This window comes from Topomyia yanbarensis, chromosome 2, assembly GCF_030247195.1.
Source record: "Topomyia yanbarensis strain Yona2022 chromosome 2, ASM3024719v1, whole genome shotgun sequence".
Classification (NCBI taxonomy): Eukaryota; Metazoa; Arthropoda; class Insecta; order Diptera; family Culicidae; genus Topomyia; species Topomyia yanbarensis.
Window position 1 is genome coordinate 161,404,214 of NC_080671.1, and position 70,646 is coordinate 161,474,859.

Below are 70,646 nucleotides of genomic sequence, written 5' to 3' on the forward strand. Positions count from 1 at the left end.
ATGGCTTAAATAACTTCTTCCATTCGTCCTTGTTTGCTTTAGGAAATGTGAGCGAGTGTATCTCAAAAGTAAAGATATTGTCATTTATTTCTTGCCAGTCGGTTAACTTTTCTATAAAATTTTGCTTCAATTGATTCTCTGCCACTACAACAAATTTTAAAGGGGATTGGTTCCGATTAAACATGATCGCCGATTTAATCATGTTCAATGCCTCATTGTGACGTTCCCCGCAAGCCACCACTACAATTGCTATCTCCGTACCGTTGACCATTGGACGTGGATTGCTATCGGACAAGATAGTATTAGGTCAAAAAATTTAGTTTCTGCGATTAGCAAGTACCTTTTTCGTGCAAAAGCAACGCCACTGAAACTGGAGTTTGATCCCAGATTGAACCCATTAAGAAACCCATTGTTTACTCGCAAAATATAGTACCAAATTAGAATGAAGGAAGTGAGCACTAGCACCGCCAAGTATCTGTGAACTTTCATGATTTTACTTCCGACTATTGGCGTTCCAAAAGGTTGCTATATTAGCTCCAAAGCAAATAATCACTATCCTGAAATAAAAGCTCGATTGTTGAACCGGACAAGCAAAAACGAAATTGCGGAAAAAAACTGGACCTGCCCCATTCTTACCATAATTGCACACTGGTTTCGTTGTATGGCACAGCATCCGAAAACTTCAATTAAAGTTTCACTATTCAGCACTTGCTGGAAGATTACGGCTGTTTAGACAAATAAGTAACTAATACCGCTAATTTAGTGAAATAATTACAGCGAACATGTAAAGAAACTTATATTTTCTATGACATGCCACACAGTTTAACTTTTCCAAGCTATGTCGACTTTTTGGCAGATCATTCGAACGAAAATATAGGGACGCGCATAAAAAACTCAACACTATCAGAATCCACCTCTAGTCCAGTTTCGTTGAGTTGTTGAAGTTAGAGCCGATTTCTCAGCCCGGGACAACTTGACAGATAGTGTTTGTTTCATATATGTACCACCGATTTCTTTGTGGCGCTAGTATGCCTTCTCTGTACGGGTACCACAAACAACCAAACGAAAATGTTTCAAGAGAAAAGCGTGTTTCGTTACGTGTGTTATAGGGCGCTTGCAGAGCGCATATGTATTGGTGAGCCGTTGGACAGGCAAAAATGACAGTTGCATATAATGTATATGGAGCGGATAGATTAATTTATTTTAAATAATTAATTCACAATATTAAGAGCAAATATGAAAAATGTAATGTATTATAGGATTGTACGTCGATTCCCGGTTTACCATTTCCCGGAAAACCATTTTCCGGAATGTCATTTCCCAGAAAACCATTTCCCGGAATGTACCATTTCCCGGAAAACCATTTCCCGGAATGTACCATCTCCCAGAATATCATTTCCCGGAATGTACCATTTCCCGGAATACTATTTCCCGGAATGTACCATTTCCCGGAATACCATTACCCGGAATTTACTTTTTCTCGGTAATTATTTATACTATTGAAATCTAAAGTTAACATGTAATTTGAACTTTAAGAACAAATCCAGAGCTATGTTGACTTACATATGGGTCATTCCACGCGAAGTGATCAAAAAAATATGCAAACTTGAAATCGACCTTCACGGATTTGAACCAAATTTGAAGGAATTGTTCATCTAGGGCCAATATATAAAAACCCAAATTTTTGTGTCAATTGAACCACCCCTCGGGTCATGGGAGCACCCCCCGTTTTGGCAAATTGCCAAAACGCTTGATTTTCTTTTGATCATATCTCCGGTTCTATTTACTCTAGAATCAAACCGTATTGTGCCTTGCAGGATAATCGCTCGATATGCGATTATATTGTCGCGCTTATAATAAAATCTCACATTGCGGGCGTCTGAAAGGCGCATCAAATATAGCCGCAGTTGCTCCGCAAGCAGATTTCAGTGGAGCTTTATTTTTCTGCCAGCTGTGTGCTTTTCGAAAGCTTCAAGGAAAATATAGGCGGCTGTCACACGCCTATCTCAATTGAGCTTTCATTTAATCGCATATCGAGCGATTATCCTGCAAGGCATAATATGAAAGCTCAATTGAGATAGGCTCGTGACAGCCGCCTATATAAATTTATAGGCAGCTTTTTCCTTGAACCTTTCGAAAAGCACACAGCTGGCAGAAAAATAAAGCTCCACTGAAATCTGCTTGCGGAGCAACTGCGGCTATATTTGATGCGCCTTTCAGACGCCCGCAATGTGAGATTTTATTATAAGCGCGACAATAAATTGGCTTTTGAAGAAAATTGCCGGCAGTGCTGCCAACTATGCGATTTTTCAGTTAAATATTAAAAGTTAGTTTTTCTCTCAATACATATATTTTAATTTTGAAAATTTTAATGCCATCGCGTTCCTCAGACATTTTTACATAAAAAACACTTATCATCCCAATATAATATGAGCGCATCCTGAGATATACCGTTTTTCCTCTATTCTTTATTTCACATTATTCCGCGACAAATAAAATTTACAATCAAGATATGATAAGCTTTATAGATAATGATTGACTGTGCTGGAATAAAACATGAAGACATTATTCTGCATTCCAAGTTTTTGTTTGGTTCGCTTGACACCTTATCTTTGCTCTCTAATCATATTAATAAAAAACAAGTGCTCATAAACCAATAAAGTACCAGAAAACAGATTATGCTTAAAAAAGGCAATGTCTCAAAGAAGATTGTTATGAATTATTAATTTCCAAAAAAGTACTCAAATTTTAAAGAAGACATTCAAAAATATTTTTCATGATTTGCTCATCTCCAAAAGAAGGCGAATAAGCTCATAGAATAACAATTATAATTCAAAAATTTATAACCCCATAGAAAATCCTCCCGATTTTCCCACCGACTAAATAGGCTTGCGTCGGCACAATCGGCCAACTATGCCACCAATTAATCGGTCGATTGTTGCACCAACTCTTATGGCGGTTTAACATCGACGTCAGCCGACGCGACAACCGATTAAATATGACAGACGAAATCTGTAGAAATCGGTCTATTTCAACCAATTAAATCGATCGATTAGTTGATAGTTTAAAACTGGAACCAGATTCACACAGATTAAATCTGGCGATTATTATGGTGACGAAAATTGTCCACCGACGAAACCCGTCTTGGTCGTTTAATTAATCTGTCGACCTCGAAGCACCCGTTTTCGTCGGTCGACTGTGAAATTTATGAACTGTCAAATTTTCTATGGGAAAGGTATGTTAGGACCACTAGTACTTAAATCCAATAAAACACCAAGAATATTTTGAAAGAGTTCTTAAAAGAATGTGAAACTACATAGAAATAGAAAGTACATATAAATCAAAAACATGCCAAAAATAACGACAAGGAAGCATGCATGTATAAGAAAGAAAAACCGCAGATTTTTTAGATGATAGAATATATCTGAAGCATTGTTGAGATGTTATTCTAACTTACATTTAAAATCAATAAAATTCCAAGCATATTTCCAAACTAAATTTTATGTTCTAAAGTAGAGAGAATTTCGTAGTTTGTATGACATTTGCTGCGTAGCAAGTGTAATCAAAATGAGTGGTGGCAAGGTACGTGGTTTAATTTATTTTCCGGGAAATGGTATTCCGGGAAATGGTTTTCCGGGAAATGGAACATTCTGGGAAATGGTTTTTCCGGGAAATGGTACATTCCGAGAAATGGTTTTCTGGGAAATGGTACATTCCGGGAAATGGTTTTCCGGGAAATAGTACATTCTGGGATATGGTTTTCCGGAATATGGTATACCGGGAAATGGTATTCCGCGAAATGACGTACAACCGTATTATAGGAATCACAATTAAACATTCATTGCATAACATAATGTTTTCTATCGTTTGAACCGGATACGCGAACAAAATAAGTAAAGCATTGCCAAAGCTATGCTTCATACCGTTGGAAACAACGAGCATTCCAAAAAAAATTTGCAGAAAAAATGGTTTTTATTTCAAATTTGAGAAATATCTTGTGCATCGAGAGTTCATGTCGTTGGCTTATGCATACAAAAAAGCTTCTAGACTTGAAAGGTTTCAAGGCCTATACGAATTAAGGAGTGGGTAAGGGTTTCAGTATAAAGAAGGCACTTTTTGCGATTTTTTTGGAAATTTGAGTGAGGCGAATTAATCAAAACTTGTACATTTCAATATTTCATTAACATGCTGTAATTTTTTCATGCAAAAATATTAACAATCGAATCGGAGGCGAAGCTTTTCGTAGAACGTCTCTTCAAAGACTACTGAACGGATTTATTTCAATCTTTGCATATACATTCCATGTAAAAAATACCTAACCCCTACGTTGAGTTTTCGAGATAATTTTTGAAAAGTTTTGCTCGATACGCTTCAGTTAAATTTCTGGAAAATCGCAAAAAGGTGTTTTTTCACACTGAAACCTTTTACCTGTACTCTCACCCCCTGATACAAGTTTTAAACATGTTGAATTTGGCTTTCTTATCATAAATAGTAAGGTGAAATTTTATGCTATTTCAATGCATATTTGTAAAATGTGATTTGTAAAAAATATAAGTTTTATTTTTATAGGTGAACAAATATGATATCTGAAGTGTCAGTAGATTCCACAGGAGCAAACCAAATGTTTCTTACGTTTACATGCTTGGGTTTGGAAAATTTGGTTTGATACCAAGTCGGTCTACTTCAGTGCATTTAGTATTGTACATTTCCCTACGATTGAACCAACGACACGACCTGAAACTTCGTGAAATCTTCTGAAGAAAAAGTGTCCGAGTAGTTTACCGCCAGTTACCAGTTCATTGAGTCACCCCTCGAAGCGACAAATAAAATAATTTCTTCAGCAACACTTCTTTGGTTATTTGATCTTCTGTTGCTGTATAGCAACCATTTTATGTTTACAGCCATCGACCAGTTTAGTCTCTGGTCCTCGTAAGTTTATTTTTGCTCGGAATTTATCTCTGATTCGCGTTGGTGCACAAAAACTAGCTTTATTTCTCGAAAAAAGGTGCATAGCTTCCTTTGGAAAAAACATTGCAATGCTATAACTGGATAATTTCCAGCAGCAAAATTAGTCTCAACCGGAGTTTTTGGGTCTCCGAACTTAACATTGAAAGATTAAGGTCGTTGATTGAACCGAGCAGTTCTGGACAATTATCCGCCAGCGAAAAGCGAAACCATACTTCCTCATCACGATTGTCCTTTTTGCAATCATCAACTACACACGTTTTAAACGCGAATTTATATTAAAAATCTTCAAATAATCCTTTGTGTTTATTTGCATATAATCACAGATTATTATTATGGAACTTAGTGGATTTATTGTTGAGAAGAATATCATTTTTCTCGAACTTTTAACTTGCTGCATGGAACGTAAACATGCAATGTGTGCCCAACAGATACTTTGACTGTGTGTGTAGCAAGAGCCCTATGAACGCCGTCAATGCGGCTAGAACGACATTTGGAAAAAGCGTATTCCAAAATGTGGATAAAGAAAACTATTAATAAAGAATTAATTTATCCATAAGTGGAAACCGTCAGTAAAGTTACATAAATCTTATAAATTTAGCTAGAAGTTGTTGTTTTTAGCAACCGGCTCTTTTCCTTCCTAAAGTATTTTGGTTTTCTTATTGTGTAAAGTTTATAAATAAATCATTGGTCCTTTTTCCTCGAGAAATATAATTGAAACATTTTGGCCAATGAAAGTTAATCACCAAGCTTAACACGGTGTATTTATTAAAACAACTTTATGCAAAAAAATCAGCATCTCTGAAACTTCGGAATATAAAAGAATGGACTTTCCCCTTTCATTTGAAACTAAAATTAAAATAATCCGTCGGGGGGTCCAGAGCAACTGTTTTTTGGAAGTTTTTTTTCGTAACAACATAGGTTTTACTACTCGAGCTAGTTAATATTTCTGTCTCTAGATGGTGCTTTAGACATTCGAACAACACTAAAAGTGAGAATTTGGTACAAAATTTAATTGTCTACAAGTTTGTTGACAACTAAAAATTGATCTGAAATCGCCCGGAAAAGTTGTTTAAGATTTTAACCAATTTATATCTAAGATAATTTCACACGAGGCCTAGTGGTTTGGAAATATATTTTCTCGCCCTTATTTCATTACCAAAAAAACAATTGGATTTAGTGGCATGAAAATATTTGACGGGATTCATTACAACTTCTTCGTTGACATTTCTAATTGATCTTATCAAAATTAGGATCTTTGACAGAGACAGAAAACTATTTGTACTTTTGGTTCAATCGGAAGGTAGTGCTTGGTTACAAGGGTATACTTACATTTATGTTTTAGAAAGGACCATACGTCGAAAAATTTAGGTTATGATCGTTTAAGTCAGCTATTATAATTCCGTTCAAGACGAAATGTTGGGACACACCGTTTCCAATTGAACGCAAACCACAGCAGTAACTATCCAAATTAGTGGTTAGCGTGAAACGATTTATTCAAATATTCTCCGCAAAGTATATTGCGTTAATCGTTACTAAATTGATCCTAGATTATGTGAAATGCATTACTTTTGAAAACAAAATATGATTTGAGTACAAAAAAAAACCTTATATACATACAAGTCCTCGAATATATCCCAAAAAAATTATCTTGATCCAAAAAAGTTTTTTGTTCACTGTTTGTCCCATTGAGTTATTTTTGAAAAAGATAATCAGCGGTTTTAACCAAGCGTTACGATGAAATCCGCGAAATATTGCAATGGTGTTAAAAGTTTCATTGAGTTTGTTCAAATATAAAGGTTGAAGTTCAGGACAAGTGATTTTTTTTACGAAGATGCTAACAGAGTAGGAGATTCATGCAAGAATAGTTATCAGTCATCCCCGAGAACAATCGAAAAAATGAAAAAAGGCATACATCATTGAAAAAGCTGTTTCTGTGGGAGGAATCACTCACCATCTTGGAAAAGAATATTAATATCATACTAGTTTGGTCAACACTTATCTAAGACTTATCATCCCAAAAATATTAATGGTGCCCTATATCAGGTGGAATCTGGAATTATAATTTTCAGCTAAAAGATGAGACTTTCCAAGCTCTCAAATTCCGCTGAATGCACTGTTCAACTAAACACAACTATTTGGCAAATAAAAAAAGTTCGTGTGAATTGACTTACAAACCACTAGGGCTTCTGTGAAACTAACTTAGACTTCCTTAAAATATTAAACAACTTTTCCGGATAATTTCAAATCGGTTTTTAATTGTTAACAAAATTGTAGATAATTAAATTATCTATCAGATTCTCACTTTTAGTGTTGTTCGAATGTCCAACATCTAGGGGCAGAAATATGAACTAGTTCCATTGTAAAATCTATGTTTTCACGAAAAAACATCAAAAAAAAAGTTGCTCTAGACCCCCCCGATGGATTATTTTGATGTTTGTTTCAAATGAAAGGGGAAAGCCCATTCTTTCATATACTGAAGTTTTAGGGATGCTGAATTTTTTTGCATAAAGTTGTTTAAAAAAGACACCGTGAGAAATGTTTTAGATGAAGTTTTAAATTATATTGATGGATGAGTGAATACGTCAGCATGTGTTCTGAAATTTTCTAGTGTTTATAAGACCAATGTAGCATCACTTTTAAACAATACGAAAATACAAGCATTGGCATATACAAAACTCAATTAGGCAATCCATTAGACGTTTGTTTGACATTTCAGCGGTGGATTCTGTCAACAAGTCTACTCCTGCGAACAGAAAAACTAGTCCGACAAACATCTTTCGTTAGTCCGATTCGTTTGATGTTGGATCGAATCATCGATACTGTCGGACGTCGTACCCCTCGGAGTAACGCCAGAGGAAGTAAACAAGAAATCTCGGTTGGATATTCAACAGGTCGTAAGCGACAAAAGTAAACAAACTGAGTTATCTTCATCATGCCACTCTTTTCCAACATCACTATCGTAGCACATGAACCGTATTCTCTAAAAACGGGTTTTAGATTGATTATAAAATAAATTAAAAAACGTCGTACACATTTTCTTTATCACATTTTTCCAAATAATGGTTACGTCCTTTTTGTTTCACAAGGTCGTATGTACATCTAAATTGGATTCGCAGAATTGCGGAGATACGCGCATAGCAAAAGGACGCAAGTAACATTTATTTAGCAATGCTTGCATCTGCACTTACGTTTGCAGTAAAAGGACCTAAGTAAAACATTTTTTTAATAATTCTGTAAATTCACATACGACTTTGAAAATGAGAATCCGATAATTTTTAACCCAAATGAAGTTTCGGTACGGTTTTGGCCAGAACATTAATATGTACAATGTTATTAAGCCTTGATGCGATTGTATCGAGGAAGACGTACAAACTCCTATACCTCCCATCATCCGAAATCATCTGACGCTCAAACCCATATTCGACAAGATTACCTAACAGCATATACCGATACCGGCCAACACTATCTACGAAGCGCTCAAGTGTTTTGCGTTTGATGTGCTCCCGTAGGGAGCGGTTCACTTTATAATGAGCCCCAGTGGATGTATTCTCAAGTTGATGGAAGGTCAATAAGGAAAGATAGAGCGCCACAGGTATTCCTGTGCTTCACTTATATCTTCGCGTTATCAGCGGACGCCAACGGTGTTGACCTCCAAAAACAAAACGTTTTTGCAACTACTAATCAATTATATAACTGCTAATACGAAATAATAAAAAATACTTGCCTGTTTTATTTCACTTGGACATCTACTATGCTAATCGAAATCCCTTGTCACCAGATTGAGCAGTTTCAGTTGTTCTTCGGTGCATTGGCACAAAGTTCATCCATCAATTTGTAACTGTCGACGATAATGAGTACTTTATTATTACACCATTGTACACTGTAATAGTGTTAAAACTTACCATACTATCCAATGAGAAAAGCCTTCTGCAATGTAAAATCGCTGCAGTCAAAAACTCGCATAATCGAAAAAAACTTCTATGTCGTATCGGCAAAATTAAATAAATACAAGAAAACGTACTTCCGACGTTTTGCTAATGTTTACATCGCGCGTATGAGTAAAAAGAGAGGGGAAAAAGAATATTGACATTTCGTCGTCCTAGTTTTATATCGATTTCCCCTCTTTCTTAATAAAGTCGATGAAGCATCTCAAGCGCTCTTTCGGGGAGTAGTTGAACTGTGAACTAGTGTTGGCAGAATTAATTCGACTTCAAACGTTATTTCATTTTAATTACACATTAAATTAAATTTTTCAATAGACCTATGGGATCTATTGAACAGAAATCAGTCCTAAGCGCTACGACGTATGTGAAATATTCACAAGAAAAAGGACGTATCGTAAGTTAAAAAGATGTCGTATTGACAGCAAAAGGTCGTATTGTCGAATTTTGCTTAAAACTCGTAGTAAACGCTATAATTTCCTTTCAACCGCATTATACAACTAAAGTATATGAATAAATAAAACATTAAAAAGGTTTATCATCATATAAAACAGTTTTGTTTCTAAATAGGATCTAGAAGTTTGGTCGCAAAATTAAAAACTCATATTTCTCCGATTGAGAAAAATGTCAATACGGCTTTTTGAAAACCCAACCTAGAAATATTCAGCTGACTAGAACCCAGTTAAACTCATTCCGGAACCGGTTCGGATTTCGGAATGGAGTCATTATGGATTCCAAATCAAATGCAACAACCGATTCCGACTCAGAATTGGTTTTTGCATTTGATTTGGAATCCATGATGACTCCATTCAGGATTCCGAATCATATTCCGAATGGTTTGACCGGGAAGCATCTCATGGATTTAATTACTTCTGTCACTTGCGTTATATTGAAAATTTTCTCCACATTTTAATGACAGAATGAACCAACACCCTTAAAAAATTTAACGAAAGTCAGAATTGCATATGCACTTTGTTTTGACGTGCTTCAAGGTGCACGGGAGATGCATTTTTAATGATTAATGGCGTCTACAAATGAAAACAATCGATTCTATGTAATGTTCGTTTTCATGTAAATTTGCAGTGAAATTCTAGCGAATATTTTGTGAAAATAGTTTAAAAGTGTAGTGTAACAAAAATGGCATCAGCACAACGTGCTTTTGCTTCGAAACTCACCAAGTAAGTACGATTCCCAGAGCAAACATCTCAGCTTCAAACGAGATGATAGTTGTATTCACTTTTCTTTTTCTGGGTCCCCGCCCCGATTTCAATAATGCTTGTTTTTATGCTGCATGCATGTCTCGAGTGTTTTCCACGGTTGAGCAATTTCATCGATTAGTAACATACTGACTATTTTGTTTTCGATTTACTCGCTTTCCAGACACAACTCATCAGACATTCGGAAGAATGTGGCAAACTATCAGCTTTTATCGAAAAGCGACAGCAGCTCGGTCTGTTCATCGTCAATTTCCCTGTGTGAATTGGTGGAACCAATTGATTATGAAGAGTTCTTAATTCAGCATTCGAGTTTACTGCTACGGGATTCGTTGAGGTCCATTCTGGACTTTCCCGTCAATGACGTGCAGATGAGGGTGGTTCCGCGGAAAATTCGAACGATTGAACATGTTGTGCCAAAGGAGGATATTGTTGAACTACCGTTACATGTTCAACACTGCGTCGATTGTTATACCAGACCTTGGAAGATAGTGGATTTCTCCCAGAGGCACCATTCGAGTTCGTGCAGCACCAGAGAACGAGCGGATAAGGGAGCAATGAGTCCTAGCTCATATCAGCAGGAGTTTGAAATTGATCGTGATTACTTCGGGTGCGCTTCGTTAGAGGAATCGGTAACTTCTACGACGCTGTATGCGAGTGAAAGTTGCACTCCAAGCAGTCGGCAATCTATTGCCAGCTTGTCGTCTGTATCGACATGTACCGACACTTTGACCCCTCGTGGATCTTGGGCTTCGTTCGATTTGCGAAGTTCCGTAAATGACCCGTTGATTCCGGGGTTGCTGGAACGAGTTGCACCAGAAACAATTGATCAGAGTAATGAGTGCAAACGATTGGAGGAGCGGCAGCAGGCTTTGTTCAGTTTGTATCCTGAATCAGACCCGGAAGATGTGATCGAAAAACGACTTCCGGCAGAGATGCCTGTAGAACATTTGGGTAATCGAATCCATGTTAAGTGTTTGCAGTTGAAACTGGAGCTAGAGGTGGAGCCGATTTTTGCTTCAATGGCGATTTATGATGCGAAAGAGAGGAAGAAGATTTCAGAAAACTTTTACTTTGATATGAACTCGGAATCCTTGAGACGGATGTTGGTATCGCATGTTCCCTATGCAGATATTAGTACGCAGGCGAGAGAAGCTATTTTTGACATCACAAATCCCAGTAATGAACTGTACTTGGTAATAAGACTGGAGAAAGTTCTTCAAGGTGATATCAAAGACTCTGTGGAGCCATATTTGAAAGACGATAAAGATAAGTATCGAGATAAGGCTAAATCCAATGCGTCAGATTTCTGTGAACGATTGGGCAAGTATCGGATGCCCTTTGCCTGGACTGGTATTTATCTCACCAACATCTTCAACGGAGATAATTTAGAAGGTGATAAGGATCGTGAAAGTATGACCTCGGCGTCAAGTTCAAACAGTCTGGATAGAAAATCATCTTCAAGTAGCTTTGATCAGTTCCGGAAGCGAGCCACTGACATGGGAACGTTAACTAGACGAGGATCACTGGAGAGAAAAATGGAAAAGCGAAGATCTTGGTCCCCGGACGATTTTGCCAACAGTATCGAAACGTTCCGACCGATTTCTATCACGGTTTCGAGCTTCTTCAAACAAGAATCTGATAAAATGAAAGATGAGGAATTATTCAAGTTCCTACCGGAACTGAAACGCCCAGGAGCACTAATGAAAAAACACAAATGCATACCTGGTTCGATTAACATAGAAATATCCCCGATTCCAAGTGATCTGAAGTGCGCATTGACTCCGGAATTGGCGAAGATCGATCCATACCCAAACGATCATACAAGACCGACAAAAGAAATCCTCGAATTCCCTTCCACGCCAATTTTAAATCCTCACTACAGCTACCGAAATTTGCTCTTCGTGTCCCCAAAGGAGCTGAATTTTTCGACGCGTGCTGGTTCAGCACGAAATATCGCCGTTCGAATTCAACTAATGTCTGGAGAGCGCCAATCGGACGCCCTACCTGCAATATTTGGTAGGAGCTCTTGTCCGGAATATACTGCCGATGCATTCACTTCAGTAAATTATCATAACAAGCAACCAACATTCTACGACGAAATCAAGATCGCTCTTCCGGCGAACCTGAAGCAAAACCACCACATCCTGTTTACTCTATTCCACGTATCTTGTCAGAAGAAACCGCAGGAAGTTCAATCTACCATCGAGACTCCGGTGGGCTACACTTGGCTTCCCGTTCTAAAGGATGGTCACCTCAATGTTGGTGAGTTCAATTTGCCCGTGATGGTCGAAGAACCACCGGACAATTATTCGTTCATTCCGCCGGATGTTCAACTACCTGGAACCAAGTGGCTCGACAATCATCGACCGGTGTTCTCGGTAACGATCGATGCGGTAACATCTGTGCACGCTCTCGATGACTATTTGGACAAATTTATCTACTTGTGTGAGTGTCTCGATTTGAGGAAGGTCCCACCGCGCATTGGTGAAGGCAACATGGAACGGGAGTTCAAAAAGACGCTGCAGGAGCTGCAGAGTGCCGACCAGGAGAAACTGGTGAAGAATTTACAGGTGATTCTGGACAAGCTGGTTGAACTGCTTGTGACCACCTATCGGATTGGAGGAGAAGCGCTTTCGCTAGGGCAGACGGTGTTCGAGACTATCTGTCAGATCTCCGATAAGATCTTCGTAAGTATGGTAGTGTTCTTTTAAATCCTTTTCTGCTTCGCTAAATGGGTTCCCCTGATTTTGGACTATGTGTTATTAAGGACCATCTGCTCCATTTTCCGCTACTTCTTGCTTTCAAATAAAAACCACCACCGCCCAGCATATAGCCCTTATTCTAGTGACACTAATATCTTATTACTAGAAACACACTTGTATGGGTTATGCTATATTGTAAAGTTTTGATAGTGCAGCAAACATACATAAACATATTATCATTTTCGTTTACATTTTTTTTTTTTGATAGGGTGCCTACACACCACTAATTACTCTTTGTTTATCTTTCTAGTTTCTTCAACCGGAGGATCGCTACGGTCGGCAGAACATTTTAAGCACCTACATCCAGTTTCAGTGTAAAATTCCTCACCCATTGGATCCGAAGTGCCGACTGTCGGCTTACATTCGCCAGGGTGGAGCGCCGGAGGAAATGACCCGATCAACCAGCAATCCTGATCTGCATCAGAATTTCCCCGCCCGCTCGGAGATGACCAGTTCGATGAGCGGAAAGTTGGTGGATCGGGCCTCCAGCATGCGCACGGAGATGTCCCCGAGCGCCAGTGGTCCAAAAGATGGACTGGTACGTCTTTTACACGAGGAAATAGCACTTAACTGGGTAGTGGCAAGCGGATCTGCAGCAGAGCTGTCTATGACGAACTCTTGGATGCTGTTTGAGCTGATCATTAAGAGCATGATAGAACATTTGGAGTTGACGAATTCACTAAATTCGCCAAGGAAGAACCGTTTTCCACATCAGTATACAGACGACATTTCTACGTTGGTGCACTTGGTAACAACGAAAGTGGTTGGCTACAACAGTAGCGATCCTAAGTTGGCTCAATCGATCAACTCAAGTTTGGCGTTCTTTGTATTCGATCTACTGAGCATAATGGATCGTGGTTTTGTTTACGGATTAATCAAAACTTACTACAAGGTAATCATGACGAAAAGTTCGTCCACTCCCGACATGATGCACTACAAGCTGGACTTTCTTCGAATTGTGTGCAGCCATGAGCACTTTGTAGCTTTGAATTTGCCTTTTGGAACCCCTTACACCGCGCTGTCTGCTCCATGCAGTCCAACACCTAGCGTGACATCAAACAACAGTCAAAACTCTTATGTCAGTGCGATGGCAGGGATAGACAAGGCACTCTACGCCGAGCTCAGTGCAGAATTTCGACAGCAACACTTCCTCGTTGGATTGGTACTTCAAGAATTGGCATCTGTGCTAGATATTTCAAATCCTCCGCTTCATGGCAAGGCGATTCGCTGCTTAAGAAACTTACTAACATCACACGATCTAGATCCGCGCTACAATGAAGTCGAAGCCCGAGCTCGCGTTGCTGCTCTCTACATTCCTCTTTTAGGCATAGTAATGGATGCCATACCCCAATTGCATACCCCAGTGGCCGAATCTCATGATCGTTTGAATACCATAGGATTACTCGAGGATTATCAGGGTCCATCTACTACTATTGCTACAACCACTATTAACCCGGAGGTTGCGTACGCAATATCCGGCATCCGTAACTATTGCTATGTACAGGAAGCTCCAAAAAACAAGACCCCTCTGAGCAGTGAAAACACGCGTCATTTGCTATCCTGCTTTCTGTGGGTGGTAAAGAATCTCGAACAAAGCACTCTCTTCAAATACACGCTCGGTTTAAGTCCTCATCGTGTTCACCAAATGCTGCAGGTTCTAAACATCTGCATACCTAATTTTGAATACCGTGGTCGTAAAAAACCAACATCTAAGCGAAATACGTCCAGTTTCCGCAAAACGCCAGACATGAAGGAAAAACTAGAGGAATGCATCCGCGGAACTGGCTCCGCTCGGAATGATCTCATCAATCGCCGCAAGGATCGCTACTCGACTGAAAAATTCCGTTGGAAGAAAGATCAAATCCGGACCCAGTTCTATGACAGTAACATCAAGAATGAAGCGGAACTGGAAATTACCTACTATATCGAGGGCTCTCTTGCAACCGAAGTTTGTCTCACAATTTTGGACACGCTGGAACTGATTGTACAGGTGGCTTCCACGTCCGAACTACATCACAACTTGCTGGGCACGGTGCTGAAAGTGTTGCTGCATGCGCTCTCGCGTAACCAGAGTACCCTGGCACTGCAGAATCTGTTTGCATCGCAACGTTCGCTCATTTTCAAATATCACAATTTACTGTTTGACGAGGAAACCGATAGCTGCGCGGATTTGTGTTTGCTGTTGCTGAAACACTGCGGATCACAGCTGCCCACGGTACGGTCGCAGGCTGCCGCGTCGCTATACTTGCTGATGAGGCAGAACTTTGAGATCGGGAATGTGAGTATATGTTTTTCATATCTGATTTAGGGGAATGGTGATGAAGTATATATAATGTTGCGATACACATAGCATTCTCATTAGTTGTGCAATTTCTGTATAGATGGTACCGTTATACGTATAACGGCAGTGTATGGATTTAGCGAATTATTAAAAACAGGAACACTGGTAGAGTGTGCGAGCATACTATCTTGTTACACTGTGTCTTTTTTAAACAACTTTATGCAAAAAAAAATCAGCATGCCTGAAACTTCAGGATATGAAAGAATGGGCTTTCCCCTTTCATTTCAAACCAACATTAAAATAATCCGTCGAGGGGTCTAGAGCAACTTTTTTATGTTTTTTTTCGTGAAAGCATAGATTTTACAATGGAACTAGTTCGTATTTCTGCCCCTAGATGGTGCTTTAGACATTCGAACAATACTAAAAGTGAGAATCTGATAGATAATTTAAGATTGTATGTCGTTTCCCGGAATATCATTTCCCGGAATGTCCCATTTCCCGGAATATCGTTTCCCGGAATGTACCATTTCCCGGAATACTATTTTCCGGAATGTACCAATTCCCGGAATACCATTTCCCGGAACGTACTTTTTCGGCAATTTGTTATACTATTGAAATCTGAAGTACTTTGAGAACATTTGCATTTAGAACTATGTTGCTACTCAAATATTTGTTTGATTCCCTTGTCTTTGCTCGCTGATCATGTTAGGGAATTTAAAAAAAAAACTAATTCTCATGCATATGTAATTTTATTTGAAATCATTATCAATCAATTGAAGGTCCAGAAAATAGCTTATGCTAAAAGAAGGCGATATCAAAGTCGTAATTTAATTTAAAATGAATAGCATTTCAAAACCATATTACGAAAATTTTAAAGAAGGCAAATGTATTTATTGTATTGAAATCAATAAAATTCTAAAATTATTTCCATTGATTTGCTATTGTTCCAAAGAAGGCTAATTCACATAGAAATTTTTAATACGAAGTGAAATTTAAAATAACTGAAGGCGTTTTCAATGCACTGTTACTGTAAACAAATATTAGTGCGAATATAAATCAATAAAAGTCCAAGAGTATTTTCAGAGAAACTTCATATAGATAAAAATAACATTCTACATAAAAATCCAAAGAAGATTGCATATTTTAAAGAAGGCAGCATCTCAGACAGATACATTCACAATCTATAACATTTCAAAGGTTCCAAAAATATTTATAACTGAATTTTAGGAAATATTTATATTTTTTCGTTACCTTTTACCTAATCTTCATGAAAATCAATCAACGTATTCAGGGCATTTTTAGAGTACTAACTATTGGTTATCATAAAAATGTTGCCAACGTTGTGGAAAACACTGCCTTTTCAATTTCAAAGATGGCTGCATTTCAAGGCGTTCTAAATTGAACTGTCTCGAACTGTCTACTTTAGTTCATTCAAATAAAAAGCTTTGAATTTAAGCCAATTGTATTTTACCAGGCAGGATGGGATCAGGTAGAAGAGTCATTCTAGTTTACATTAGCTATCTCCTAGAGCGAGAAAAGAAATGAAAAAGGCATGATAAAATCTGTTACCACATCTTTAAAAGGTATAAGATTATCGAATAAATTTGGTCAACACCTTTCCATACCTCCTTGTTCATAAAGTGTCATTTTCGTTCAAGACCCGGAGGAATCTGAAAATATATTACTTCTGCTGAGAATGAGACTTTGTATACATTGAAATTTATCAAAATTTACTATTCATTTAAACCCAACATATTTTTTGTAAGTCTTTGTCTTAATCCATAAGCACACCTAAAAATTGATCAAATTTTTATAACTTTCTCGGGTCATTTTACATCGATTTATAGCATCCTACGAAGTTGTAGACAATGAGATTGTTCATCAGATTCTCACTTTTAGTATGTTTTGAATGTCTATAGTACCAATTAGTAGCAAAAATGCGAATTAATTTCATTAAAAAACTTAAGTTTTCAATCAAAAAACTTTAAAATAAAAAGTTGTTCTAGACCCCCCGACAGAATATTTTAATTTTACTTTCAAATGAAAGGGAAAAGTCCATTCTTTCATATCCCGAAGTTTTACAGATGCCGAATTTTTTTGAATAAAGTTGTTCGACAAAGACACCGTGTGTAAGTAAACCCTTGTAACCAAGCACTACCTTCCGATGAATGGTAGTTCCTTCGAAACTATCGGAAAACTTGAACCAAAAGCACAAATAGTTTTCTGTCTCTAGCAAACATCCTAATTTTTAAAAGATCAATTAGAAATGTCAACGAAGAAGTGTTAATGAATCCCGTCAAATATTTTCATGCCACTAAACCGAATTGTTTTTTTTTTGGAAATGAAATAAGGGCGAGAAAATATATTTCCAAACCACTAGGCCTCGCGTGAAACTATCTTAGATATATATTGGTTAAAATCTTAAACAACTTTTCCGATTTCGATCTCTCTCAAGTCTAGCTGCTTCGGTGCGAGCTTGATCTCATTTTTCAATACACGTTGGATGCTGCGGTCGGATATTTTCTGTTCTTTATCCGTTGGTTTGGCACTTCGTCGTGGATTTCACCCAAGTCGTTTCTTCACTTTTCGAACCATCTCACGTGACGTTGCAGTATTTTGATGGCCACCGTCATGGCGTTTTGCGATGCTACCAGTATTATTATAACGAGTTTTGATGTGATATACAAAAACTTTATTTACCTTAGGGTATTTGAGCTCATCAACAATCGCTGGGTTGGTTACACGCAGAAAAAAAATTTGTAGGTTCAATAAAAATATGGATTAAATTCAATAAATAAAATTATTGGTCGGGAAACAATAAACTTATTTATTGAATTCAATAAAATTTGTTTATTACTTCAATAAAAAAAAGTTGTTCCATTTTTTTAATAAATGTTTTATTGAAATTAAAACAAAATTACTGAAATTTAAAATATTTTTATTGAAAAATTTATTGTAATTGCAATAAAGAAATATTTTCAGACCAATAAGTTTGTTATTTGAAGTAATAAACAATAAATGATAGGGCTCAATAACACATATTTTTGGTTCAAATATGCTCAATTTTTCTGCGTGTACTCTTCGAGTGCCAAACCCTGTACCATAACTAACCATGTAATACTAATGCTCACGATTGAGAAAGCACATTTTCACCGCTAGATGGATTAAAACAGGATTTTAATACATTTTCGCCTTTCTCATATAGAATGGTTATTTAATCGCTCCGAACATCGTCCATGTAACTGAGACCCGGAGGACCTCATCTCTCATTCGTTTCGGTTCGACCAGATCGGAAAATGTCTGGTTGCCTGTTTTTTATAGTAAGGTTTAAAAAGCTTTAAAAATGGCCTGTAGTATATTGGCACTGTGTGGGACTCACTACTCACTTTAGTGCCTAACCACTAAAAACCCACCTTACCCTTTTTTTCACCCTTCTTCCCCCACGGAACCACATCAAGGTATTACTTCGCAGCGGCTCCTCCTGCTTTCGTTGCACCTCTTTCTTCTGGACTATCTCGGAGCTTCACTTGGTCCATGAATTGGCTCGACCTTTGATCTTTGAATTAACTCTCGACTCTTCTCTTGCTTCTTGTCTCCGTCGCCATTTAGCTCTCGTACCAGTGAGCCGTTTATGTGCCGATTCCATTAGCGATTTTGCTCCTGTTTCCGTGAGTCATTCAGCTCCCGACGGAAGAATTTCTCCCGGCACTGATACCCGCTTCCTTGAGCCATTCAGTTCACAGCTTTATCGAGATCTATTCGGACATTATTCGGCGGTGACCTACCCTACTCCGACTGAGAGGCAGTGGAATATCCTTCGGTACCGATGTCTGTTTAGTGAGCCAATCAGCTCCCATTTTTGTCACGATATAGTCGGATAGTTCACGGCGGTGAATCTACTCTACTATGAATTCTCACCGGCGGTAGATCTCTACCGATACCGATGTTCGTTTCCGTGAGACATTTATCTCCCCGCTTCGTCCCGATCTACTCGATCTAGTCCTCTGCGGTTGACCTAGCTTACTCAACAGGTCAGCAAACAGGTGCTGAGGTTTATCCCGCGTCCCGTCTATTTGACGTGATCTACTCGCTCTAATCCCTGACGGTGGATCTAACCCACTCACGAGCTACCCGGTAGGGTTTCGAAGTCGTTCCGGCGATTTCGGTGAACAAATGACCCCCAACGACCAGGGAGTCCAAAAACGAGACAAAGTGAATAACAAAGATATTGTCGTAACACATTTTTGTTAGGACAAAATCTCTCTGCTACATATCTTTGTTGCTTACTTGAAACAACAAAGACAAACATCATGAATATATTGTCGCCAACACGACCGGCTAGCAACAAACGTATATCGTATTAAGAAGACGATGAGTAACGTGTTGCATTGGCTATGTGTTCTAACATTTCAAGCAACGCTACATCGTGGTGTGTGATCTTATCTCCATTCTCTCATCCTCTCAATAAGATGTGCCTTCGCTGCTCACTTGCAGTCGATGTTTGGGATTTTTCGTATGTTTTGAAAAAGTATGTTGGTTCGTTATGAGGAATATAGTTTTAAGTAGAGATGCACCGAATAGTACTATTCGGCTTTCAGCCGAATACCGAATATTTAATGTTTAATTATTCGGCGTACCGTATATTCGGCTTTAATCAAAATCGGCTGGTATTCGGCCCGAATATTCGGTCAACCGAACATTCGGTCGACAGAATATTCTGTGCATCGCTAGTATTTTGTATATATGCATTTTATTTTGTTCCTTTTAAATATTTCATGAATATTAGGCCATTACTTAGCATATTCGGCCGAAAGTCGGTTTTTATTATTCGGCGTACCGTATATTCGGCTTAAATTAAAATCGGCTGGTATTCGGCCCGAATATTCGGTGCATCTCTAGTTTTAAGAGCATATATTTTTATGCAGGTAGGGTGATAAGCTTATTTTTTCACTGTTTCTATTATCACTCTACTCATTAGAAACCATTGGTTAGAGCAGCGTCTGCCACCTTTGCTAATGCTATAATTGGGGCATTAGCTTGCAATTTTCGCTGCGATCAAACAGAAGTATTGCACAATTCTCAGGTCATGTTTGTTATTACATTGATTCTTTGGGAAGAAGCAATTATGCTGATGCAAATTTATACGCATTCCATCGATTGCAGGTCGCGTAATTATTGAAATAGTGCGGCACCCTTCCTACATTCCGGGCAAAGTGAGAACGACGCGATGACCATCATACGTTGATACCGTAAACCGGGGTGACATTGATCACTTTTCAAAGTAATCATTACATATTTTTAGACGCAACACATTTTTTTCAAGTTTAATATTTTTAAAACATGTACTGATGTATGGAGAACAAGATTGGATGGTTTTACTTAAAATTGTCCGCTTACAGCTATTCTTTCAAAACTTATTTCAAGTTGAAGTCCGTTTTCGTGTTACGGGGTGACTTTGATAACCTGCACGTTCATCCACATTAAGTTATTGATGTCAATGTTTTTCATTCAAATGTTTGCTTAAATTAATTCTGGAAAGATACTCATTATTAAATAGATGTTAATTGGTATTATACAAAGTATTTCAATGTACTTAAAATTCGAGTAACCCAAAATTCGTATAATTTGTGTCCAACTAGAATAAAAGATTCTGAAAACCTTTAAAACTGCTAAAATTATTTTATTTCAGTGCTTTATCAATGTACAAAAAGTTTCATCCATTTTAACACGTTGGAATATTGAACAATAAAAAATTTTTGTGAATTTTAGATTAAAATAATTTAAAATAATTGCCAACTAGTTTTACAAAAAAATGTATTCAAAATAAACAATCTCTTAAAACTAAATTTGGCATATCCCAATCTAAAGGAAAATAAAAACTCGCTTATAATTTATTACTTTTGCTCAAATCTGAGATTTATTTGTTTTATAAAAATAGACACTTTACGAAGCTTCGTAAAAATAAGGTAAAGTCAAATTTCGGTTTTTTGAAGATTTTGTACCCCAAAACCGAACAATATACTCAAAAAGTATAACAAATCAGTATTTAATATGTTTAGAGTAAAAATCATTCTAAATTAAAAAGATTCGGTCGACTATTCTGGTTTAGTAAGCGATCTACGAAAAAAGTTTCGAATGATCAAAGTCACCCCGATGATCAAAGTCACCCCGGTTTACGGTACCACTAAGTTGTAACGTGCTTTAACATTCAGGCGGTAGCACTCAATTGTATAATACAACTGGCAGCGTTATGTCCCAACTAAATATTTGTTAGAATAGCTGTACGAAGTTATATTTCAATAATAAAGCACTGTTTGTCAAAACCATTGTTTCTTATATCAGTGTTATGGAAACCAGTTTTTCGTTTAATGAACAATCTGTTTTAAACCACCCAAGCATTATTGTAATTGTGCCTTTCTCATATTTAAAACAGTTAAAAAAAATCATAAAATAATTGGCAAAATCCTCGTATTGAAAAATCTCATGTGGTCGCACTGTGGCGGGTTCCCGAACAAACCAAACCAACCACCAAACCAAAACTGTTGCTTAATCTGGCTGAAAATCACATGTTACGCTAATTTTGGGGTGGTGAGTTCATTTTTAATAACTAAAGAATTTAATAGAATTTTTTAATAACTAAAGAATTTAAGAAAAAAAAATCCAAAAATTAGCTACATCAATAACAATGTAATAATATAACTAATAAAACTACTTCCAATCTCTATATAAAGTGTTTGTTTATATTTGATTCACTTGTTATTTGGCGCTAATCACCATGCACCTCCATACACGCATAGAAATAATTTTTAATTTCAACAATATTCTGTATTGAAATCAACTAAAAAATGTTTGTTTCCTGGCTAATAATAAATATTGTTCACAACAATTTTTTTTTATTGAATTCAATGAAATATTTTTTTGGTTTTAAAAGAAAACACATTTTTTTGGAAATGACGAAAAATTGTATGAACAACAATTTTCATTTGCTAAATCACCCGTGTATGTTGGTTGAATCAAAAATATTTTTGCCTTTCTCATATAGAAAGGTTATGCAATCACTCTAAAAATCGTCAACCTAAGCACGGCCCGGAGGGCCGAATGTCATATGCCATTCGACTCAGTTCGTCGAGATCGGAAAATGTCCACACAGCAAATTCCCATATAAACTGAAATGAAAAATTCGCGAATTTGCCTTTTTGATGCTAAATGACTTTAAAATGCATAAAACGTTGAGATTTGATGAAATCTCGAAAAAAAATTTTTTGACCAAAATGAATGAATGTATTACAGGTCATATTTGATTTTCCGTAGTCTCGATTATCCGTAGACTCGATTTTCCGTAGAAAATGACTCGATTATCCGTAGTCCGAAGAAATTGTTTCAATTTTTCGCATATTATGTTTTCTAAAGCTACATTACACGTCTATCATTGTTATCAATTACTATGATACAGTTTCTGAAAGAATTAAAATATTCAAAAAAAATATGAAATCTTCATAGAAATACAGAAGTTTTACTTAATTAGCATATTATTTTGAATTCGATGCGATGACTTACATATTTTCGTACACCAATCGATTACAATTGATACTAGCTACAGTTTTTGGAAAACCAGAATTTTATGTTCTCACAAAATACTCACAAAAATACGTGGAAATATAGAAATTTCGCATTTTCAACAAATAACTTTTTTTGCTATCCTAATATTTAAATACAAAAATCCATAGAAATTGATGTCAGCTACATATCCTGGAAGCACAAAATTTTAAACTCTTGAAAATTACAATAATTAGGAAAAAATAAAGACATTTTATTTAATCAACAAATATTTAAATTCAATTCGGTGTGCTATGAAATTTGATGCACCTAATCAATTGGCTACAAACTACATTTTTCTGTAGATGCCTGTGATTTGCTGTGTAATTTTTAGAATGAATACAATGGCTGATTTTGTGAGCCCCGTTGTGTATTTACGACTGACGAAATCTGAAGATATTTGTTTCAGATTGTTTGGCACTATCTAAGGTATGAAATAAAACCCTAAAATACTCTTCGGAATCAGTCTATTATCGCATCAGTTTGAGAAAAAGATTGAAATTTTTTGATACTTGAGGAGCATCGGCATTTTGAATTCTTAACACACTTACGCAAAGGCTTTCGTTTTGATTCTATCGTGTAACATAGGGGAATTCAATCAGAAGACGTCTTAAATATGGTTGCCAAGATCGGCTCAAAAACTGACAAACTCTGTTGTAGAAAAAATCGGAAGTGGACAAACAAGGGGACGAATAAAATAGGATCTTCACTGTAGTCAGTATTGTGCACCGCTTTGAAAAGAACATCGCTAATAATTTTTTACGAAGTAGATGCATTGAACAGTCTTTAACCTTCCGGCAGTCGCGCTAGTGCACTGAGTGCACGCTGCTCTGAAAATCTAGCGAAATCGTTTTAGGGCTCCAGCGGCTGCTCGTTCAGTGGGTCATAAGTGCGACTTCCGGAGGGTTAAGCGACTCGGTAGATTGCCGAACAATGGCCAAATGAAGATCCTGGATTATGTTTCCACCAAAAAAACAAGAGAAAAAAGTTTACTGTGCGACGATGTATAACAAATTGAATCATTTGATGCGTTTGAACAAGCATATTTAAAGCCAAAATATCAAAGAACCAAGATTCAACTAGTTTCTGATTGGCTCGCTAAATAATATCTCTAGAGCGCATGATGACGATGATGATACTGCTGCTGATTCAACAACGCACGCTTCTTGGTGTCGTGCGCATAAAAAGTTGGGCATTTTTGATATTCGCAACGTGTGCAAAATTCATCCGCTTAAGAAATCCATGTTTCAAAATTGTCCAATGCTGGTTCTTTGTTGGACCAACGTTGGGCGACGCCCAGCAGACCGTTCAGTAGGCGGCCATTACTGGATTTGTGTTGAATGGTTTTGAATCAAAATTTTTGGGCTTATCAGTGGAATCTAGCATGTTGCTTCTCTAGAGGATTCCCAAAGTTTTGTTGTTGTATACAAACCAGTGGTGCGTAACTTCAAATTCAGTTGTTATTTCTGTCTGAAACATAAGTATATTAATCCAAATTAATCGAACACAATACTTTAAGGTTGCAGAGAGAATGGGCAAAATCCGAAAACGAAAAAGCAATTTTTTTCCACACCGTGTGTTAGATCTTTATAAAAATCAATCAGCTTATGTAGAATGTTGTTACAGTACTGCTGATTAATTTTTATGAAGGTCCAACACACGGTGTGGAAAAAACTGCTTTTTTCGTTTTCGTTTTTTGCCCCTTCTCTGTTCAACCTTAACATAAAATAAGTTGGCTAAATAACTTATTACATGTCTTACTTTCACTTTATAGAATATAAAGTGATCGATATTCGTCCATAAGTCAAACATTAATGCATTTACCATAGGTCAAACATTGATGCATGTACCTTAGATACTGTTTTTCAACATATAACAAATATATTTCATGAAGAAAAAACCTTTTTTTATTCGATTATCCGGACGATTCGATTATTATTATTAAACGAAATTTTTCTGCACCCTACGGATAATCGAATCTGGTCTGTACTTCTAATCTTTGATTTAACAACATACATAGCTGGTTCAATAAGATTTTACGTTTTTTATAAATATTTGAGAAATCAAAAATATTTTTCAAATATTTAATTTCTATTTGATACTTTCTACATTTATAAAATTTTACCGTTTACTCTAAGTAATTCTTCTATTATTGGATGATTAGTTGCTGCTTGAGCGAAGAGTCATACGAATGAGTAACCGAACACTTTTGTTGTCGTACACAAAGGGGCCAACGGAAATTAAAGACCTGGCAAGGGTATGAAGGCCCTATATTCAATACAAAAAACACAATATATACAAAATCTATTTCCTTATTGCAAACAAATAAAATAAAAAATATCTGATGCTTTCTCCAGGTATTTATTTCATAAACGAACTTCGCCTCAAATCGTGTACGAGCTGCAGAGAACATAAACTTGAAAATAATATTCAAGAACAAATAATAAATTACTCACCGATAAGGCACTCAACCGTATCTTCGTATTACTGAAATCCGTCCAAGATATCCACAGTTGTATCAGCGGACACTTCTTTCACCACAACATGTTCGGCAATTTTTACGACGAACATTTAACTTTTAATTTTTAGCAAAATGGTGGTAATTGTTGATAACGCTAGCAATATACAAAATCTGCCAATAATTTTTTTGTTGAACCGACAATATATATTTCAAATAAAAAAATGTTTTTTTTTCGGATTAACAAACAAACATTTTTGATTTAACTTTAAGTGTTTTTTATATATAAAAAATCGAATTGTTGAGTTGAAAAATGATATATTTGATTCAACTACACGAAATTACTCTGCGTGTGCAAGAAAAAATTCAAAAATGTCGTTATTCACCGATAAATTGAAGCATACCATACCACCTTTATAGAAATCCAATCTCACAAATTGCAATATCCTAAGTTATTAGTCGTACTTGTTTTTGTGAGCGAATTTTGCCTAAATCGAAAGTTAAGGACCATCCATAGATGACGTGGCATTTTTGAGTGATTTACAACACCACCCTCCCCCGTCGTAGCATTTCGTCACAAACCTCTAAATACTCACCCTGGTAATTACGTAGCTTGACGGTAACCCTCCTCCCTTGACTCGTAAAAAATACAAAAAAAAATAAAAAAAGATGTTAGATGAAACGGGTAAGGTTGTCGTAATATCAGGTCAACCCCTATTCCCCTTTAAAAAAGACCCCCTACCCCCCCCCCCCCCCCTGTCTTCACACATCATCACAAAATACAAAACCCCCATATAATGCTACGTCATTTATGGATGGTACCTTGTAGGTATTTAAAAACGTTGTTGTTTATAAACAACATGGGCATGAAGAAGTTAAGATCAATATCAATTTCAGAAGCATAAGAATTTTGTCTACTCCCGATTTTATAAGTCAAATGAATTCGACCAAAATTCATGTTCAAGTAGTGTCAAAATTCAAATCAATTCCTCTGATGATGGTAAACTACACTGCGAAAATTTACGATGACGCAAACAGCCATGGGCATGCTGGACTTGGAGAATGTGATTTGCGACGGCAACATGCGGAACGCTATCGAGAATCCTGTTGGAGTGACGAAATTAACAGATATGCGTCAACGTAGGCTTATATGATAGCCTGATGGAGTTTATGAGATTTAAAAATGCGTAAATGATAATTAATCTAAATAATGAGAAATATTTATTAGACTATTTTTAGGGACTATAGAAGAATATTTAAATAGCTTCGGTTTATTAAATAGAAAAAAATAAACTATGCTCCCTTTGGTCAGATGATGGAGCTGATAAAACAGGTCGTCACTGTAATAATATTTCAGTTGAATAACGTTTTCAATCACACTTCAACTGATTGTGTCCATCCATGTTAATGGTTGGCAACACAAGAATCACACAATTTGCATCGAAACTTAAAGAAATATGCCTAGCTAGAATGAGTAGTAATTATTTACAGATAAGTTCTATTAAATTCAATCCATGATTAAATTTTCATTAAATTGTGCTATGATTTGCTAAATGAACGTTTATATCTAATGAAATTGATAAGCAATCGTTGAAAATCACTATTCACCGTCCGAGCAGCGTACACCAATAAATGGACTACCGAGCCGCCTGCGAGATGCGCATACAGCGCAACGAACAAGAACCCATATCTGCTTCAATAAAATGTCCCAACAAAAGTTTGTCATGATCGCAAGGAACTAGGGACAAAAACAAAGAAGAATTTTGTTGCTCTTCTGTGTGGACAAGCGTACTGAAACACGCATGGTTGTCACGAATAAACTTTCTCTGCAATGTATCATTCTCTCAAAACACATGCAACATTGCTTTATCTCAAATTCTCTTTGTGTGTACATTTCTTGCTTCTGAGGGTTGTGTGTTGCTGCGCGACAGAACAAACTGTATGTCGCATACTGTGTGTATCGTTTGTTTTGGTGAAATAATCGCAGCAAATTGACTCCCTGCCAACGACACGAACCCAGTGTACGTCGCGTACTACTCAATTGGTGGTGGTGGACGTAGTTTTCACCGGCGGAGAGTTCCCCGGCGGAATTTCTTCCGAAACCCGATTCAAGTACTTCTGGAAGCATCTGAGCCCAGACAAAAACACCCACACGGGCACATTTGGGATGAGTCGGTGGGTTCACCTTCCTTTCTCCGCATCCCATTCTTGCTGCCACTTCGCCAACGAGTCCTGTCTGGCCAGTCTTCTTGCATTTCGTGCATTTCTCTGCTGTTAGTATTCCACCTCCTCAGCAAGAGTGATACCGCCTCCAACGATATCGTTTTGTACGCACTCGCGACACGCACAGCCATTCGGCGAAACGTGCTTGTCAACTCCATCCGGTTCCGCTTTGAGTTCTGCGCAGCAGCCCAGGCCGGTACGCCATACCTCAGTATAGGATGAGATACCCACCAGGAGACGTTTCGCGTTGAATTTTGCTCTTCCGTTATTCGGCATGATCCTTGCCAATACGTTAGTTGTTAACGCAGCCTTCGCACATAGATAGTTGACATAGGTGTTGTAATTTAACCGATCGTCGACCATCGCACCCAGGTGCTTCATCGCACGCATCGATGGGATGGATTGTCCCCCCGACGCTGCTCACAACGCGCCGGATATCCACCGAAGCCTACTGTATCAACCGTGAACATCTCCACTTGCTCGAGGGTCTCGCCGGTTATCATGAGGACAACGTCATCTGCAAAGCAATGACGATGTACATTATATTACAGAGCACTGGGCCGAGTATGGAGTCCTGAGGCGATCCGGCCGTGACTAATCAACCTCTACCTCATGTTCGACTGGTAGATCTGTACACGGTTCTCAAAATACCTTTTCAGAACATTGCACAAATAGTCGTGAGCCCGCATTCTGCGCGGAACAACGCCGATAGCTACTTAGCTGGCACTGTTCAACGTGTTCTTCAGGTCAATCGTAACTACGGCAGAGCAGCGATTATCTTTTCTCCGTTGCTTCAATGCTTTCTCCGCGCTTACGATGACTGTGCTGATGGCGTCTACCGTCGTGATCCTTTTCCGGAATCCGAACTGCCTCTGCGTTAGTCCATTGCTATTTTCAGCCTGTTGGGGATGACCCTTTCCAGAAGTTTATCAAGAGTATCCAGCAGGCATATAGACCGATGGATCTCCTGGTGACTTCTCTGGTTTTGGCATGAACACCAGCTTCTGAATCCATCCGGGAAATATCCTTTGTATAGGTCTTTCTTTAGAATTATCCTGAACACGTTCGGAAACACCAGGATGGAAGTCTTCAGTGCCACGTTGAGTATTCCGTCAGGACCAGGAGCTTTCTTTGCTTCCAGCCCTTCCGCCACTATGAGGAGCTCATCGTTGGACCCCATTTTAGCTGGCTTCGTTGCACCCTCTATCTTGGCCATCACGACACGGTAAACTTTGCCCCAGGTGTTGGCGCCTACTTCTCTGCATAGGGAGCTTGTAGCAGATGGACTTCCTAAGCACTATCTCGCGTCCAAAAGCGGCCCAAGCCGCTCGGAATGTCACCTTACACCTCTTCTCTGACTGTCTCAAATCTTGCTCTCTGAACGAAAAGTCTTTTGCCTTTAAGGCAGGTACCATGGAGGTTGCTGAACTTGTCGTTTTACCAATAAGATGGACGCCGGCAGCTCCACGGCTCCATTTTTCTCAGCATTGTTACGTGACACGTCCTCGCTAATATTTCCCACAGCCCATCGGCATTCGAAATTGGAGCGAGGCTGTCAGCACGAAGTGCTTCCACAAAAAGGTTCTTGTCGAAGCCCTTTATGTTCCACTTCCGCTCGACAGTCTCACTCTCCGCGTTACAATACAATTCCGCCGACCAATGATGTAGTGAATCGTCTGGTGATCACTATGTGTATACTGCTCACTAACTCGACTATGTTATTCGTCAGCGACGCACTGCAGAATGTTACGTCGTTGATGGATTCCCGGCCGTCTTTACGGAATGCACTAGCGGAACCTTCGTTGCACAGCATAGCTTCACCAGGGCTTCCAACGGACTGTAACCTCTTGCGTTGATCAGCCTGCTATCCCACTCCACTGCTCAAGCGTTAAAATCTCCTTCCATAACAACCGGCGTTCGTTCGACTAACAAGTCGGTTAGTGTGTCCAGCATCCGATTGTGCTGCTCTGGTGTCCACCGTGGGGGAGCACAACAGCTGCATACAAATACGCCGTTGGTACTAGCGATCATGAAGCCTTCGTGTGTGATATCTTTTTTTTTCATGAAACGTTTATTTGACACGGCATTTGCAAAAGCTTTTTTACGCCGGGGTTTTTTTACATAACATGTTACAAAAGTTCTTAAGACTATCACGTTATAATAAAAATTCACTTTCTAATGCTAACACTGAGGATAATCATAATTTTGAATATTTTTTATTTATACTCTATTTTCTTGAATTTCATTGTAAACCTATTGATAGTTTTTTCTGTAATCTTTGTTTATTTTTTTTTTCTTTATTTATATCGTTTTATCTAACTTAACTAACTGCGAAGAAATCTAAATTGTTTTTGGGTAGCAAGGGAAAAAAACTAGAAACATCGTGGGGATAATTATATTTAAATATTTATTGTTTTCAGGAAATGATAAATATGGCCCATGTATGTAAGATCTCGTAAAGCGAGGATATCACGTACAGGAACATAGGGTGGTTTTATTCTGGCTCGTAAGGAGTCTATTAATTGGGATCTGGCTTCACGATATTCAGTGCAAGGCCAAACAACATGTTCAATGTCTTCGTAGCCCTCTCCGCAAGCACATTGATTATCTTCTGCGATCCCAATACGGCGGAGATGCGCATTCAACGTATAATGGTTGGACATGAGCCTAGACATCACACGAATGAAGTTTCGACTTACATCCAACCCTTTGAACCATGCCTTCGTTGATACGCGTGTGTGCTATCCACCACTTCTTGGACAGGAAAACCGTCCTTCACTTGGATTGCCACCAGGTGGTCCTTTCCGCCCTCATTTGTACAGAGCCAGCACTTCAGTTGCTTTGTACAGTCTCTAGCAATGTGTCCCTTCTCCCTACGTTTTCTGCACAGATCAGATCTGTTCGGGCTTCTAGTTTCTTACCTGATGGCCGAAACACGGGCACCTGAAACACCTCTCCGTTTGTTTAGTGGCTCTAGAAATCAATCGTAACTAGCACACCGACCATCAAACTTCAATCTTACTGGTCGACTTAAGCTGGACATCTGATCCTTCTCCAGGTTACATTGCTCTATTATTGCGCTCCTCACTTCGTCTCCCATTGTGATCTCGTCCAGATTCCTGCATTCGACCATCGCTTCTTGAAATAAAACTCACGTTCGCTTTTCCTTTCACCGCCTCTGCTCCGTGTTTCCGATGGGTCGAGCTTGGGATCCTCTCTCACATATATTGGAAACCCAAGCTTATACAATTCCGGTTCCGGGTGGTGAACTGCTTCGTATCCTTGGCCCGCCAATTATTTTTGTACACTAGTGCACTGAGGATGCCGAAAAAATCCTCAATGGGACGGCACAGGGGCAAGTGGGTCGGGTTCCTTTCTTTCGGCACGTACGGTATCTTTTTCTGCGCAAGATACTTCAGCGTCTTCTTGGCGTAATGGGAAGATGCCTTGTCTGGCCAGAAGACGTACTTCCCATCCGCAGGATGCTCCTTTAAGAACAGTAGAAGAATTTTCTCAAGACACTTCTACACTTATTGATGGATTACCAGACCGCTCGGCTTGAACCACGTCTTTGAAATCACTCTGTCCGATTTGGCGATGTACAGCATAACTTTTTTTTAATTTATGCTTAAACTTATTATCTTACTTAGGGGGGTGTGATCAACTTGTCGCTGGAATGGTAGTTGTCATTTCCTGGACGGGGCTTCGAGGGTGGAAAGTAACTTCCATCGCCCAGCACGAACGACGTCCCGCGGTAGTTCTTCGTCATCCACCGGTACTGCGATTTCACGATCGCTAACTGCTCGTCCGTGTACTCAGGGGACCGAGTCTTCTTCCGACAGATGATGTCCTCCATCTTGTGGGTTCGGTGAATCAAGGTATGGGAGCATTGATATTTTCGAGCGGCTTTACGCAAAACTCGTTCCGTCCTTGTTGTCGAACAGCTTTTTCAACTCTTCCTTCTTCTTCTTCGTCATTATCTTCGCCGGACGGCCGCTACCGGCCTTCCACTCCACGCTGAGGGTTGCCAGGATCCGGTAAACTGTACTCACGGGCACGTTTTCGTCTCGAAAGCGGTTTACCGTAAACTTTTTTCCACGATGACCATGCATTTCGTAAAACCGTACAACACGCTCGCGGAGTGTTTGCTGCTTCGGCGTCATCTTCGATTGAACTGACAGCACCCGAGCGAAAAGAAACATGTCACCCATTTCTAGGGAGTATCTTTCTTCCCTCTTCTGCCTCCAATACAAATCACCCGTATCCAGAATTGATCTAACAATTGTTACGTAGATCCACTGAGTGTTCTTGGGTTTGAATTCCCGATTTGCCAAAAGCTGAGTTTTGAGTCATGAATTACCCCGAATCATTTAGCTTGATCTGCGACTATAATTTCGCCAAAGAATTACAACAGACGAGCACTGGTTACAATTCTGTGCTGCGAGAAAAGTATTGTTGATGTTTTATTTGTATAAACTGATAAATAGTCCAACGTGAAGACACTTTTGCTCAATAACACATAAGGCTTACTGCATCAGACCAAGAAGTGTGCTAATCCAAATACGGGTGATCATGATGTGGTAATTCATGATTATAATCATCGGCGAAATCATATATCGGAAACCCAAGCTTTATTAAGTTTACGGTAGACTGTATCGGCGACAAGGTGCCATAAAAGTGGTGATAGCACACCACCTTGACGATATCCCCGGCACTCGATTACCTTATTTCTACTTGTCTTTACGATTTGCGCAGATGTCGGTTGCTAAGCATCACGCGTGTTTGTTTCGTGATATAAAAGATGACCTTGTTTTGCTTCCCAAATGGATTCGAAAGATACGTCTGAAGCAATTCAAAGATTACAAAAACTATTTTAATGTTGTAGACTACATTGTATAATAGGGTGGTAGTAGACTTCCCCGCGGATATGGATGTGGTATTGCATGAAACGAGTGCTTGCCCAAGTTAACATCCCGAATGAAGTGGTCAATTAAATGTTCAACTGGACTGTGAAGTAAGGAGGTTGACTGATCGGTTTTATGTTCTTTGGATCCTCATAGACAACATGACCACCTTTGGGAATGAATTTCACAATATTTGTCCGCCACGCTAATCGAATGTCGCAAGATAATATGCGAGATCTTCAATCAAAATATTTTTTATGTTTTCATATTTCATCATCTATTTCAAATAGGTGATAGGTAGACTCGGAAAGATTCCATCTAATCCCGGAGACTTATACGGAGCAAAACTAGAAAGTTCGATATTGCATTGCGTAAGCATAGTATATTTCGTAGATTGCACCCTGGTGACTCTCATTCCCATCCAGACCACTTGAGTAGCATTGATTGGGAATAACAATTGATCCAGTCCAAGCGAGATTTTCACCTGAGACCCACCATTACGGGCCACGACTATCTTTACCGTAACTTGGGATACGAAAAAGGAAGTGTTGATGTGGTACTTACTTAAATAAAGGCCCCGACTCAGTGAAACTCCCATAAGTACCACGGAGTAGTGGGTTGTTAGTCAGGATTCGCCTCAAGTAAGCTACGCGACTGAGAATATATTTTCGTGCATAGAAAGTTTGAATAGTTTATTGAATGTAGGATACGTAAATGTTCTAGATGTGAAGGCGTGTAAACTCTGGGTAACCGTTTGTCGATAGTTTGTTTCGTCGAAAACAACTCGATTTTCGGACAGCCTGCTGTCGGGAGTATTGTCGGTAATATAAAACGAGCCATAAACAATGAGTTTAAAAGTGGCATTGTGGACTATTAATAAATTATGTCATGCAAAGATTGCCCAATACTAACTAACTTTCTCTCATATTATCATGCTCTTTACCCTTGGGGTAATACGAACAAAATGATTTCGGGTTTTCCTTTTTTTGTAGAAGTATAATACTGCCGCTGCACGCAAGTGTCCATGATCTATGGAATTACCTATATACATATATACATAATATAAATACATTGAAATTTTATATTGCAATTCCGGATTATAACCAAAAATTAAGAATGAATAATCCCAAATCCAGAATCAATCTACTCGATGCCGCCAGAAGCCCAGAATCTAGATATCAGAATCAAGAAATCTAATGACAATTCTGAATCTCCTTTCAAGAATCTTGAAACTTCAAGTCTCAATCTCAAGACTAGATAATCACACAACGTAGAACACAGAATTTTGATCTAGTGATCAGAACCTGGAATTCCGAAGTCACATAGTGTCGGATGCCAAATTTTAGAATTCTAAATCAATGATCCTGAAGCCCCAATACTTCAGAATCCAGTACAAATTTCATAGTGGAGAATCCAGATAAAGTTCAGAAACTCAGAATCTACTGACCAAAGTATTCATAATCCAGAAACCACAATCAGTAAACTTGAAGTGTTGGTCGTTATATGCTGAATGTTACCCAGTGTATACAAGCTCCCATCTCGTGTCTCCACATACGTCTATTGACATCATTTAATCTGTCGCTTTGACCGGGATACCTCCGCCTTCTGTAGTAGTAGAAAAGGGAGAAGCTGCGAGCGAACATGGGCGTGTCAACCCTGCCGTAGGCGTAACTAAATACCCGTCACAGCTGTCAGTTCTGTGGGGTGGCGGACAACAAAAGAATCCCACACGGTGGTCCTCCAACGAGACAGGGAGTCGATGCACGATTGGAAACTTCGAACATGAAACGACAAGGCACCTGGATTTCCCGGGTTCGATCGAATCCTGAACGACGAGCTGCAAATTCGCAACCTCCAGGGAACCAGCTTAATGGTGCTGGGCAGGCTATCAGCGAAAGGAGAATCAAAGGCCGTTTCCTCAACTGCAGCATCATAAACGTGCATTTCACGGTTTGGTAGCTCCGATCGGGGAAATGATTGGATTAGCGGCGAGTACCGGTAGTTGGTTGAAGAGAAAAATGCAGCAAAGACAAAGATGCTGCAGCACCGAATGAGAGCAAATGAGAAACGACACAGAAAAGCTCGGAATAGACAAAACCCAGTAATTTAACGAACGAAAGCACCCACAGGGATAACGAGACGATGGAGTAGCTATACCGTCTTAATGACAAACGGAAATTCTATGAGAAGATGAATCGCTCGCGTAAATGCTATGTGCCACAAGCCGCATGTGCAGAGACACTGATCGGAACCTTCTCACGAACGAGTGCTAGGTACTCGATAGGTGGAAACAGTATTATGACGAACATCTAGTTGGCGCAGCTGTAGACGACGACAGATTCTCAGCATTGAATCTACCTGAGATTCTGTGGGAGATCGGTTGGTTAAGGAATAATAAAGCCGCTGACAATTATCAACTGTTATGTGAGCATTCCACTAAGTGATTTCAAAGTTTTGGGAGGAATAAACGCTGAACTAACACGATTGAACAAAGTGACTGGATCAAATGATCTGTTACGTCCGAGTATCAAGAAAATTCTCGAGTTGTTTTGGAACTCTTGTCTCTTGAACAATTGTTCAATATAGCTTCGGTAGGTGTGATAAGAACCGCGGGGATTCACGCGAGTGGATCGATTTTCTGGAAGTCTGTTCAGATTTCTGACTTCGCCGACGACGTTAGCATTGTGGCACGTAAGTTTGAGACGATGGTGGAGGTATACATTCGACTGATGGTTGAAGCAAATCTGTTGATTAGTTCGTATATTTGGGCTCACTAGTGACCGCCGATAATGACGTATTCTAGCAAGTAATCGTGCTTACTTCCTAGGCTTAGGCTTCAAAAAACCCTTCTGTCGAACATAATATGCTACCGCACGAAGTCAATCCCAGACGGGAAAAGTCTATATAAAAAATCTATCTATCTGAGCAATTTCTCGCGACATCTGGCATCCCGCAAGGAAGCCCCCTCGGTCAAGAATTTTTTCCCCTATGTAACTATTACGATGAAAGCAACGTTCTGACTGCGGGGTACACTGGTGTCGAAGCTTCCGCTGACAGGCATTTCGTACACATTTCAAATCTCTTAGCTCACAGGTACTTCAAGCAGGTGACGCAAGATAACGTTTCCGCGGCACGTTAGAGGCCAGTCACGATTCTGTTTTATTACAGAACGCCTCTGCCATATCGTCAACTCAAAGCGGAAGATTTTGATGAGTCTATTACGTAGATGAGCTTGCAAAGCCATCAAAATCGATTTTACGATTTTTCAGAGACAATTTTGAACATCGATCGGATTGTCTGGATAATCGAATTACTTACTATTGTATGAGTGGATTGTATAAACAAAACTAGAAAAAAACAAGTGTTGGAATGCTGGCAACGCTGGTACATGGTACAGTGTTTAATCTTCTTTTGACGCGTCGTCTCACCAACGTACTGTCAAAATGTTGAACAAAGTTCTCAGCGTGCGGACGCGTATATTTTAAATCGTCCGAAACATTCTGGTCGTTATCCCTGAATTTGATATCGTTTGCGGTTTGCTTCAGAGATTCGAATGAACATGGTTTTTCTCGGAAATTTGCGGATTGAAATGTTATTTCATACCAAAATGTTACTTTTTTGGCACTAAAACTGTCGATAACCTCACAGATATAAGATATAATACAAGCAAACTTGCATAACAAGAATTGTGTATTTTCTTCTGCCGGACCAAAATCTTAGAACATTTTGAAATTTTAAAAAAGCATCCAGAAAAGTTTTTTTGAAAAATGTTAATTTCAGATCTGTAGCATTGAAAACTCTACAAATGTCTATTAAAACCAAAATATAGATGCATAATCTCTTCAGCAAAGTTGTTTCTCATTATGTTCCCTACAACTTTGCTGAATACAGTTTTACTATTTTCATAAATGACCAAACAAAAATTTGCTTCTCAGCTCTAGGGCAATCACCAAACTAAGACTTTAATAAAATGGGGAATATTTAATAGAGAGCTTTTGCTGACACGAAAATAGTTTTTTCGTGGCCGAAACAAATAGCGTTTTTGCCTATTTGGGAACACTGTACACCGGCAACCTGGAAAACATTGGAAGAAACCCGCTTTAAAAATTTGGCATCAAAGCACCTTTTTATCGGTAGGTCGAACGTTCATGAAGTATACAGCATCACCATTCCGCAGACTAACAAAGTTGTCAAGAATAAGCGTATTTTCCTTAGAATTAAAGGATTTCTCATCCCTGTGAATCGTCTATAGCCTCCTAAATTTGTTCCTAGGATTTGGTAGATCCAGTATCGTTAACGGTTTAAATTTAAACGCTTTCTCAGAATCCATCGTATGCGCGTTTCTATAACCAAAAATTTAGTTTTATGTTACGAAGATCCAAAATTCTAAATGGAGCACCTAGGACGCCCTGTCAATAAGGGTCTGCCGTACAGGTAAAAGCTAGAACCCAAGTAGTGGAGAAATTTACACAGGTTTCAGTAAAAACTTGTTCAAACTATCTTTAATAACCCGAACCATTCTTGCTGTTTGACTGTTGTTCGTGGGGTGTTACGGTGGCTTTTTCATCATCCGGATACCGTTTTGCTCGATGAATTCGATGAAGCACTTCGAATTAAACGGGGAACCTACGGCTGCGTTCCTCGCGACACGCAACATCAGCTAGCAGCAGATGACGAGAAGAACCACCCTGGAGCAAAGAAAGGTGAAATTGAAAGGTTATTACATGAATAATGTGTCGAGAGAAATTCCTCCGCCGGGGAACTCTCAGTCGGAATAGAGTCATTTCACCGAGTAGATCATAATAGGGCAGTCCCCTACTCACGGAAACTGGAGCTAACTGGCTCATGAAATCAGCAGCTAAACTGTTCACTAAGACGAGAGCTAAATGGCGAAGTCATAGATGGATACAAAAATCAAGAAAAGTGCTAAATAGCTCAAAGGTCGAGCCATTTCTTACATCAAGTGAGGCTCCCGGACAGCTGCAGAAAATTCCCTCGAAAAATGAGGAGGGATTGTTTTTAGTTGTTAAGTACGAAAGTGAGTCGTGAGTCCTGCATAGTGGCAATACACTAAAGACCAGGCTTTTGGGGCCTTTTAAATCTCACTATAATACAGATGATGTACTTTTGGACGCAAATCAGTTGCCGAATTACTTTGCTACATTTCTAGCAAGTGGTGAACTTAATTTACACACCTGAAACTGCTATCTACTGAATTGTTTCTAGTTGATCTACATCGCTTTGTGGGTATGTGTGGGAATGTAACAGAAATGCGATCTGAAGAACGACGAAAATATACTTTAAATTAGCTTCAAAGGGACATTCTTCAGAGTCCTAGAATAAGTGAGTGAATCAATCAAAATAATTGTTAATTCATCTTTGAGAGTATGATTCGATTCGCTCTCAGCACTGGATCAGTTGGCTCTAATAGCGCAGTGGCGGCCGTGGTTGGTTGCCCAAAAAGGTAGTCGCAGGAGACAAAATTAATTTGTAGAATTCGAAAGCAAACTCAAAGAAAAAGGCGTTCCAAAATTGCAGAACGGCAGACAGTGCATAAAACGGACGATTGCGTCAAAGCACATGACGTGCTCCCCATCCCATTTATGTCACTATTTGTCATAGCTCTTCCCCCTAATAGCGTGGCAGAATTTATATATGGTCCTTTATAGCACTTTATAGGTATTATCACAAGCATATCAAGATTCTGTAACTCATTCGAGTAAACGTTGTGATATTACAATGAAAACGCGAAATAGAAAAAAAAAATATCGATGCTGCGTTCCTAAACGATATTAACATGATGCACGAATCAAACACATCCCCTCTCCAAATAGTACGTACTTATTCTTAGCTCATTATAATTAGCAGACAAATTAATGGACTAAAAGTATACCATTAAAAATGACAATAAAACATTTGTTACACGTGCTGAAATGATTGCCGCAAATTGGTGATTGTTTTTGAACTGTTCTTGCGAATTGTCAATTCTCAACCCTCATACATAATTCATCATTCACTCAGACAAGACCATGCGTATTCCCTACACGCATTAGAGACCCAGTAGATTCGTCTCCTAGTTGGTCAAATAAACACTAAACAAAATTAGTATACTCAGTCTAAAGAAATGTTAGTTCGATTGGCATCAACCGGCCGATACGTGTTCCCTTAAAATGCCATCAAATCAAAGAACATTTAAAATTACATACGACAAAATATGTGCAATTCAGAATATAACGAAATGAAGTCTGCTTAATTATTTGCATTAAAAAAAGATCGGAAAAATTAGTTACATAATCAAGGTGGTTCATTTTCAAAGATGGCACGGCTGATGAATCACTTTATGAAAATAAAAAATAAGGGACGCGGACGAAAGTGGCTGACCACCGCCCAAAACTAGAAAGTTCGATATTCCACGAAAAGGTTCTTCCCAAAAGGGAAAATTGGATTAAACCAATTTGCGCATCAAGGGGCACAAAACCTAACCTAAATTAAGATTAATTTTTTCGTGTTTTGGGGATTGATATTGGATAATGCCGGGCGTTTGGCTCCCTAGCCATAAGACAAGAGTTCGTTTTCGCATTCTCGTCAGCAAACCAGAGCTTTTGTTTTTGCTTCCCGGGTTGCTTAGACGTTCACATATGTTTGGAATTTTATCGTGTTTAACTAGTGCTAACTTGGGTACCAGCATATATACCTAGACACCCAGTTGGTGCTTGTTACTGACGAAATGAATTTGAAACACGGAAAATAAAACTTAATTTAACATTCAAATGATTACAATAGATTTGTATTCATATAACGATGGTTCAAGCTCGATTTGAACAAATCAGTTCGTCAACTCATGTGAAATTCTGTCGGAGCAGAGTTACATCTAACACCTCTTATCTTCGAGACCGTGCAAATATTGGGCAATTTGCTATGTTGAGTATATGCAGATTCGTACTGCATAAGTATTCCATTTATCCAAAGTCTCTGAAATTGATATTTGTGCTGTCCCAAACTATGTGATTGTGTTTTACATAACTGTCGATTTAGTGGAAACCCATTTCGGTTACAGTATGATACAACCATTTTGAAACCCCCCACTCGCTCTGAGTAAATTATAAAGTTTAAAGTAAAAGGTCTCACATTAATTTGTTACTGTGTGGCATTTATGAACATAATATATAAATAACGTGATTTTGCTCAATTCCAATCCATATAAATAAAAATGCTAATATTAGCAGCTCAAACTGATTCTTTCCTACTTCCTTACGATTTTTTTTGCAGAACTTTGCCCGCGTCAAAATGCAGGTAACCATGTCACTCAGCTCGCTGGTAGGAACCAGTTCGTCGTTCAGCGAACAATCACTTCGCCGTGCGCTGAAAACGATCCTGGTGTACGCCGAATCCGATACTGACCTGCAAGACACGACCTTTCCGGAGCAGGTCCAAGATCTGCTGTTCAATCTACATATGATACTTTCCGACACAGTGAAAATGAAAGAGTACCAGGAGGATCCGGAAATGTTGCTGGATCTGATGAACCGCATTGCCAAAGGGTATCAGAATTCACCCGATCTGAGACTGACCTGGCTGGAGAACATGGCAAAGAAGCACATGGAGCGAGCGAACCACACCGAAGCGGCCATGTGCTACGTGCATAGTGCAGCTCTGGTTGCCGAATACCTGAGCATGCTCGAATCGCAAACGCATCTTCCCGTGGGTGCTGTTTCTTTCAAACACATTTCCCCGAATGCGCTGATGGAATCTGCTGTGTCGGATGATGTTTTAAGCCCCGGCGAGGATGGCATCTGTTTGGGAAATAGGTTCACCGAAGGCGGTCTGAAAGCTTTGCTTGAAGAGGCATCTAATTCGTTTCAGATTGCTGGAATGTACGAAGCAATGAACGACGTCTACAAAGTGCTAATTCCTATATGCGAAGCAAATCGCGATTTCCGAAAGCTAGCACAAGTACACGGAAAGCTTCAGGAAGCATTTAATAGGATCGCACAACTGCATGGGAAGCGAGTTTTCGGAACTTACTTCAGGGTTGGGTTTTATGGAGCGAAGTTTGGTGATTTAGATCAGCAGGAGTTTATTTACAAAGAACCGACTTTGACGAAATTACCGGAAATATTCAGTCGGCTGCAAAACTTTTACGCTGATCGATTCGGTCCAGACGTGGCTCAGATTATCAAAGATTCCAATGCGGTCGATGTAAAAACACTAGATCCTGAGAAGGCTTACATCCAGATCACCTATGTAGAACCTTATTTTGAAACGTACGAATTGAGATATCGAGAGACCTATTTCGAAAGGAACTTCAATATAAGTAAGTGCATCCGTTGACGCAGCTCAAATTGTTTATCAATATTGTTTCTTTTTTAGAGCGATTTATTTTTGCAACACCCTTCACCAAGTCCGGAAAGGCTCACGGTGAACTGCACGAACAGTGTAAACGAAAAACTATTCTCACCACAGCCAATCACTTTCCTTATGTGAAAACTCGTATCCAGGTGGTCAGTCGAGAGCAAATTGTTCTCGAACCGATAGAGGTCGCAATTGAGGATATACAGAAAAAGACGGCTGAACTGGCAGCTGCCACGAATCAGGAACCGGCTGATCCCAAGATTTTGCAAATGGTCCTGCAGGGTTGTATTGGCACTACGGTCAATCAGGGCCCAATGGAAATGGCTCTGGTTTTCCTCTCGGGCATCGCCGACAGTACAACCATCCCTACGAAGCATCAAAATAAGCTGAGACTTTGTTTCAAAGACTTTTCGAAAAAGTATGGGTCGTTCAATGCAAACGTTGCAGTAGATTGACAATGAATTGTTTCTTTTTTAGATGCTCGGATGCTTTGAAGAAGAACCGCAATCTCATTCTGTCTGATCAAAAAGATTATCAAAAAGAATTAGAGCGAAACTACGCCCGTTTCACCGAACGCTTAGCTCCGTTGATCACCATCACGCCAACCCAGGCGCAGGGAGTGGTTGCTGCGAATAACGGGTTGCACAATAGTAAGCTAACTCCGTTGAGATGGTAAGATGATTGACTCATTGAAAACCTTTCCCACATACCAAAAATAATGCACTTGAGAAAGAATTTGTTCGACATATTTTTGTACTGAGATAATGATTCACAGGAGGTGATTACACAAATTAATGTGTAGTGTCTTAAACATTCTATAACTTGATTTTATTGCAATATCTTAAACCAAAAAAATAATTGTTTTATTTTTTTCCAAATTGTATTTAGTTTATTCGCATATTTTAAGATATCAGATAATGTTTTTTGTTATATTCGAACAGAGCCTTCATAAAATTATTTAATTGTGAAATTCATACATTTTACATAACTCATCGTACTCAAATAATAATCAATGTTTAGTAAAATAAAGATAAGCCCAGACTTCAAACTATGATGACAGTCCCTATCAGAGGAAGTTGTTATGCTATTCCCTGGAAAACCCGGGAATTAAAGTTTACCTGGAATCCTCAGATAATTTTGAAAGTTGACCACGATTATATTAAAATTGTATCAACTGTCACGAACAACGTCGCAGCAAAAATGTTGGTCCTCTATACTGTTGAACCTTTTCTGGAGTATTATTAATTGGGAGCACGTCGTATGGCATAAGTTCGTTTGGCATAAGTTCATTTGGCATAAGTTCATTTGGCATAATGTTCATTTGGCATAGCAGTAGGTGACACATACGTTCGTTTGGCATAATGTTCATTTGGCATAATGGTCATTTGGCATAATGGTCGTTTGGCATAATGGTCATTTGGCATAAGGGTCGTTTGGCATAATTTAAAAAATGCGTTGAATTTTCTGTTACCAGTCGTTGTCGCCTAATGTGCCTACGCCACATCGCTTTAAACCCGGTGCTGTCCGACATCGCTCCGCTCCGTCGGACTTGAACTAGTTGATAGCACCTATGTTTGAGTAATCCAGGCAAACGAGTGGATCACAGGTTTGCTCGCGAGGGGCCGCCGACGCACCATCGGAACCCGGCGGATCCCGCTTCGGATCTTTGGTCTCAGTTATGCGACAATGCCAAGGGTTAATTGGTATATAGGTTCAAATAACTGCTCACATTTGAAAGAAGAATCAACCCTTATATTTAAGTAATCCGGGCAAACGAGTAAATCAACACTTTGCTAGCGAACTTATTAAACATGCAGATTAAAAGAGCTGCTCATTTTTGAAAGAAGGAGTCAACTCCTAATTTTGGGTGAAACGGACAAACGAGTATATCACCAGTTTACTTGCGAGGGCCATTTGGTATGCAAATTTAAAGAACAGCTCATGACTGAAAGAAGGAATCAACCTTCTGGCAAATATACACGTATATATTTGCCAGAAACAAGGATAGATTCCTTCTTTAAGACATGAGCAGTTCTTTGAATTTGTATACCAAATAGCGCTCGCAAGTAAACTAGTGATCCACTCGTTTGCTCAAACTTAGGGGTTGATTCCTTCTTTCAAACATGAGCAGTTCTTTGAATCAATATACCAACTAGCCCTTGGAAATATCGCATAACCGAGACCAAGGGGCCGAGGTGGTCATCGACCCGCCGTCAGAAGTGGCTACCTCTCACCAGCAACTCACTCGTTTGCTCGAGTTACTCAAACATAGGGGCTATCAAATAGTTTAACTACCATACTTAAAGCGATGTGGCGTAGCCACATTAGGCGTCAACATTAAATATAAGAGATTTCAATGGATATTTCAAATTATGCCAAACGACCATTATGCCAAATGACCATTATGCCAAACGACCATTATGCCAAATGACCATTATGCCAAATGAACATTATGCCAAATACAAATTATTTGTATTTGATTATGCCAAACGAAAGCATGTGTCACCTGCTGTTATGCCAAATGAACATTATGCCAAATGAACTTATGCCAAATGAACTTATGCCAAACGAACTTATGCCAAACGACGTGCTCCCGATTAGAATATAATTATTGTGTGTAAATGGAGAACAATGAGTCTAGTTATGTAAGGTATGCAAGCTAGGCTCGATAGACTATCCAAGTCAGTCTTGGATCACATACATTATGAGCAACATAAGATGTTGTTTCAAGCTGTTCTCAACCCCTATTCGCCAGTTTTCACGTCGCAACCCGTTACAACTTGTTAAGGCCCAGGTTGAACATGTTATGTCAATGAGCCTACTTCACACCCCTTCTAATTGATTCTATATGCCACATAAATCCTTCTATTCCATTCTATTTTCGACATGTATTAGTTTGGAAGATTAAAAACCAAATGAGATCCTACGCCCTTTAATTATTCCCAAAGGTGTATGTAATAAAATTCTGATCCCTTAAAATTTACCTCTATGCACAAGTTTTCTAAACCCTTGACGATTATCGCACATTATTAGTAATACAAACAAGTATTTTATTGGCCACATGTTTTTATGGAATCTCACAGTACATAGACACGATAAATGGTATTTTCTCATTTTTTCTACGTACAAGTTACAATACACATAAAATTAATACAAATTTTATAAATGCAATATGGTTAGCAACATGTCACGATAACGACCAATAATACAATAAATTAATAAAATAGATTATAGGGAATTGATGTGTCTTATGTTAAAATTTGACGATTTTGTGCTATGACTTTTAAGCATATATTCCTATAAATATGGCAATTCAATTTTGGTTGACTTCGTAAATAAATTAGTGTGGGATTTCTAGACTTCATTAAATAATTAGACTGAATATGATATTGATAAAAGATTAGCTCAACATCCGAAACTCGAAGACATCAAGAAGTTATTCTCAGCTTACAGTTCATCGTCAAAGTGGTGAATATTCTGCAAGTGATCGCCGTAGTCGGTAGCTTCACTGCCAACAAAAACGTCGTACTTATCAATGATTTCTTCATATGAAAGGCGATCATCGTGATCTTCGTCGGAAGATGCAAAAAGGTGTGCCACCTCATCCTCAGCGACTTCCCTAAAATCATGTTCATGATAGAAAATGTTAGCATGACGTAACAATGAGTTTCTCTTTATTTACTTTCTCGTTACAGATCGATACTTTAAAAAATAATTTCATTATAGCAACACTTACTCGTTACTGGGTAGAATCCAGGAGAGAATTTCGTTCCCATTCAAGTATCCATCACCATCCTTGTCGAAATCGTTATCAAAACGATCCTTTTCCGTGATCAGCCACTCCTTATCGTGACCGCGCGAGTGCTCCGCAGCATACTCCTGAAAGTCAATCTTCCCGTCGAGATTGGTATCTTTGTTGCGCAATGTTTGCTTCAGTACGACAGAAAACATTTGCGGAAACTCTTCCGGTGACATGAACAGCACAAACTCGCTTGGATCCAGCCTCCCGTCGTGATTGCTATCCGCAGCTTCAAACATCTCTTTATCGTCGGTAATCAGTTTCTTCTCCTCTTCTTTACTTGCGTCCATTATGACTGGTTTGTCTGTCTCCTCATCTTCACTATCCATACCGTATGTATCGGCATAGTACTCCTGCCACGTTATAACATCGTCGGCGTTCTGATCCACATCTTCGAACCGATCGGCAGATTCCTCCTCCAGCAGACTCTTAAACGAGCGCAGTATCCATGCTTTTAGCTCGTGCCGGTCAACGAAGCCATCCGAATTCAAATCCATTTTGATAACCAGTTGAGCTAGTCTCCGTTTCGATTCCTCCGGGGATAAAGTATCAAATTCTTCTGCCTCTTTGACGCTTCCCAAAATTGCCTCATGGTCGAATTCCGAGTGGTGTTCGTCGCCGTCTATATGATGCGCATCCCGGGGGGCAAAACTTCCATCTTCTAGTCGTTCTTTGGATCCGGTGCTGACCGTATTGTGACCGTGCTTATGAGTCGTCGCTGCATATGTGAGATTTAGTGCACCAATAAACAGCGCCACGAGAGTGGTTCGTCCAACCATTGCCGGTGCTGTTGGTTCAAAATCTAATATGATTATACTATTCGCTTACACACGAAATTTAAATTTGTCCCTGTATCAGTCCATAGTGATACAATTCTAATAATAGATCGCTGTTCACAAACTGCATTTGGTGATCTAAATATTTTTTTTTTGTTGAGGGAGCTTACCTCAATATATGTAATTTGGGAACCGATCTTTCTGTATACAATTTAATAATAAATGCTCAAAATTTCCAGAATTTAAGAAACAAATCCATACGCGATGTAAGCGTAAAAATATACGTGATGTAAACAATGCTGGATGATATTAATTTTTGACGTTTCAATTTCTTATCAATTCAATATTAATTCTTCAAAAGGGCTAATGAGATTTTTGTAAACAAACTTCTTTCGCTCATTACTCTGCTGCCGAGTTGAATTTCTTGAAAAATACACTTGAATCAACACATTTACCCTTGGTAGAATCGATTTCAAATGTTTTCTGTGTTGAAATTATAACAAAATAAGAGAATCTGATCTGATATCAGCAAAATAAAAGTTTGTTTACAAATCTTATTAGCCCTATTCAAAAGTTGATACGGAATTATGGAGTGCGTTTAGTAACCACATTACAGTACACGCAGAAAAAAAATCAGTGAAAATAAACAAATTTTGGTTTTAAATAATAATTTTCCCGTTTGATATAGTGACAAACAAAATTCAGGTTTGATTCAATCAATACTGTTGGTTGAAATTACCAACAAATTCATTTGTTGGCTTTTCAATAGTTTCAACAAATATTTCGTTTGAAACAACAAAATCATGGTAAGTTTAACCGAACAAACAAGTTCGAAGAAACAAAAACAAATCTTTTGTATTAACCAAAGGAGAGAACAGCTCAAACTTAGTTGAAATTAAACAAAGATTCTGTTGGTTTTTAACAAAGGGATCAGTTAGATCCAACAAATTTTATTTTGATTCAACAATGTTTTTATTTAAAATGTAAACAGAAGTATTTGAGTATTTGTTGAACTAAACCAAATACATGCTTTCGAAAAACGCCCATTTCAGTTTGAAACAGTCGTTCGCCACGTTTTAGATTCAACTAAACGTTTTGTTGATTCAAAAAGGCCTGATTTTTCTGCGTGTATAACCATGTCTGAAACGGAATTATTGAATGTGAATTTGTGATACATATCTCGACAAACATGATTACGGCTTAAAAGCCAACTGTCAAAATTCACTTTGAACGGAAATTTCGTACAAACCGTAACTAGCAAATCACAGATGTTGGCAGTAGATTAAAGAGAAAAGTTGTCTTTATCGTTAACTGCTATGTAATGTATTCGGCTAGTAACGGTTTGTCCGCAATTTCCTTTCAAAGAGAATTTTGACGGTTGGCTTTTAGGCCGTAATCCTATGTTTGTCGAGAAATGATGATTGGCATAGGATAACCAACCTAATTTGGACCCCTACATGTTTTGAACCTTGTTAATGTTTTTGTCTCCTGCGCTGCCAGGTTTCTCTGCATTTGTTTGGATTGATGCAAAAATTACATTCCTTTGTTTTGTCTATTATGTTTGAATATCATTATTTCAACAACTAATTGTTTAAAATTAACAGAATCTACAGTTTTAAAAAATATCACGTTTCATATTTCAACAATAACTAAGAGAAACCGGTGGAAGTGTTACATTTTCAAATTGGATTTAAATATACAATTGAAATATTTTTTATTGATCCAATTAGTTTGACTGTTTTGGTATTATGCTTGTCCGTGTTTTCTTTGATATGTTCTATCTAAATTATTGGGGAAGGGTCCGAAATGTGAAAAATTCATGCTGTACAGAAATGTCATTTTCGATTTTATGTGAATGTATAAAACATCCATTGACAGTTTTCTTTCAAGAACAATAATTTTGGAGCAGACTCGTGTATGTATTGCCTTAAACAACATAGGCAAGCAAAAATTATTGACGTTAATGTAATTCACTTCATCTCGGGGTCCAGAATTGGTAGGTTACCCTAATTGTTAGCGAGTTTAAAGAACACCAGACATTGCAAGTGTCCAAGAGCTGTTGTAAAGCTAACCATTTCCTGATGCACTTGAAGATCATGTATAATTTAACGTCAACAGCGTAGAATATACATCACCATGATAGTCTTATTGTAGCTAGAACATTGATAAACAGTGTGTATAAAAGTGGGCCGTAATTATTTCCCTTGGACACTCCCGAGTTGTTCAAAAATGCAACAGAGAACACGTTTACTACAAGTTGGGGAACTCTCAGGTACGATTGGAGCCACCAAATTAGATTTAAATGTCAGTATATACCGTATCGATTTGAGCACCTGTGTATATAGGGGAAGACGGGGTAAAACGCACCCTGTAAGGAAATATGACTATAACTCAGCTAAAGAACATCAAGTGGAAGAATTTAAATAATGATATCGTTTAGCCAACATTTTCCTCTGTAATCACAATCATAACGCTTTGCAAAATAATCAAAAGCATGAAAAATATTCAATTCTTCAAAATCATTAAAATTTAATTATTAATTTATTTCATATTACCTTTTTAAAAATCAGCGGGGCAAAACGCACCTGTTCGGGGGTAAAATGCACCACAACAACGGGGCATAATGCACTAAAACAACGGGGCAGAATGCTCGGTGAACAAGCAAGCAGTTTTGTTTTCTGACGAAATTTCACAAAAGTGTGCCATTAAATAGCCTTAGATTATGCAATTAGTAGGTTTTAAGAACAGTTACTCTGTTTTCGATTAAAAAATCAGCAAAATCAAAGAAGAGGGCATTTTGCTCCCGATGGAGCAGAGAAATATATTTAGCAAAAAGTGAATTATTTAGTAGATTTTTCATATATATTGCGACAGAATAAAGAACAACCGTCATGGGGGGTTACTTTACGCCACGGGGCTACTTTACGTCAAAATTAAAGAATGATACTTGAGTTTCTAGTTCAAATTTAACGCTATATTTTGACAAAAGCAAAACATAGTATTATTCGCTGGTTAAACACAAATATAAAAATTGGATATAGGTTTAAGGAAATGCTTGCAAGTAATCGTAGTGGGCGAGGAAACTGAAACATAAAATATACGCAGAAAACATTGTAACTTAATTTCTCTTGGGAAAGTGTGATATACTAATCAAATTATTAGATAAGATAATATAGATTACGTGAAACTAACCTAGCAATGTAATGCAATTATTCGTGTTTGCACTTTTTTCCGTACTTTTGATTGTTTGGTAATTGAACCATATGTCCATTTCGTCTAAATTGGGGGCTACTTTACGCCAAGCTTTACCAAAAGTCTTTTTTTTACAATGAAGAATACAATTTACGTCCTAACCCAGTACACGTGCTATTAGTAGATGCCAAGCTGCCACACGGGGTGTACTGGAGTGTCGGGCTCTCATGCTGACGCCGCCATGACTAGGTAATACCGACTAAACTCCATTGGGCACCGCCATTGTTCCCCCCCAGGGACTACCTCTCGGTATTACTTCTGGGGGGGTGGCTGTACTTGATGTACTCACTCACTCTCGCTCACGCGTTCATGCATCCTGTATGAGGCTAACTTGGGTGCTCTCTCTCTCTTACACCTTGATTCACTCTCTAACGCTCCACATGAGGCTTACTTTTGTGCTCACCTTTTTCGTACCTTGCAAGGGCTGATTTGTGTGCTCACCTTTTTCATACCTTGGTAGGCTTACTTTTGTGCTCGCCTCTAACATACCATGTAAGGCTGACTTGGATGCTAACCCTATCACCTGATTCACTCTCGATTATACCACTCTATTATACCCCTGTCGCTCCCCCTGGCATCCCATGTGGGACATTTTCCTTAGGCCCCACTTCTGACATGCCATGTGAGGCTTACTTGGGTCCTCACCGTTTTCGTACCTTGTAAGGCTTTCTTTTGTGCTCACCCTTAACATACCGTGTGAGGCTGACTTGGATGCTCACCCTTTCACTCCTCTGCCACGCCACGAGACATCGATAGCTACATACTACGCTACGACCCTCCCATCTTGGAATGAGGCATTCCATATATACGCCTATACATTCGTTCTTCTGCCTTGCTTCGGGGTGGCTGGGTTTACTCCTTACGCGGTTGCCAATCGCTGCGCCAAACCTGCCTCAGCATGAACAGACCATTCACTCACTTTTCTGTGCGCGGCCTTTTTCGCTCCAACTAACCAATCACTAGTTAGTCGTGACCGTCGTCTGTTGCTTGGTGCGCCAGATTCCCTGTAGCTTACAGGCAATTTGGGTGGTTGCAGTGGAGACTGCGTTCCACTTCTCCACCGATTGGCACATCCGCTGAATAAGGGTATCAGGGGTTGTGTCCCAGCCACAGACTTCAAGCATTGCTCTTCTTTCGACGTCGAAACGAGGACATACGAACAGTATGTGTTCGGCAGTTTCGTCTACACCTGGGCAGTCAGGGCAGACGGGAACCTCCGCGTGCCCGGACCTGAGGAGGTATCCCACTCACGCTGCCATCTGGCGACCGAGGTCACCCTGGTGCGCTCGCGGGCTCCTCTATTTCCACGTAGCTCGAAACGCTTCTCATCTTCCCGGATAACCAGTCCGACTAGCATCATGCTCGCTATCCCGCAGGATGAATCGTGTGATACCGTGCGGTAGGCAGATATCACTCTGAGGCACATCACGCGGTAGGTGCTCTCCAGTTTCTGTAGGTAACTGGTTACCCTCAGTGCTCTTGACCATGACGGGCTGCCATACCTGAGGATAGATACGGCAACGCCTGCCAGTAGCCTACGTCTACTGGCGCACACCTTTGAGCTGTTCGACACATTCCCCGATAGTGCTGCAACAGCAGTCGACGCTCTCTTGCATGTATAGTCGACATGGCTGCCGAAGGTCAGCTTGTCGTCTATAATGACTCCGAGAGACTTCAGACTCCGCTGTGAGGTGATCACGACTTCTCCCACATGGATAACTGCATGTTGTGCCGACTTGCGGTTGTTGACCATAACTACCTCCGTTTTATGCTGAGCGAGCTCCAGGCCTCTCGCGCTCATCCATTCCTCCACCGTGTTGATCACGTGTTCTGCAGTTACTTCTACCTCAGGGATTGACTCCCCATAGACCTCCAAGGTTACGTCGATCTTGACCCCAGGAGGGAACTTCAGTTTCAGAACCCCGTCAAACATGAGGTTCCATAGCACCGGGTCTAGGATCGAGCCCTGCGGGACTCCGGCGGTAATAGGAACCTTGTTCTGACCGGCATCGGTCTCGTATAGCAGTACGCGGTTCTGGAAGTAGCTTTCCAGGATCCGGTACAGACCCACCGGTAGGCTAAACCGGTGTAACGAGAGCGCGATGGCATCCCAGCTTGTGCTGTTGAATGCGTTCTTCACGTCAAGTGTCACTAACGCACAGTATCGAATGCCTCGCCTTTTTCGTTGAATCGCTATCTCGGTAGTCTTTATCACTGAGTTGATAGCGTCCACCGTGGACTTACCCTTCCGAAAGCCAAACTGGTTGCTTGACAGGCCGTCCGTGCCTTCTGAGTACGGGGTTAGCTTGTTGAGGATGATCCTCTCAAGCAAGCAAGTCATGTCGATCAGACAGAATGGTCTGTACGCCGATGGGTCGCCTGGCGGCTTCCCGGGCTTCGGCAACAGCACCAATTTCCATCTATCGGGGAAGCGGCACTCGTCAAGGCATCTCTGCATAGCTAGCCTGAACATGTTGTAGCGCTTGGCCCCTGCTATTTGTACAGCGGCTGCCCCACTCTACTGCCCAAGCGTCAAAGTCTCCCGCTATGACTACCGGTTTCCGGCCCACTAGGTCTGACGAGATCCTGTCGATCATCTGGTTGAACTGTTCTATGGGCCACCTTGGTGGAGCGTAGCAGCTACAATAGAACATACCATTGATCTTGGCAATCGCAACACCCTCGGCGGAGGAGTGTATTACCTCTTGAACCGGGAACCGTCCCGTTGTACAGATTGCCACCATCCCAGACCCGTCCGACACCCAATAGCCGTTGCCGGCAGGGATGTTGTACGGGTTGGATATGAGGGCGACATCTGTTGGGCTGCTGCACAATGGTTAAGATTTAGCTACGTGACTTCACGGCTTCTTCTTATTTGCCTCACCGAAGGGACACGAAGGTCCACCCATAGCATGGTTACGAGCTTGCTTCTTAGCGGTGCAGATAAGGCATTTATGCGCCTTAGTGCAGCCCCGCTCCTTATACCCCTCCTCGCCGCAGCGACGACATAGTTTGCTCCTGTTTGTACTCTTACATTCGTACGACTTATGGCCGGACTCAAGGCACCGATAGCACCTATCTACTGACGGCGGCTGGGGTATGCTAAATTGACATACTGACCAGCCGATCTTCAGTTTTCCTATTACGGTAACCTTTTTTGCTTCCGCTTTCAGTAGCCTGAGGTAGGCTACTTGCGTGCCGGAGGGTCCCGCTCTCAAGCGCACAGAAGCCCGCTCAATTACTGCGCCACATTGTTCCTTGACGGCAGCGACGACATCATCTGCGGTCGTGAACTCGTCCAGTTGCTTACACTGGAGAGTCATTTCCGCCCCTAACGACCTCACCTGGGCGCCTTCACCCACGACCTCTTGGGCCAAGGCCTTATATACCGCACTATCCCAGTGAGCAAATTTTCTGGCAGAGACCGCTCTGCTAGATTTCTGTAAGTCTTGGTTTGGCAGCCCTGTCAGATTTCTGCGCGTATCCTGTCGGGTTAGTTGAGCTAGGGCGAACTCGGTTTCGCTCGCGTTTTCTGGCAAATTTTGACAGGAACCGAGCAAAACCCTGGCATAACTCGGACATAAACTGTGCAAAGATCCTGGCAATTCCTACCTGGTAGAATTTAGCACGAATCGGGCAAAACATTTGACAAAGATGTGGTAGGAAGCGTGCAGAGATCTTGGCCGTACATTTCTGGCTGGATTCTGGTTAAAAGTGAGCAGCATCGGTTGGTTTAACCGCTTCTGTCAGAAACGGTTGTTGCATTTGAGCGAATTTGTTGCCAGAGTTCTCGCACAAATCGCGTAAAATGCTCGCAGAAACTCTGCCAGCATCAATTTCGCTTTGCTTGACGTTTGCTAACTTTCTGCTTGCCACGCTGACCGGGATATTGTGCGCGAATCAAAAGTCTATATTACACAATAATTCAAGAAGTTAACATGATTTTGGAAAAAAAAACTTTTTGGCGTAAAGTAGCCCCCCTGTGGCGGAACGGTATAAATAGAACTGGAATGCACTGATATAATAGTAAAATTTGCATCTATAAGAGCTGAAAATCCTTGTTGTACGAACCACAATAATTACATGAGAAGAGCACGTTATTGCCTTTTGTTTATTTCTCGAGCTGCTATTGTTGTACGGTTATCAAACTTTGACAAACTATGTTTACTATGGCGAACTTCCAACTTGTGTTACCCTTTTCTAGAAATCTTCAGCAGTTTTCAATGTAAGCAAGGGGTGCATTTTGTCCCGGGGTGCGTTTTACCCCATCTTCCCCTGTTACGTGATTCGTGGAGGTTGATCTTTCGGAATGAATCCATGTTGATCAGGGGAAATGCAGCTTTGGTAGGATGCAAAGAGCACATCGTTCATTATGATCGCAAAAACATTGGAGCTGCCACACAATGATGTAATCCCTCTTCAATTTTCAAAATTTCGCCGAACTCCTTTTTTGAACATAGAAATGTTCAATATTACCACGCAGAGCCAATCACTGCACATCGAATCGTTGTGTGTGTATAGGCGTATCTAGAACCAATTTCTCTCTATGAATATTATATTCAAACATCCTTGTTTTGAATTTTGAAATTTCACTGCGTGATTAATGTCTCGAATGCAAAATTAGACTGCCGTAGTTTTGTTATACGACTTGTAGATCATTCATTAGCCAAGATTTTGAAGAGCAACGCTGTCTTAATAGTTCCCACAGTTGTGAAATACACCGGGTCGATGCAACTTATTTCGTTCTTCCCTATTAGTCTGACAAATTATATTGTGATGTTATACTGATATAATGATTAGAGATTTTTGAGTTCTCTTTTTCAAAACGATCCGCTTTCAATAGAGTAAGTGCAGCATGCTCAATTCTAAATCAAATTACTTTACTCCAGGTGTTTAAGGAAGTCACTAAGGACCGCTGATATTTATTTTATTTATCAACGACATTGCTTCAATAAGTGCTACATATATAAACTCCTTCTGAAAGATATACAAAAACAAACCATCACGAAAGCATTACATACACTTGCCCCGATCTTCTCCAAATCACAGATAATAATAAGCCATAATATAATATATTCATATATTATATGAATGATACATGTCATTCGATCTAAAAAAGTCTTTCATAATTGTTTTTTTTTAAATCTTTTCTATTCATAATAACTTCAAAAAATGTGGATCGTGTTCCTCTCTTCCAAGCGCAAACAAATACTTTTTCCGTTCCTTCAATACCAGATCCACGTCAGTTTCATTCTTCTGTGCAATTTCTAGTGCACGACTCCAGCGATGCATTCTCAAACAAAACAATATCGCTTCGGGTATTTTCTTATTATGCAGTAATATGATCTCTGCTTCCTGAGTCCTTCCGTTCATTATTGAATTCTCAGCCATCTGTTCTGCGCTAGTCGGTTCGAGATCCTTTATGTAACTCAAATAATTCACCTTGTCTATCTGAAGGGCAGCCGAGAAAGCTTCCTTACTGATATCCAGCTGATTCCTTTTAGAAGCCATAGCTGCCAAGGTGGCCCACAGAACTTGATTTTGCACTAAACGGCATAGCTTCAGCGCTCGCTCCCAAGCGTTGTCTGCAAACAATTTATGCAGAATAACACAATAGGTTTTCACTGAAATAGTGAAAATTGCTCCAGAACTGCGAAGAGAGACGTTTGCGCCTTCGAAACTTTCCAGGGTTATGTTTTTACCAAATTCGGTTGTATCGAACGTGAACGTTGTAAGAGCGATCAATGTTGGGTCTGTGCATGCTTCACCTGGGCAGTACCAAACGCTGTAGCAAGAGTCGTGAAGTCCTACTAAAATGTTGGTATCGCTGGACCACATGACGGTACACACTTGTGTTCCAATCTTGTGAATAATGAAATCAGGACCACCTTGTACACAAGTTATGAATAGATCGCGGTTCACATCGATGAAAACCAGATATTGATCATCGGGATTGCCAAAACGACAAACGGCTATCTCTACTAAAGGGGATTTGCTGTGTATTGTGTAGGCATCGTCCTGTCTGGTAGCGCCCGGTAGTAGGTCAAACACATGAATTACCGATTGATCCGAGTGGTCTCGTACGGCAAGCGTGTCTAATCCAAGAGATATACAGCGATGGTTGAGATGAAGGATCTGCGACTGCGAGGCTGGAAAGCGAGGGTTCAAATGTAGGCGGCCTGTGTAAGTGTATATCCATATGGATGTGTTGTCAACAAGTAGAAAATTTCTGAAATTGAAAGGATAAGTCACGGTTATTTGAGATCGGTATGTATTTAAGATATTGGCTATCTACGAGAAGCGATCGGGGTATATGAAATTAAACGGATTTGAGCCAATTTTTGAAAACGTGTTTTCCCTTCAAAACGGTGTATCTCGGGATTGCCTCAAATTATATTGAGAATCTATGCGTTTCTATGTAAAATTTTTTAGGAACTCGAAAAATTAAACATATGCATCGCGAGAAAAATTCTCCTGAGCCAAATTTTATGTCAAGATGAAACTAAATTTTCTGCAATCAGCAATCAGTCGAATAACTTGAAATAATTAATTATTGATACATGAAATTGCATTATAATATATTTTCAAGTTGATGTTTTAGTTTGGCCGCACTGCTGATTCTTTCCTGTGTGGGACCATCCATAAATGATGTAGCATTATATGGGGAAGGGGGAAGTTTTGTATTTTGTGATGATGTGTGACGACAGGGGGTGGGGGTCATGTAATGCTACGTAGCTTTTTTAAAGGGGAATAGGGGTTGACTTGATGTCACGACAAACTTACCCGTTTCATCTAGCATCGTTTCTTTATTTTTTTAAAAAAAATTTACGGGGACAAGGGGGGTTACCGTCAAACTACGTAATTACCAGGAAACATTTTTAAATAATTTGACCAAAAAGAGCAGGCGACCTACCGTTACGAAATTTTTCACTTTTTGGTTATTCTAACTCGATAAACAAATAGCTGCCAAGAAAGAAAATCGAGGGGTGTCCAAAATAAGTTGATATCAATTTTTTAAGAGATATTGTGGACACCATTTACTTAAGATTTTTTAGATAAAATATTACGAAGAAACCTTTTCAAACACGTAACATGCATAATACCAAATCAGACAAACTAATTAAATCGATAAAAAATATTATAATTGTACATTGAAATCCAATTTGAAAATGTATCATTTCCACCGGTTCCTCTTGGCTATCATTGAAACATGAAACGTTTTCGGTGATATTTTTGAAAACTGTGGATTCTGTTTAATTTTAAACAATTAGAGATGTACTAATGATATTGAAACTTGATAGACAACCCAAGGAATGTAATTGCTGCATCAAACCAAACAAATGCAGAGAAACTTGGCAGTGTAGGAGGCAAATACATTAACAGGGTCCAAAATATGTAGGGGTCCAAATTAGGTTGGTTAACCTAAATGTTCACTTTAAATCTAGCTAAAAATGTTTTGTAATCGTGTAGTACTCCCTTAAGTCTTATCTGGTTCTAGTAGGTTTACGTCACTTCGTTCGCTATAATTTCCGTCTCGTTTCACTGTCTTCCGCTTGGCAGAATTTGTTGTGTGGTGAAAGCTTCGCTTTCAACATGGTTTTGCCACCTGGTGGTGAGTGGCTGCATTGCCTGTGATGATAAGTTAGGTATGGGGAGTTTCTTACCACGAATTCTCTGGGGGTGATTAGGTTCTTGATGATTACTGCTGGCTGATAATAGGGTTGTCTACCCGTCTGTTGGATGCTAACTTTTGATAAGCCTGTCTGGTCCGATCCTTATTATTTTTTTAGGTGAATCTTCTTCAGGGACTCGCCTACTCTAACTCAATTTGATATGCTACGAGCAGGTTTCTCGCATCTCGCATCTTACTGTCAGTACAAGCGCCTGCTCAGCTTCTCGCCGCCACTCTGCAAGCGGCCTAAGAAGATACATGACTTTACTTGGTTTGGGTGAGTTGGTCGATCTTATTTTACAACGTCTTTATGCCTAAGACCATGTTTCATAACGTACGTATGCCTAACATATGTATGCCTTACGTATTTATGCCTAATGTGCTACACCCATTTTACTTGTATCTAGCGAATGAAGGCATATCTATTTTGAGTATAGTTCTATATTTTAGACCAAAAAACCAGCTCGCTTCAACTTCAATTAGCCAATTTCAGAAAAATGATCCCCATTTTGTAATGATCCAAAATCTTACAAAATCCTTCGTTCACGAAGAGCCAGACATGGAGGAGATTTGTTAAAATGTATGAACTGGCGGCGGCAGGCCCGTAGCCAGGATTTTGTTTCGGGAGGGGCTTAAAAATTATTGCATAAATGTATTAATTCTGATGACTTGAAACAATCACTGGAAACTGAACGTAATTATGAAAAGTTCTTAGTGAAAACAATTCCAAAAATAAGACAATAGACACTAAAAACTCTAATAATATGTTGCCTGTTACAAGAAAGGCTATAGTGCATCGACGAATTAAATTTGATTATTTTTGATTTACAAGTTAGAAATTTCTCTAGTTACAAAAATGAATAGTCAAGAGCTCAAAGTATTAAGGGCTGCTTGAAAATGCTACGCTGCATGCTACGCTGCTTGAAAATGCTACACATTCGATACACCTTTACAATTTGTAGAAGACGCTAAATTGGAATGAGTAGAAAAATATCCAAAAACCCGTCTCATGAAACTTTACACGCATTTGCTAATCAGAAGAACGAAACCAACGTCAAGGTTGTCCCCATGAATAGGAATATATCAGTGTGAAATCAAAGTTTACCGTTGCAAAGAATGTCCGAACAAAGTGAATGTCGAAATTTGCTTCAAATCTTCTGATAAGGCAGGCGATTTGTAGATGCAGAAAATAGGTTCAACTCCTATTTTCATGATCAGGTTTCTTTCTACTATTACTAGCTCTTTGACTTCATCCGAAGTTTGCGTTAACTCGACTTTATGAAATTTTCAATTTAAATGATACTGATCATGTCGTAATCAAAACAATCCTGAAAAAAAACACATGTTTTTTTCATTTGACTCTCATAGGTAATGGGTTAAAGACTATCTTCGACAACATTATCAGGCAACTCAGAATAACTATCTTTTTATCTATTTAAGTTGATTCTTTTTAGGTACTTTTTATATCATTGTACTTATGAATTAAAAATATCGTAGACTGATTTTCCTAGATCCCTAAAACTATAGTAAAAGTCAAAATGTAAAGTGAGTGCAAAAACTACTGATTTCACTACAAAGCAAGAATGCCTTAGCTCTATTGACTTTTGACAATCTTGCAAAACCGTTGTAACTTGAGAACATTACCTAGATTAAGTAAATATTATATTTGAACATTTTGGTTTTATTTATTTATTTGAAGGTTTTATTTCGGAATTCGTGGGGTTTTGGACAATGTCAAATATATATTTCAATGATTTAATCTACTAATGGAAACTACCCAGAATTTAATCTACTGAGCGAAACTGCTCAGAATCTATTCACAAATCGAAAGAAAATTACTTAGAACTGATTACTCAATGCTTCTAATTTACATAAAATTTGGTAAATATAACATTGATGACACCACCAAAATAACTAGAGACTATAAACATAGATAATAATTTCAGCATCACTTGCTTCCGACACATGGAAGAGAACACATCGCACTTGCACCTAATTTGCCGAGGCTTTCTTTTAGAGTTGACTGTTTTAAATTACAGCAAATCATCCGTTTCCTGTAAAACTTTTGCAAAACTCTTTGCCAATTCATTAAACAAATATGAACACTAATCTGTTTAGTAATAGGTTTGTTTGTGAATAAAAATAATTAGCTCTTGATTTTTTTCAATCATCATCAAGATTGGAAGAGATGTATGATTTCTTGAAGAAAGTTGTAATGTTTGTCTGATTACATGTTTGTTTTATCACTATTTGGGAAAAAGTTTCAATTAAAGTTGTTGCACCTAACGCAACGAAGACGAAATGAGAAGATCAGAGCGCAATTCGGAAAGACCTCGTGTTGAGTGTATAGTAAAGATAGAAGAGTGATCTTGAGTCGATTTAGATTGGTTGATTTTTTCCTCTCTTTGCTCTCTTATTTAAGATTATCTCTCTCATTTTATTCCATGACGAGCAAAAACGGAACGAAAGACTGTCACATACTTAAGACATGAAATCGAAACTGTTATCCCAACTTATTGACTTATAGATTCAATCAGTCCCAACATTTTAGTCCCTCTTCGTGATTGCCTATTATTTTACCACTTTTTGCCCGGTCCACTTTTAAAAGAATTTTTTTGCACGTTTGTCGAAGATATCACGGATTTACGGATTAACAGTGTATTAGTACGGAACGAATTACTCGTAACAATGAAATGAAGCGTTAATAAAAATGGTATTGCGTTAAAATGACGCGAAATGAAAATTCTATTCTCGGCTCAATCGTTCTCAGATAAATTGAAATACTTTTTGTGTAGCGCAGAGTAGTGTACAGAGAACAGAGTGTACAGTGTGCACTGACCTAATACAGAAATTCAAAATTGTGTGCAATTCAAAAACTTATCATTTAAAAATAACAAACTGGGTCGTGGGTCTTTTATATATTTCCTTATGTAAACAATAAAAATAATATAACGAGTTTATGTGGTTGTCCTACAGATCTCGCGCAAGCGCTTAGCCATTGCACGTGGAAACCTGTTTACGAGGCGAGGAAATATTTTTTTCCTCACCAACTATGTCTTGGGGGGGAGTAGTTCATTTCTATCTCGCTATTGTACATTTCCGTGTCATCATCGTAGTTGCTGCCTTTATGTTCGCGAATATCTTCCTTGCTTTTCGCCCTCAATAATTGCCCTTCCAAATAGATTCCATTTCTCCCAAATGTGACATTAATCTGCGAGTAAGCGGTATCCGATCTTGTAGCGGAACATTCATTTTCTCATAGTCCATATACAGAAGGATCTTAATTATAGCATTGTCACACACAACCTTGTGCTTTAAGTTGTGCGAAATGAATGGTTTCGTCTGCACTAATTTGTTGAGCGCTAAATGCCTGCCATGGTAGAACTGGATAGAGCCGGTTTCCGAAAGTCTAATCTCTATTTACACCTTCAGGATGCGAATGATCAATAATTTTATAATCACCGCATTTGGCTGGAGCACCAATTCTTGCTTCTGCTAATCACTAATCTCGACAGATTATTACAGCTACAATTAAAGTAACAGTCTCTTGTATTCTTCAGACAAGGCACACAATATAAAAGTTACTTTTTTGTTGTTCGCTTCGCACTGGCTCGAGCAAAAGCATAAAGCACACTGAATTTCGTGACCATTGCCTTCGGTGGTTAGAAATAGCCTTCTTTAACTTTTTCTCAATAATTTGTTCAAACCAAATAAGCAACAAGTTTTGTTAAAAGTCACCGGTTTTTTAAATTTATTTTTGAAAAATTTCGGGGGGGGCTTTAGCCCCCTAGCCCCCCCTCTGGCTACGTGCCTGGGCGGCGGTTGGGGTTAGAACCTGACTCAGTTTTAGGGGCAAGCAAAAACACCATAAAAAGTCACGGGGAACCAGATCGAAAAATGAACAACGAGAAAGAAAACCCGTTGAAGCTTCCACTCTGCTGGCAAGATTCGAACCTAGCATCCATATAGACTCCAAGCTACAAAGAAGTTGTGGTTGGAACGATAGTGCATCCGGTAGTGCTGATAATGAAACCCTCTCAGATGGTAGGGCTCTAATGAAATAAATTGCATTCTTCAAAAGGTAACTCCCCGATCAAAAGGTGTTGATCAATTTCTTATCAATATAGGGATACTGGGCACACAGAGTGGTATTACTAGTGGCTACGACTACAAGGGAAACGTTGCACGTAACTATCCCAGCTACATTACTTACTTTTTTCCTAGGATGATGATCTTTATTTCCATTCGTCCATCAATGATGATAGGAGTATTGATGTAATTCTCGTTGAAAATGTGGACTTGGTGTGTTGTAGCCACAACTAGATGGCCGTATCCTAATTCCCATTTTATTATTCTTTCGGCAAAATCCAATGTATCCTTAGTCCTGGCCACAATGTCGTGAAGAATAATTGTTTTACGACCACTGGTTACAGCCTTTAAATTACGGTTGCGCAGCTCGCGTTCGATTATATGACCAAAAATAATGATTCCTGTGCTCGTGCCAGCGGTCACCTGAGTTCCGTCCGACGACCACGTTATGTTAAATAACGATCCAACGACTTCCTGATTAAAACGGTTGATGCTGTGGCTCCACTAAAGTAAACATTAACCCTTTGAAGGACATTTTAAGATACTAATAGAAGACCTACCCCGGAATAGTGACATAACTTCAACATGTTAAATCCGCCCACAGCTAGCAGCTCCCCATCAGGGCTAAAATCGAGCGAAGTGATGGCATAATCGTCACTAACACTCGTGTAAATATTTGCTCCTTGCGTGTCCCAAATTTTGTACCGACAATCCTCTCCACCAGATGCTATTGTATCCGTGTTATTAGACCACGCAATGCACAAAACTAACCCATCATGAGCTCTCCATTTGGTTAGCTTGCTGTTAGCCGCAAGTGGTTTAACTGCAACGAACGGTCCCTGGCAATATGCAATAGCCGACGCATTCGGTGCCCAACGGGCGCATCGAATTTGACCTTCGTGTTGCACTACCGTTGAACGGAGCATTCCTGATCGGGACCAAATTTTTATTATCCCATCTTCGCCAGCAGTCAGTAAACCGGCCCCGTCAGGGCTCCATCGTCCAGAAACTATAGTAGAACTGTGTGCCGCCACATTTCTTTCCACCCGAGCACTCTTGTTCAGAATTATAAACCGCCCGTCGGCACTACAAATTAATAAGGTATCGCTTCCTTTACCACCGGTACCTCCCGAGGCAGTCGCGGTAGCTCCCTTCGGTAGTAACCAATGCAGATCAGTTGGGCTGAAATCATCCGGTAGTTTTGCCACTTGCATGCAGTCCCTGTTTGTCGTGGTCCACTTGTACAGCTGGTGGTCGTCGCTGCAGTTGTAGATTTCCTCGTTATTGCACCATCCAATGGCAGCAATTGCTTCCCTCGACTTGGGTTCTTTGGTTTGGTAAATTTTGAACTTCATTTTCGATATGCTAACGCGTTGGTAGGTAGATATGTACTCGAACTCGGATTGGAAATAACACTTTCGGTAATATTGTTATTACTTTTGCGTTGTCTGGGAAACGCGCGCCACGCAGAAGCGCATGTGCTCAATCCGCTGGATCAGCAATAAAATTGATAGCAATGCAATCAATGTGAGTTAAAGTTTTTTCCGCTTAAATGATATATAAGTTTGAAATATTTCCCTATACACACTTTTCACATGCGAGAAAATCTGAGTAAAATGAGCTTAGTAAAATTATGTAAACAATATGGTTGAAAAATAACTATTTGTGGTCAAATTGAACACATAATCGCAAAAATCGTAAAATGCAAAAAGTCAAATAAATGTATTACCAAATGTATGCCATATTCACATATTTGTTTTAGTAGTGCAATCCGACTGCGTAATTCTTCATTTGTTTTAACGGTTTAGACGTCGCTGTCGATTTTTAATATATACATAATGGACTATGGGTTTGTTCCAGTACACGAAAGTCATTTCGGAGTAAACAGGAGCCCAAAAATACTTGCTTGTTTTTACTCCGGTTTGTTATCAGAAGAAGAGAGTACAGGAACGATTTTCTCCAGAGTACTTCCAGTTTCTCGTGGTACTGGAACAAAGCTATTTATGAAGCTGGCGGAAGAGTATTGATGACATATTTTTTTAGTTTTTTAACAAAATTTCGTATCGATCCTCTTTTTTGTTGTACAGTTGCTTTTTTATATTGGCCTAAAATGTCTCATTTTTTATATTGGCCTAAACGTTTTATATTCGGGCTCCCTAATTCTGATTCTGACGTCGAAAATGTAAAATTCAAAATGGCGGATCTAATATGGCGACTTCTCGTATAGAAATCGGCGAAGCAAAGCTGAGCGTCGTCGAATTTGGTAATTATAATATCAGAATCGAAATCAACGACTCAAAAACCCCGACATGTAACCAAATTTGCCAATTTCGTAAAAAATGGTTGCCATTTTGTGGGTGCCACTTCGAATTTTCGAATTCCGACATCAGAATCGTAATCAGCGACCCCAAAAATACTCGTAAATCGAGTTTATGCTCATTGTAACAAAATTCGCAAATTTCGTAAAAAATGCTGCCATTGTGTAGCCGCCAGTTTTAATTATCAAATTATGATGCGTACAATGATTAAGCCCTACGTTGTAGATGAGCGGTTCGTCCTTTCCGGGATTGGTCAGGGGGTCGAGAATCCAAATTTAAGTACGTAGTTTCCGGGTCATTCTCATTGCAGGTCACTCGTCGGATGGTATCAACGGTAGCAGGTAAGTAATGGATTAGCAACATTAGACATACGGCCAGAGAAGATGCTGTGCCACAACAAATTCTGTTATCAGAATCGTACTCAGCGACCTCAAAAACCACATAATCTATTTTTATGCCAGTTGAGAAGTTATCCCTGTCTCTCAGAATCATCTATAATATAATAATAAACTCCATTTTCGCCTATTTTGATAATTTTGTGCTAGTCGTTCCAGTTGCAAAATGAGAGAATGATAAATTTTTGCGGTTTTGCGTGAATAGAGCACGAGAGACAAAACTATTGGCGTTTTCTTTTATACATTGCACTACAGAGGAATTCCACGAAGATCCGTCCGAAAATCTTTAAAATCGTGACCGACCATCTTAGATTCCAATGAAACTTTACACGTTTCACCGTCATGCAAGACTAAATATTTTCTACAGGTAATAAAATTATTTTGACGCAAGAGCAACTTTTCAAAAGGGCGTAAACGTTTCTACTCGCATGAATTTCAAAATTTTTTTGTTCGATTACTGTATTTTATACAGCAAAACTATCTGAGAACGAGTTACAGGGAATGAATACTTCTGTCCGAAAAAAATATACACTGAAAAAAATGTTGTGTCATTTTTCAAAAAAACAAAAATTTATGATAAAAATTTAAATTGCGAAAAAACCCATTTTTTAAAAATTTTTATATTTTGTTACCAAAAACCTAAAGAGAAAAGAAACATTTTGAGTGTGATTGCATGATGGAGAAAAAATCGGTAAAAAAGTTTTCCTAACAATAACTTCGTACATGTTTTTAAATTTCATACCAATAGACATACAAAATTGTAATTCTATTACAGAATATAATTCTAAGCACCATTTAAAATCAAAATGCATTTAACAAAAATCTTCCAAAATGCGATAGTTTTCGAGATATTTGAAATTTTGCTCCTTCAAAAACAATTAATTCGTGTAATTATGCTCTTTTTAAAAGTTATTCGCGTTACCCCATCAAAAATGTCAAAAATGTAATGTTTATCATTTTAAAGACGTAAAAGCAACCTTTTTAGTGTATTTGGATCCTGGAGAAGCTTTCAATAAAAAAGTTTTCCTAACAACAACTTTGGACATTTTTTTATAATTCTTACTATTTGCAGTCAAAAATACAATTTTTTTTTGAATATGATTCTAAACGCCATTTTAAATCGAAATGCTCTTAACAAAAATTTTCTAAAATGTAGTAGTTCTCGAGATATTTTAACTTTTGTTTTAACAACACAATTATTTTGTTTTATTACGACCTTTTCATAAGTTAGTCGCGTTTCTCCATCAACAATAATAGATTTTTCAAAAGGCCCGTAAACTTTCGTGCAACTTTCTCTTTGACATGAAGACGATATTGTGAAACATTTTAAAGTTACATGAAAACAACCAACATATGATTCAGCTATATAGTTTAATCAACAGACCCTATGGTTGAAATATATTTTGGTTGCTTTCATGTAACTTTAACTGCCAGAGAATATCATGGAGAGTCATACAGCGAACACACCTGCAAAGTTTCGTTCGAATCGACGATGGTCATATTTTGCGGTCGGCCGGTTTCTCATGGAATCCCTATACACCGATTTAGTTGCAGCAACATTCATTTTAACTTTGGTGTTATCAGTCTAGTGTAGCACCAATGCGCCTATAGAAATTTCCAGACAAAAATGAAATTTTCTCATACAGTAATGTTTCGATTATATCACGGTCGGTCTGTATTTTAGTGTGATATATTTGAAGCGTGATATATTCGAAACAAAACAAAAAATTACATTCAAGCATTAACCCATATATTTCTATAAACAAAAAGTAATAGAAAGTTAAAGTTAGTTAAAAAGAATAAATCATAGTAGGGTAATGAGCCTATTTTTTCCATGTTTCTTTTATCACACTACCCATTTGAAGCCGTTGGTTAGAGCAGCGTCTGCCATCTTTGTTCAATGCGTTGGGCCAAACGACCTGGCATAAGCGGATAATTTTTCCCCATACAGCTTTACTTTACCGTTTTATAAAATTGTTGAACCTCCCAAAGCTAAACTTGAAGGAATCTTGCACGTTAAGGTTTTGGACAAATATCATGACCATTAAAATCAGTGTATTCGAAGAGGCTACGATTCAGTTCCCGTTGTTTCAACATCCATAGAAATAGTCCCATCTTCAATTGTTGATGTTGTCCTTTCAAAAGAAAAAGTAATCAATTCAAGAGAAAATACATATCTCGGCATAACTACCATATCGTGCGTATTTTGGTTTTCTCATTATTTTGTTAGATTTTCCTGCGGGTAACTAACAATTAACCGAATAAAAAAGAAGTCGATTTGTTTACCCGATATACCAGACGGCCCCTCAAGGACACGGCAAATAGGAATTTAAAACTAAAATTGGAATCGCCGAAAGATATTTCGGCACCCCTAGACATTGCAACAACGTTTTTGGTAAAACATGATTTCAAGATAATTCACGTTTAAAGTTCGCCACGCCCTCCGTCCATGTAAAGGGACAAGATGAACAGCGCTGTAACTTTGCTTCTACTGCTTAGACCTCTATAAAAATTTCAGATACTTTCTTAAGAATCTATACTTTAAGATAAAAAAATAAAAAAGCTCGACTTTTTGACCGACCTTAACGAAATAGTCCAAAGCCCAATAATAGGCTCATTACCCTACATGTAAATAAGCAAATCAATTGTAAAAAAATCCTAAGTGCCAGGACACAACATGTGGCTTAATTGGATCAAAACGTAGTGTACTTTGTCTGTTTTTCAAAAAGCGTGATATGATCGAGATAAAACCGTGATATAATCGAGTGTGATATAAACGAGTATCTAGTCTAGTCTAGTCTAGTCTACACATACACAGCCAATACATGTAGGGATCCTGGAAAATTTCAAAAATTTGCCTACAATTTTTCTTGTCAATATTAATGTTTGTGGTTCATATACTATGTGACACAAACATTAAAGCGGCCAGGCCAACTGTGGTTCCTGGGATGGGGCAGAGGTTATTAGACCTGCCCTGCCTATAAAGCCAAGGTTATAGCGCCTTTACTCGCTCTCTGGAATAATGATAAAGAAAATTGTCGAAATCGGTTAATTAGTAATTTAAAAACGAAAAATCCCTCAAACAGCTCCAAGAATAGAAAAAAAAAACAAAATCCCACGAAAACGCTTCCATAAAAACAAGATTTCAATGACTTTCCTGTTTAGCACGTGTGTATTGGCGCAGTCAAACACGCGGGGTACAACCTTTTTCAATACTCATGTTATATCTCACAGCCGAGAAAACAATTAAAAGATTTATCCAGGACTAGTCAGGGTAAGGTGGGGTAAATCCGACCTAGTAAATATTTTTGGCTGTAAAATGCTCATTTTACATCGGATCAAGTCGTTTTATATACCAAATTTAAGGTTAGACTCCTGGGCAACTTTCTATATATAGCATTTTATTCGGATCTTGAGAATATTTTGAGATACAAGCGTTTTACGAAAATGTTCATTTTTGCTGTTTTCAAAAATGGTAGGGTAAACCCGACTTTCTATGTTTTTGGTTGATTTAGTGCAGATATTACCCAAATTTTATAGTTTTTCAATGATAAATCAATGAATGTTGTGTTATTGAATTGTAACATGAAGAAAATGGAGTTCAATGTCAATCTTGGAATGCTAAAATCACGAGCAAAGCACGTAATGATATTTCCATTTGCATCGGAGCAATTGCTTGACGAATACTATAATCATCACGTTTTTGTGTCTTTCGTTTGTAATTATGAACCATTTTTCATAAAAATAATACAAAATAACAATAAAAATATATTTCAATTTGATAAGTAAACATTTTCTTAGCAAAAAAGCGGTCGGAGTTACCCCACTATTTAGAGGTCGGATTTGCCCCACCGCGTCATTTTTCATTACGATGCAATTAAAAAAAGTTATGAAAAAGGTTGAACCAAATTCATCTACGCACTTTGTAGGACTTTAATCAAAGAATTTAAATCCACTTACATTTTTTATGCAATCACTTTAACAATCAGCAATATCCTATTGGCAATAATGCACAAAAGTCAAATCAAAAGTTGTAAAAACACACTTTTTGTCGTTTGAGCATCTCAATGTAGATTAATAAAATGCTGTCATGCCACCATTATGATTATTTTCGATGCTCTACACGACACCATTGATATTAGTTCGCGTAGTGCTTCTGATTTTCGGTAACAGAGGGGGGTCGGGTTTACCCAAAGGTCGGATTTGCCCCACCTTACCCTACTTATACCTCGAGGATACACTAAACCAAGAATGTTTTTTTCTAGTTGGGTAAATACTTACACCATGAAACAATTTGAATGAAAAGTGGAATTCATAAAAATTACAAAGCAGCAGTGCCCGGATAATGCTGTGTTCGCAACTTTTTCATAAATTTTATGAACGTTCGCGATTAAAAAAACGATTAAAAGCTGACTGGACTGGATCAAATTAGCTCACAAGTGAAATCTTTTTGCTAAATCGAAACCCCCTAGTTTCACTTCATTACTAGCCAATACCAGCTTCAGTAGCCATTTTACTGGAAACTTCCAAGACAATATCAAGACACGTTTCTATGATCCATGAGCTCTCCCTTCCTTTGTGTAGCCGGGAATTATTTATTTCTTCGCCCATTTCTTACCTTGTACCACCATCCTTACCAGGCCCAAACTCGCTCTGACCAACTAGCGGGAGTGTAAGTGCACTTAGCGGGACAGAAAGTACCCGGCCCTCGGAATACATTGTCAGCAGCGCACCAGCTCTTATTGAATATTATTCCGACGAATCCACTGCACATTTGCTGCAAGCTTCTTAATCACTATCCACTACCTGATGCACATGATCTATATGTTATAAAACCCCAACGATTTCGTTTGTAGATTTAAAATTTTCTATCACTTTATATCCTATTCATTTGAATTTCTTGAGCACAAATTGAAAACGTTTCAAACAATTTCACGTCTTTCGTCGTTCACAGTCTACTTCGATCTCCCGAGGGTGATATAAACGAGTATTGATATAAACGCATAGTGATATAATCGAAACATTACTGTATTGGCGATTCTTGAAACCGCTCGCAGATAGCGCTGGAAGGAAAGTGTTGCTGATTTTATTCTGTTCTGTCATAGTGCATATATTTTCTGTAAACATTGGTAAAAAATGACTTTTAAACACCAAATTACCGATCAATTTGTTGATAATTGTTTATGAAGATGGAGGAAAATCATCATTTTATCAGATGATGAGTAAACATCTTGCGAAAAGAGTGTAAAACATAGTGGTTTCTAATATTATTCGCAGAGCTATATGCGCGCTGTTTCGAAATGTAATTTGTTGAGCACCGTAGCCGCCGCAACAGCATTTCCCGTTCGTCCTAAGTTAAGCTAAACCTTCATGAGATGGTGTAAATTCATGAAACTCTCCAGATCACGCGAGGAAAGAATATATCCGGCTAATAGGAAAGTGTCAGCTTTGTATCATGCACAGCCGATCCTTCTCTCCGATAGTCTTCACTGAATCTCCTACGTAGTTCAAAATATAAAGGAGTTTGACATTGGTGCTGATTGGGTATCGGTTTCGAGTTGGAACTTTATTTATGGAACGATTTTTTATAACCACAATAATACCCCGATTACATTTCGAAGAAATGTATGAGTGAAATAGTTGCAAATTGCTGTAATATCAGAATAATCGCAAATAAAACTAAATTTCTTACTCGTTTCATTCATGTTTTGGCAGTGGTAAGCTTTTTCCGAGAAGATAATGAAGATTTTGTTGTAAGCTACGACTCACTTACGGGTGAAAAAAAGCAAACTGTATCACTTTGCCAGTTCATGAGCTGAATCATAGGTGTCGCATGACTAATTTTGGCTTTGCCGCAAATCGCCAATTAGAATAGAGATGCAATTATAAGAAGTTTTTCGGCTAATCTTTCATACAGTAGACAGTGAAAACAAGATTGTTGCTTTTTTCTATTTGTTTATTTGACACGGCTCAATGTGCTAGTATAACTGAGTCAAGGGTCTTTTATGATTTTTACAATATCTAAAATATTAAAATCAGCTTTCAACTGTCCATCGTATCTTGTTGATGCAGCTTGCTGCTACGTTTTGAGATCTCCTACCTTGGTGGTGAGATATTAGCTGCGTTGTCTGCCGCATCTTGGTGTCATTCGGTCCGTCTTCTTTCACGTCCGTTCGTTCACGCCCATGTCGTCATCAGTACTGCATTCATAATGCTCACAGTCGGACGTTTTTTTGTTTGATTATAGAGGTGTTAATCTAAGGTCATTCGCCTCTTTTCGGGTTAGAGAAATTTGAGGTTTGATATTGGGAAGGATGGTGTAAGATGAAGTGGGCAGGGGTAAGAAAGTGGATGGTGGATGCAACATCCGACCACATATTATATCTTCCATTTGAGACTTAGTTTATGAAAATCGGTTCAGTAATCACCGAAGAACCGATGTGATTTTAATTCTGGAATACGTCCTGAATCCGAAAGCTCCGGAACTGGACAATATATTCAAAGAATCTTTTATAGACCAGCAGAGATCTGGACTTGCAAATTGATGTACTTTTCAATGGATTTTTAACCTTTGAAGATTACAAATGTATTGGTTTATATGGGAATTTCCTATGTGGCCGCAGTAACCAACCTATAACTCCGGAACCAAATGCCAGATATGAATGAAATTCAATAGCAGTCCATGAAATTATAGTATCTTAGAAACTGACATCTCAGAAAAGTAATACTTGTTTACTAATGCTGTTTTCGGTTTTAGAATCGAGTCGCCCTAGGTTCGCTCTAATGTTTACAGTTTCCGTACAAAAGTGACAGCTCCGAGCGAACCTAGAGCAACTCTGATCTAAAAACGAAATCAGCATAAGTCACTTTTACTGAGGCATCCGCAACAGAAATTTTTGAGATCTCGACCAAAGATGGAAACAACCAAAATTCAGCAAAAAAGCAAGTGTGATAATCCATCACAAAAAACTGAAAACCAAAAGGAAGGCGGACAGAATAACGCCAACGCAACATTTAAAATGTTTTGGAACAAGATGGGCCAACCGACAGTACGTGATTTAAGCAAGGTTCCTGTCAACCTGAAGAAAAAACACGAAGGGAGTTAGGGAGGCAGAAAGCAGGCACGTAGCTAAGGGGGGGGGGGTATAGGGGGCTAAAGCCCCCCCAGAGATGTTTTGCAAATAAATTTCAAAAACATTATTATCAGCGACTTTAGCTTGTAGCCCGTTTGGTTTGAGATAAAGTTAGAAGATTGCTGTTTCCAGCAACCAAAATCAATGGTCACGAAATTCAGTGTGGTTTATGCTTCTGTCCCAGTCGGTGTGAAGCGAACGACAAATAAAGTTACTTTTATATTGTGTTCCTTGTCTGAAGAACAAAGGAAACTACACTATTCCCTAGTAATCTGTCGAGATGAGTGAGTCGCAGAAGCAAGAAGTGGTGCACCGGCCAAATACTGTGATTAGTGGTGATACGCAAAAAGACCGAGTATTTATGATAAAAAACATTTTCTGAAGGTGAAAATGGAGGCTATACTTACGATAGCCACCTTTATTGAGTTCTACCACCTCAGGTATTCTGCACTCATAGCGTTCAACAAATTGGATCAGGCGAAATCATTGATTTTGTATGATTTAAAGCCG

At 38.8% G+C, this 70,646-nt stretch overlaps 4 protein-coding genes across 4 annotated transcripts in view; 1 reads left to right on the forward strand and 3 right to left on the reverse strand.

Annotated features, from left to right (window-relative positions):
- The window catches only part of LOC131681926 (glucoside xylosyltransferase 2), a 2,032-nt gene extending 1,184 nt beyond the window's left edge, over positions 1–848 (reverse strand). The window contains exons 1-3 of the mRNA XM_058963027.1: positions 637–848; positions 341–557; positions 1–284 (exon numbers count right to left, since the gene is read on the reverse strand). The exon at positions 1–284 is cut by the window's left edge and continues 26 nt beyond it. Coding sequence (XP_058819010.1) covers positions 1–284; positions 341–489 — 433 coding nt within the window. The 5' untranslated portion in view covers positions 490–557; positions 637–848. The remainder of the gene's footprint in view (positions 285–340; positions 558–636) is intronic.
- Positions 849–9,940: 9,092 nt separating this feature from the next.
- On the forward strand, positions 9,941–41,640 carry LOC131681927 (dedicator of cytokinesis protein 7). Its single transcript, XM_058963028.1, has 6 exons — positions 9,941–10,087; positions 10,290–12,813; positions 13,139–15,166; positions 39,620–40,664; positions 40,721–41,120; positions 41,180–41,640. Exons 1-6 carry the CDS (start codon positions 10,047–10,049, stop codon positions 41,376–41,378), a joined length of 6,237 nt encoding a protein of 2,078 aa, XP_058819011.1. The 5' UTR covers positions 9,941–10,046; the 3' UTR covers positions 41,379–41,640.
- A 2,204-nt stretch (positions 41,641–43,844) lies between these two features.
- On the reverse strand, positions 43,845–45,601 carry LOC131681928 (reticulocalbin-2). The gene is made up of 3 exons (XM_058963030.1): positions 45,448–45,601; positions 44,439–45,288; positions 43,845–44,321 (listed from the first exon to the last, which is right to left on the reverse strand). The coding sequence occupies exons 2-3, from the start codon at positions 45,278–45,280 to the stop codon at positions 44,150–44,152; spliced, it is 1,014 nt and encodes a 337-aa protein (XP_058819013.1). The 5' UTR covers positions 45,281–45,288; positions 45,448–45,601; the 3' UTR covers positions 43,845–44,149.
- A 7,882-nt stretch (positions 45,602–53,483) lies between these two features.
- LOC131681929 (intraflagellar transport protein 80 homolog) lies at positions 53,484–61,672 on the reverse strand. The gene is made up of 3 exons (XM_058963031.1): positions 60,851–61,672; positions 60,415–60,794; positions 53,484–54,758 (listed from the first exon to the last, which is right to left on the reverse strand). The coding sequence occupies exons 1-3, from the start codon at positions 61,643–61,645 to the stop codon at positions 53,684–53,686; spliced, it is 2,250 nt and encodes a 749-aa protein (XP_058819014.1). The 5' UTR covers positions 61,646–61,672; the 3' UTR covers positions 53,484–53,683.
- Between the last annotated feature and the right edge of the window lie 8,974 nt (positions 61,673–70,646).

Bases quoted from the DNA above. Each gene is read 5' to 3' on its own strand.
- LOC131681927 (XM_058963028.1), top strand. From the start codon at position 10,047: ATGGCATCAGCACAACGTGCTTTTGCTTCGAAACTCACCAA. The intron at 15,167-39,619 runs GTGAGTATATGT...TTTTTTTTGCAG, and splicing joins AGAACTTTGAGATCGGGAAT to AACTTTGCCCGCGTCAAAAT. The intron at 41,121-41,179 runs GTATGGGTCGTT...TTTCTTTTTTAG, and splicing joins TTCAAAGACTTTTCGAAAAA to ATGCTCGGATGCTTTGAAGA.
- LOC131681929 (XM_058963031.1), bottom strand. From the start codon at position 61,645: ATGAAGTTCAAAATTTACCAAACCAAAGAACCCAAGTCGAGGGAAGCA. The intron at 60,795-60,850 runs GTAGGTCTTCTA...TGTTTACTTTAG, and splicing joins AGTTATGTCACTATTCCGGG to TGGAGCCACAGCATCAACCG. The intron at 54,759-60,414 runs GTAAGTAATGTA...TTTCAATTTCAG, and splicing joins ATCATCATCCTAGGAAAAAA to AAATTTTCTACTTGTTGACA.
- LOC131681928 (XM_058963030.1), bottom strand. From the start codon at position 45,280: ATGGTTGGACGAACCACTCTCGTGGCGCTGTTTATTGGTGCACTAAAT. The intron at 44,322-44,438 runs GTAAGTGTTGCT...ACATGATTTTAG, and splicing joins TGGATTCTACCCAGTAACGA to GGAAGTCGCTGAGGATGAGG.